The sequence below is a fragment of the Peromyscus eremicus genome, chromosome 14 (genome assembly GCF_949786415.1).
Source record: "Peromyscus eremicus chromosome 14, PerEre_H2_v1, whole genome shotgun sequence".
Lineage (NCBI taxonomy): Eukaryota > Metazoa > Chordata > Mammalia > Rodentia > Cricetidae > Peromyscus > Peromyscus eremicus.
In genome coordinates this window covers 14,505,309-14,566,256 of record NC_081430.1, presented here as the reverse complement: position 1 = coordinate 14,566,256, position 60,948 = coordinate 14,505,309, and the positions used below count along the sequence as shown (strand labels likewise).

The 60,948-nt window shown below is 39.7% G+C and overlaps 2 protein-coding genes across 3 annotated transcripts; one reads left to right on the top strand and one right to left on the bottom strand.

Annotated features, from left to right (window-relative positions):
• Positions 1-3,085: 3,085 nt before the first annotated feature.
• Positions 3,086-9,382, bottom strand: Thap5 (THAP domain containing 5). The gene is given in 3 exon segments (XM_059279863.1): positions 3,086-3,696; positions 3,698-4,022; positions 8,794-9,382. Coding segments are annotated over 3 exon segments (1,356 nt in total). The 3' UTR covers positions 3,086-3,254.
• On the top strand, positions 9,020-12,758 carry Dnajb9 (DnaJ heat shock protein family (Hsp40) member B9). 2 transcript variants are annotated; one of them, XM_059279325.1, is made up of 3 exons: positions 9,020-9,090; positions 10,809-11,035; positions 12,228-12,758. In XM_059279325.1, the coding sequence occupies exons 2-3, from the start codon at positions 10,819-10,821 to the stop codon at positions 12,677-12,679; spliced, it is 669 nt and encodes a 222-aa protein (XP_059135308.1). In that variant the 5' UTR covers positions 9,020-9,090; positions 10,809-10,818; the 3' UTR covers positions 12,680-12,758. The 2 variants fall into 2 exon arrangements, with proteins under 2 accessions (XP_059135308.1, XP_059135307.1); XM_059279324.1 differs by lacking the exon at positions 9,020-9,090 and adding an exon at positions 9,311-9,389.
• Positions 12,759-60,948: the final 48,190 nt, after the last annotated feature.

Genomic DNA, 60,948 nt, shown 5'->3' with positions numbered 1-60,948 from the left:
TATAAATACAACTTTTGACCTTTGCTATTATACCATTAAAGAGAAATCAAATAACAATGTTAGTATCTGACATTGCTGTAGCTTTTTACAGTTTACAAATAACTTTCACATTTTACTCAATGCTTGGAACCTCTGAATAAAACATTAATTGTATTTCAATAAGAAACCTGGCTTAGTGAATTAAGCAACACAGGCTGAGATATGCTTTTAAGGGATGGGGGTGGAGACTTAAACCGAATCTCAAATAGATTAAGCACTTGTATTACTTTCTTATTGTTGTTGGTAATAATTGCCCCAAATACAGTGAATTAAAACAACATAAACATTTTTATAGTTCTTTAGAAGTGAGGTATAGGGTGACAGTAGAATGTGTTTCATTCTAGAGGAAGAATGTATGTTTAGACTTTTAGAATTGGATTCCTTGCGGTTTTAGGATTGAGGTCATCACTTTCTAGCAGGTTGTAAACTGTTTCTAGCTTATGGATGCTTCCATGTTCCTTGGTTTCTCCTTCCTGTCTTCGAAGCTAGCAAAGTGGATTGAGTCTTCACATTGCATCTCTCTGGGATGCATCTCTCAAATCACATTAGTTATGACAAAAATAACTGACAAAAGCAACTTAAGGGTGATCTGATATTACAGCAAAAAAAGTGAAAAAAACAAAACAAAACCGACATTTGAGTCCAACCAGGAGTGGAACTTAGTTAAGTAAGAGTTATCTTTTATAGGAGAAATGGTGAAGAGTCACAGTGTTGAAGATGATAGAGATAAGGAATCTCTTTTGTTGTTCCATTATCCATCCCCAAACTACCACCTTAAAATAAACACTGCCCACAATTTTATACAGCTATGTGAGAGGTACTCAGCTAGGTTCCTCTCGGTTGCATCTGGTGTCATTTAGAGCAGCTGGCACCTCAGGATCAGTCGTCTCAGCCTTTTTTGGGGGGTTTTCGAGACAGGGTTTCTCAGTGTAGCTTTGTGCCTTTCCTGGAACTCACTCTGTAGCCCAGGCTGGCCTTGAACTCAGAGATCCACCTGCCTCTGCCTCCCGAGTGCTGGGATTAAAAGTGTGTGCCACCACCACCCGGCTTCATCTCGGTCTTAGAGACTATGAGAATGGGCTTTTCCAGCATGGTGTTATGGGGGTGGGGTTATCTTACATGGCATCTGGCCATCTAAGAGTTAAGTGCTCCTAAAGGACATGGAAGATGCTAGGACAATGACAGGGAAAATTTGGAACTGCTATGTCACATTTACAACATTCTAGTGATGCGATCAGTCACAGAGCCTACCCTAATTCAAGGAGGTAAAATAACTCTATCTCCAGATAGGAGAACTGTAAAGTCACATTACAGAAGAAGATAGAAGAAAACAATAAAAACCAACTGGAAAAAGCCCATAATCCAGTGAAAGAGGGAGCTTTAGATAATATCATGATATAAAAAGAACACAAGCACTGTTAGGGCAATACAAACAAAGCTCAGCCCAGGCATGTGGTGCATGCCTGTCTCTCTACTTGAAGCAATCAACAGGCTGAGGGTAGGCAGATGGATGACCAAGTTTGAGGTTATCCTGAGCTACATACATAGGAAGATCCTGTCTCAAAACAAACAGACATCCCTAAAGAATGAGACCAATAGCACCTTGCTCAATACCACAGGCAGTAACACATTCAGTTGTTCTGAAGCTGATTCTCAGGGACAAGTCACCCATTCTTCGCACCTGTGCTATAAGTGGTCTTCAGTTTTACATTTATTTCTTAAGTACAAATGAAAGGTTGTGGCAGCAGTGTCCCGGGGGCTCTGGCACTGCCCCTGGCCTGGTAGCTGTATCTCAAGGACCATTGCATCTCACCTTCAAGAACTGGCCCTTCCTGGAGGGCTGCTTCTGCATTCCAGAGTGGATGGCAGAAAGGCTTTTTTTCTGATTCAAAAAAACTGAAATGTTGGGAACCAGATAGATGACAACCCCATAGAGGAGCATAAAAAGCTTCACCAGGGTGTGCCTTCCTTATTATCAAGAAGTTTGAAAAACTCACCCTCAGTGAATTTTTGAAACTAGAGAAAGAAAAGCCAAGAACAAAATTGCAAAGGAGACCACCAGCAAGCAAAAAGATTTGAAGAAAGGCCCTCCACACCATTGAGCAGATAACTGCCTTACAATGAGCCCTTGCTGGGGCTACCCGGACCTGAGTGATATACCACATTCAAGCCACATGTCTCAGAATCTGGGAGATGGTGGCAGCAGGGGTGAGGATCAGCAAGGGTAATGGAATAAAATCACTTAAGAAGTCAAAACAAAACAAAACAAATGGATACAAACAATATTTTTACCTATATCACCATCAATTTTAGATAAATGTCTTAACTAAATAATCATAATATTTCTAAAATATTTAAGATTAACACCATTGAACTTTTTTGGTTTACAAATTATAGGTTTATAAACACAGGGTGTTAAGACACTTAAATGTATTCTAATGGTGAGCTACATATATACATATAAGTGTATGTATATGTATACACATATATAAAAAGTAATATATATTCTTTCAACTTTAAAAGTATCTCTCTTGACAGCTGAGTTTAACTAAAATAAGATTCTAATAGTAGTATTTTCCTTTATATTATAGGTATGTAACTATAGCCAAATGGTTACACAATACAGAAAAGATACTGAGAATAATCTAATCATTAATATTAAATTCTAGCCATCTTTTACTATTACATAAGTATGTATCATCATATAGAAAATCTGTTCTAAGCAAAGTATCTTTAAAGAAATAGTATTTATATATTAAGTGCCCTTATTTTATAGATTAGGGACTAAGGCTCCTTTATTGACTCCAGCCCTGGGGACTGATTCCCAAGGCCTTGTACAAACCAGGCAAGTGCTTTATCACTGAGCTACATCCCCAGCTCTCTGAGGGTCAATATACTAGCTTGTGCCAGCCGCACAACCAGAACTGATATAGTCTGGCCAATTTTGACTGCATCTTTTTCCTATTATTTTATAAATAAATTTTATCATTTTAACTATAATTGGAAAAATTATCAAGTAATAAAACTATTTCTTCAGCCAAACAACTCTTTTCATTTCCCCTTTTTTACTGAGCATTGTAAGAACAGGATGTTGTTTGTAACATTGGAGCACTTTCATAGCTTCCAAGAACTTTATCTACAGGACAAAGTTCACTTCACAAATGATTTGATTTAGCTGGAAAAAGCTTATGTAAAAATCATAGCTTTAAAAACTTTTATCTCACAGTGACTTTATACATTGGGAAATAGTTCTCTGTTATCTTGATGTTTTCTTCAGATAGCCAGTTCTTCTGCTGTAGTTGGCTTAAAAGAGTTTCCAAAGACATCAATCTTCCTGGAATTTGTTGTTTTTGTAGCTCAAGAAGAGTGATCCTTGAGTATAGGTTAGATACATTTTGCCAAAGATGTTCCTTATTTGTATCTTGTCTGTAGTATGAATGTTCAATATGTAAGACTTCAGCACTGTGGTCTACACCCTTATTAAAGGAGTCTTCAATGGCTGTGTCTTCCATTTCCATGGTTTCCTTGGAAGCTGGTATGAAAGAATTAACTGCAGGTTTACAATTTTCTGTGGGTACTAAAATGGCAGTAAAAGATTTGTTGTTTATGTTTAATTCTTCAACTGTGCTGAAGAGGAATGAATTTTCCTGACCTGACAGTTTCCATGAAATTATTTATAAAGTTTGGATTAACAAGATGGTTAGTAATTATGTCTTCTGAATTTGAAGTTCTCAAAGCAATAGCTGTAGAATTTCGATTCTCAGAAGATGCACAAAATCCAACTACACCTAAATCTTGATTTATTGATGTTTTTAAGGTATCTTGTTTAAGAGGTAATATGTTATTTTTTATGCTTTCTGCTCTTGAGTTGGTGGCTTCACCAGAGCAGATGAACCAAGTAATTCTGCATGTTCTTGGTAGTACATCTTTGTTACCAGTATTTTCCTTTGCTTCATTTGATGCACTTGATTCTTCAGACTTAACTTTTCAGCACACTTCTTTCTCATCTCCCAATTTTCTCTTCTGAGATTGTTTTTTTTTTAGAAGTATCTTTTCCCTAGAAAATATTTTTAAATTCTGAAAAACATATACTTATAGAATCTCATCAGTTATAACTATGTAACTTTAACTTTGAGCAGTACACTGGCCAAACAAACTTATTCAAGCACGAAAGTTCTACTTAAGTATATCTTTTAATTAATTTTTAAAAAGCATTACACTCTTCAATATATGACAAACAGTTTAGGTCTTTCAAATGACCAGTGATTAAAGCATAACCCAATAGTTAATTTTAATACAATGTAAGTATGCATATGCTATTTTTGTTGTTTCTTAAACTGCTTCATAAGTTTAAAGAAACTGTCATCCTTTTAGTAGCAGTACAAATTAGTGTTGCTTTTTACTCATGCATCTGTTCTCTCAATGGTAATCTTTCTTACTTTCTCTACTCAAGTCACCTTGAAAACTGTCCCTGCAATGTGTCACCCTACTCAGCATTACTCCCTCTCCACTACTTCAAGACCTGACAGTCTTCAGGCAAAGACGATATTGTTGGGATTGCAGTGTGCTTTAAATAACAGATACACCATCTGATGTCAAAAGAGTCAGAAGCAAAACGGTCACTGCACAGGAACCAAGAATCTCACTTCATATTCTTTAACCACTTTTCAAGTCTTTGTCATGTACAGGAAACCTGAAATTTAAAAAAAAAAAAAATGGAAAATAAAAACTTTGATGTATTCTTTAAAACTTTGAATAATTCTGGCCTGCACATTTAAATAATCTCTCATTGAGTGTTAAAAAAGCAAGGTAACCATCCCTATCAATTAACAGAATCTCTACAACTATCACCACCCTGTCTGTGCAGTAAGAAAACCAAGATATGGTAAGTGGCCAAAGCTTTCATCTGAGAATAGCTCATAAAGCACTTCAGTGTTCCTTCAACTAAAATGCGTTGCTACAAAGGATAAAATTTATATATACTCCTATGGGTTATACATTACTATTATATGGCTTGCTAGAAGTAGCGAATAAATGCATAAATTACAAGTTCTCATTTAAACCTACTTTATATAGGATATGTCAAATGGTTTGCTGCCTACAACTTTAGGCAGTATTAACATTTTAGCTTATTTTTAATGTTTTTGAGACAAGATCACTGTGTAGGCCAAACTAGCCTCAATTTCATGATCCTCCTGCCTCATTCTGAATGCTAGGATTACAGGTGTGTACTATCATGCTCATCTTGTTAATATTTAAGGGAGAAGTCAACTGAAACAAATGATTTACCTGAAAAAAAAATTACTAATATTCCATTCTCTTTACTACTGGGATTTGCATGAGCTCTACTTATGTGCAATTTAGTCGAATGTTTCTAGATGTTGATATCAATTGATTAGAAACTGTAACATTCAAGTTCTGAAAGAAGAACTCTGATGCAAAAACGAACTGTGTATGTTTACATGTTCAGCCTCAGTCAACTGTGATGATATATCCTGAAATCCCAGCACTTGGTTGGCTGAAGAAGGAAACATTTTGTTCCTGTATTGACATTCTGAATTTAGGGCTGGTTCTAGTATACTGAAATATACTTTATAGACAAAAGTTTATTGATGGCAGTGCCAGAATTTGACAGAAACAAATTTCTATTAGTTTAATAAATTTAAAGTATATTAAACAATAGTTGACAATAATTTATATCTCATTAGATGACATTCCAAAAACATAACCAAGGTATATACTATATAATTTCATGTTCCTTTATATAGTTACAATACAAAGCTTCTTACTCAAAACATAGCTTTATACTCTCAATCCCAATTAATTTAGTTTATACTTTGTAAAATTAGCATTTTTTTTCTTCCCTCAAGTTTTGGTAAGTTTGCAAGATCCTAAAAGAAGAGCCTCTGTATGTAGGAAATAACTTTTAACACTGACAACTTTATGTAGAAAAACCAGATGACCTACTTTAGGGAGTTGTCACCAAATGAAATAATATGTCTTTGGAGAATCTTTCAACCTTAAACATATAAATATATTGGGGTTTTAAGTATGATAGGCATGTAACATGAATCTTAAAAGGTCTTATTAATAAAAACAAACCCGAAGCCAGGTACTGGGGTGAACGCTGAAAGGATCAGAGAAACAGAACAGGCCACATCCAACCTCACCTCGCCTCGCCAATTTCTCAGCCGATCTTGTTTCCTCAGACTGAAAGCCTCTGAATCCTCATCCGAATGGATCTCAGTTGAACTGCTGCTAAAAGCCAAAAGCTTAACAAGGCTCTAGTTCCTGGTCCTCACGCCTTATGTACCTTTCTGCTTCCTGCCATCACTTTCTGAGATTAAAGGCGTGTGTCACCATGCCTGGCTGTTTCCAGTGTGGCCTTGAACTCACAGAGATCCACATGGATCTCTGCCTCCTGAATTCTAGGATTAAAGGCGTGTGCTACCACTGCCTAAAACTATGTTTAATATAGTGGCTGTTCTGTTCTCTGACCCCCAGATAAGTTTATTGGAGTGCACAATATATCAACCACATAGGCATAACCAAAAAAAGCATTTAAAGGCAAAAAGGACACGTTCAAGCTTTTGTTACATTTAAAATAAGAATATACTTTTTATAAATTCATGGAGTATGCAGCATGTAAGTAATTTCCTGTACCTACATGCAATGTTGTATAACAAACCTTTATAAGTGTACTTTGTGGATATCTTTACTAGTAACTGGATTGCACTACATTTCTGACCTACTTAGCCATGCTCTTTAAGAAATCTTCTAGATTGTTTCCTGAATAATTTCTCACATTCGCTTAATTTTTTTTTGGTATTTTTCACTATCTTCTGTATTTCCTCTAAATTCATAAGACAGCACATTTCTTTTTTTGCTGACATGGTCTTTCCTATGTTGCCCAAAGTGGCCTTGAACTCCTAATTTTCCTGCTTCAGCATCCAGAGTGTTGAGACTACAAATTGCACCACCATGCCCTGCCCAGAAAATAAGCTGAACACTAAATGCATACAAATAAAGCACTAGATTCTTAAAAATTGATAGTAGAAAAAATTTAATTCTGAAATTATGCCCTCCATAGGGACCAAAGGATCTGAAAGATCTTTGACTTCAAATCTCAGAGCTAGAGATTATGACATTGGCCTTTCAACTAACCATGAATTAGATTTTTCTTTCTAAATATCACTGCATTTTGTGGAAGGCATTCAAGGAAACCAATCATGGAAATAATGCCATGTCATGTGAATTACTTCGGTTTATAATTTTTTTCACATTATTTGCCTGAACCATTATTGAATAACAGCATCAGGACTAAAGAAAAATGTTAGTCTCAAAATAATTTTGAAGCAAATGAGAAATCAGGGTAGCTCTATCTGGATTACTTTTACTTATTTATTTATTGTTTTTTTTTTTTTTTGAGACAGGATTTCTCTGTGTAGCTTCTATTTATTTATTTGTTTGTTTTTGGTTTTTCCAGACAGGGCTTCTCTGTGTAGCTTTGTGCCTTCCCAGGAGCTCGCTCTGTAGACCAGGCGCCCTCGAACTCACAGAGATCCGCCTGGCTCTGCCTCCAGTGTGCTGGGATTTGCCTGGCTCTGGATTACTTTTAAATACAAGGGGAAAAAATGGAAATGGAATTATTTGAACTGCACTGACTTTCATATATATAAATTAAGCACATACTCCAAATACTGCTTTATCTGTTTACCCATAGAGAGAGAAATTTGAGGCGCTGAGAGCTTAAATACTTTGCAAAAGTTACTAAAGCCAGGGAACCAGGGTTTGAACTCAGCAAATCTGGCTTTGGAACCTTGCCTTGGCCTCTGAATGAACTAAGTACTTACATATTGTTTCTGAAATATTTCATGCTGTCATTTAGGACAAATTTACCTCTCACGATCTCTGCACTAACTTAAGAGTATAAATATCCTTAAACAAGACACAAGTTTTTAATTCCAGTCTAGCAGAATTTTCAAGGTTGGTCATCATTTTGGGTATCAGTTTTCGCAGGAAAAACCCAGGGTTACATTCCACCTGTGTGACCAACCTCACAGGAACCTCACCTTCCCAATTAGCGACTCCGATGTACTTTAAACGTAGTTAAAAGCAAGGAAAGGGCCGGGGCCACTCCCCCACCTCCGCGCACCGCGCAAACTTTACTGTTTTAAACTTGAAGCCGGGCGGTGGTGGCGCACGCCTTTAATCCCAGCACTCGGGAGGCAGAGCCAGGCGGATCTCTGTGAGTTCGAGGCCAGCCTGGGCTACCGAGTGAGTTCCGGGAAAGGCGGAAAGCTACACAGAGAAACCCTGTCTCGTCAAGTACAGTGGACTCAAGCCCTTGGGGAAACTGAGGACTAATAAACTAACAGGTGACAGACCCAGGCCTGGACGCCCAGGGCCACTGACACACCCCCTAAGGGTGAGGCTGAGTCTTCAGGTCACCCGGCTACTTACGGACAAAAGCTCAGCTTCCGGTCTTTATTACGACCGCGGCGATTTTCTTGCAGCAAACGCCCAGCAATACGCCGGGTCAACCTGACCCCGAGGGGCGTGGCCCAGCACGCCACTCCAAGGCGGGGCCTCAGGCCCCACGCGCAGCGCAGCCCACCGCGCCTGCGCGGCGGTCCGCCCCAGGGAAGGGTGTGTGTGTGTGTGTGTGTGTGTGTGTGGGGAAATCGTCCACTCACTTCCGCTTCCTCAGGCTCTAGCCCCACCCCCTGGAGGTTGGTGCCGGAAGTGACGCACAGCTCAAACGGCAACAACAGATTTCCACGTGCGCGTAAGGCGCCAAAGTCAGGTGGGCCGGCGGCAGCCAATGGGGGAGCGTTTCGTGTAGGTCTCTCTCGGGGCGGTCGCGCCGGCTCCGGACTCCCGCCAGTAGGGAGCGGGCCGAGCGGCACGGAGGCAGGTCGGCCGCTGGAGGCGAGGTCGGAGCGCGAGCGGCGGGGCGAGGGAGCCGGGAGCGGCCGGGAGCGGCCGGGAGCGGCCGGGAGCCAGGAGCGGGGCCTCCGCGGTGTGGAGAAGCCTCTGCGAGGCGCACGGGTGAGGATCGGGCTGGGCGGCGCGGAGACGGTCGGGCCCGCTCTGTGCACGGGCTCGGCCTGGGCGTCCTGCGGGCAGCGCAGCGCAGGGACCCCGGGGTGGCTGCGTCACAGCTTGCGCTCTGCCGTGGGCTTGGGGTCCGCTTCCCCGAGGCCAGGCCGGCGCGGCGCGCAGTCTGCCGGCGCGGCCCGAACACGGACCCGGCGCCCCAGTGGAGCGGGCCGGGACGAGGAGGGCGCTCCCATTGTTCGGACGGAGTCGCTTGGACGGGGTAGTTAGGCCACCCAAACATCTCCAGGGTCAGCGTGAAGCCCTGGAAGGCGCCTGGCTGTCAGTTGTAGACTCTTGAGTGACCAACCGCGGTTTCTGAGCTCGCCCGGCAAGCTCCGCTTACGTTTATTTTTATTTTTATTTTTAGACAGGGTAATCCTGGCTGTCCTGGAATTCACTGTTGTAGACCTCGCTGGCCTTGAACTCTAAAGTAATCCGCCCGTCCCTGCCTCCCGAGTGCTGGGATTAAAGGCGTGTGCCACTATGCCTGGCTTCTGCTTGTGTCTTTAGATCAAGAGGTTGGACTTTATGGTTGGTACGCGTGACTGTGACTAATTCTCAGGAAAAAAGTAATCTACCTGCTAATTAGGCTCAGAATAAGCCACAGGAGAGGACGGCTGGCAGTTTCCACAAACCATAGTGCTTTTTCGTCAGCCTTGTTATGTCATCATAGGTTATTAAGGACTTCTGTGGTACAGCATTCAGAAAAGCAAACCAAAGAGGTAGACTTCATCCCGAGTATTATGTATTACCAATAATTCTAAGTAAAACTGAATGTTTTAAAGAGAAACAGTTTACTCGCTGAGAAATTTGGAAAACCTAATAACCTAATTTATCCAAAGTACAAATTATTTCCTTCCTCTGGTAGCCTAGCCTTAGTAGAAGTCTTAAATTTTTCTAATTTTCAGCTTTAAGCAGAAGTTATTTACACATATTTCTTAAGTATTTGGGACCTTACATACATGAAAACTGATTGTTGGAACCCTTTTAAGAGCAAATAGATTTAACCAACTTGAGGAACATCTTTCCTTCCCTACATTTGCCTTTCTGTTAAGATTCTAGCCAAACACAAAGGAGACAGAATTTTTCAATAATCAGGTCGTATTCTGAAGCTAGATTTTGTGGTGTTAAAGATAACACTGAGGAAGCTGGAGTAGGACTATCAGGAGAAAAATATTCTGAAGAGTTAATATCTTTAACATCACAGGCAAACAACAGTTCATTACCAACATAAATAATAGAAATCTTGCCTTCCTAAGAAAGTATCAATTTAGCTTTCTTTTCAACTGATAAGGAAAAGACTTGCTAATAGACTCTTTTTTTTTTTTTTTTTTTTTGGTTTTTACGAGACAGGGTTTCTCTGTAGCTTTGCGCCTTTCCTGGATCTCGCTCAGTAGACCAGGCTGGCCTCGAACTCACAGAGATCCGCCTGGCTCTGCCTCCCGAGTGCTGGGATTAAAGGCGTGCGCCACCACCGCCCGGCTGCTAATAGACTCTTAATATTAGAGATACTGACAGTACAATATCGTGAGTATATGATACTGTGTGCATAACATTTTGATACTGCTGTAAGTCTATTATACCAAAGGTTTGTTGAGTTCAATTGCTTTTTAGAAGTCTTAAGATGTGTTCCTTGCGTTAAAACATCTGTTTTCTTTCTTTTTTAGGATATTAGAAATGGCTACTCCCCAGTCAGTTTTCGTCTTTGCAATTTGCATTTTAATGATAACAGAATTAATCCTAGCCTCAAAAAGCTACTATGATATCTTAGGTGTGCCAAAATCGGCTTCAGAGAGACAAATCAAGAAGGCCTTTCACAAATTAGCCATGAAGTACCACCCTGACAAAAATAAGAGCCCTGATGCTGAAGCAAAATTCAGAGAGATTGCAGAAGGTAAGTAAATGATTCTTCATGCAGTCTCATGGGTATTTTATAGTAAGGGCAATGGTAACTGACAATTTTGTGTGCTCTGAAAGATGGAGCTGAGATGAGTTTGTAATTATTTTGTTAGAATAGATACTTGGCTCCTGAGCAAGTAATGAATTATAGTAGGTAATTTTCTTAGTTTACAATTCTAAAAATATTGGAAATACACCATTTCCCTTATTTATTTATTTATAAAAATGGATATTAGTAGGCCAGTTTTTCAGCATTTTTCTTTATTAAATTTTTTATTCATTTTACATAACAACCACAGATTCCCCCTCCCAACCCTCCTTCCACTCCTCTCCAACCCCCTCCCATCCCCTCCTCCACAAAAGTAAGGCCTCCCATGGGGAATCAGTAAAACCTGGTATATTCAGTAGAGGCAATTCCAAGCCCCTCCCCCTGCATCAAGGCTGTGCAAGGTTTCCCACCATAGGTAATGGACTCCAAAAAGCCAGCTCATGCATCAGGGATAGATCCTGATTTCACTGCCAGGGACCCGTTAAACAGACCAAGCTACACAAATGTCTTGGGAAGCAAAAATTTTTATTAAGTAACTTAAACTTATTTTACTGAATATTGACTTAATATAAACACAATAGTTTAAAGGTGTCTTCTTTACTTCATCTATATTTCAAACCAATGTGTCTTTAAAAAACTTAAGTATGTTTTGTCTTAACACTAGTTTAAAACAAACTATGTCTTGCACATTACTTAAGTAGTTAATAGGCCTAACTAGGAGTTGGAATTAAACATTTACTTCAACTAAGAACGTGAAAAACCTGATTTTCTATTAGTTAGATACATTTGATAATAATTCTTTAATAATACAAATCACAGTTTTGCACAAAAAATATGAAGATGAACAGATTAATTTTACCAACATGTTTATCTGTGATAGCTTTTATTTAACAAATATAGCATATTAATTGAAGGAATAATTGAAAGATTGTTCTAACTACTGATGAGTTGATAAAACAAAAGTCCCTGCCTTGTTTTACAATTTATATTTTATATTATTGTTATTTGTAATATTTTGTTTGTGATGTGAAATTCTTCCCTGAAATACATAGAATGAAATCATGTGTTTGAAGTTTACATATACATAATTTTGAATATTTTATCTTAAGTTGCTAAATGATTTTTATGTCTCTTTCAGCATATGAAACACTCTCAGATGCTCATAGGCGGAAAGAGTATGATACAGTTGGACACAGTGCTTTTACTAATGGCAAAGGACAACAAGGAGGTGGAAGTCCTTTTGAGCAATCTTTTAACTTCAATTTTGATGACTTATTTAAAGACTTTAATCTTTTTGGCCAGAACCAAAACACTCGGTCTAAGAAGCATTTTGAAAATCACTTCCAGACACGCCAGGATGGTTCCAATAGACAAAGGCATCATTTCCAAGAGTTTTCTTTTGGAGGTGGATTGTTTGATGACATGTTTGAAGATATGGAGAAAATGTTTTCTTTTAGTGGCTTTGATACCACCAATCGACACACAGTACAGACTGAAAATAGATTTCATGGATCTAGTAAGCACTGCAGGACTGTCACTCAACGAAGAGGAAATATGGTTACTACATACACTGATTGTTCAGGACAATAGTTGGTTCTCTTTGTTTCCACTAAGCCCACTTAGTTTATTCTTTCTCACTATGTCTGATGAAAAAACAGTTTTCTGTGAACTATTTTGACAAACGCATGACTTTACTTACATTAAGCAGTTGGTTATAGGTATTCCATATATTAAATATTTTTCTTTGACAGATTCAATCACATTCAGCTAGTAGACAACTCTGATCATTAATTTTCCTGATTAGGAAAGTTCTTTTAAAAGATCATTTGCAAGATTTTTTTTTCTTATCCTTTGATTCACTAATTTGGCCACACCCCAAAAAAAAAATTTGCAGGCAAAACTCAATTTGCCTGATACATACTTAAAGATTAAACTTTAAAAGTTACTATAGATATAAATTGTGTGAACTTGAGTAATTTTTGCAGTGAACCTCTGCTAACTTAAAATAGCATGCCCTGTAGCACCTGTGACTTGGGTTACTAAACGTCTATGAAACTGTAATTGAGTCAGTCAGTGAAGGAGACAACAGGCTTTTGGCTAATTGCCACTGAATGCTTTAGAAAGTGATGGTTTAATTATCACAAAAAGATGCCTCTTCTACAGTAGAATTGGTGTAACAGGAATGATTGTATTGCACGTAGTTAAGCTGAAAAAGTTTAAAACTTATGAAATATTGCCAAGAGATTGTGTTTGGTCCTGGGCTAATGATTTTGCATGATCAAAATCATAGCTACCTAAATATCTTTGTTTTTCATTTCTTTCTGTTTGTTGACTTTCTAGGTCTTAATTGTGTTTGGGTTTTTTTTTGTGTGTGTGGGTGTGTGGTTTTTTTTCCTCCAGTGTGTATGTAATTTCTCTGGCACTTATCTTTATCTAGAGATTGACTAATACCTCATTCTTTTTGTAAAAGCAGCCAGTAATTTCTGTGCAACCTTATATGTGCAATATTTTTAAATCCTAAGAAATGTGTGCTTTTTTTTTGTTGTTAGAGTTATTTCTTTAGTTCTGCACTTTTCCGTGTTATACTCCATATGAGTATTAATCCTATGGATGCATATGAAAACTAGTAATGTCTCATGCAATATTGTGTGTGAGTGAGAGATATAAATATTTACAACCTCGTCTTCACTGTCGTCATTTTTATTATGCAGTTCGGGGTTATACAGTGTATAAAATGGGGCATATACTGATTAAAGGTCTTAAAGTTTTGTCTAACCTGAAATCACCAAGATGATCTTATTTTATTGCCATTTGGTAGCTTCTGTTGTGTTACCATCTCATATTTCAGTAGCTTGAAGGTTTTGTTAACTAATTTTTATTTTCTTTTTGAGAGCAAGTGCTGTGTCACAAGGCCTTTCCTAATTAGGCCTGGTTGAGAAAAAGCAGAGACTGCATAAAACTGTAACTATCTTTGGGAATTACCCCTCCCCTCAACACACACTCTCTCTACCCCTCCACTCAAACACACACAAACACAATCTCTCTCTTCTTATCTCTCTTGCAGTACTTGAAATGATCCAAGGTATGTCAGGTACTCCTGTCATTAAGTATATTCCTAGTCCTCTGAGAATTCCTAGCCCTTTGAGAATTGTGGGTGTGTATGTGTGCACATAAATATGCAGGTGCATTTGCCTGTGCAGGCCCGAGGTTGATGTTTGGGTGTCCTCTATTGCTCTTCACCTTATTTATTTGCTTATTTATTTTTGAGGCAGGCCCTCTCACTGAGTCAAGTTTTCAATATTTCCTAGACTAGCTCTAGGTTTGACCTCTAGTCAAATCTCTAGGTTCCTCGTGTCCTCTGCCCCACCCACCTCCACACACACACAAAGTACTGGGATTGCAGGTATAGGCCACTGTTCCTGGCTTTTTATGTTAGTACTGGGTATGTGAATTCAGATCCCCAAGCTTGCATTTTATCTGCTTTGCCATCTCACCCCACTTTAAGAATTTTTAAGAAAGTGGATTTATTTTTTTCATGGATCTTATTTTCTAGAAGTTACATCTATTATTTGATAATAAGAAAAGTCATATCTTAAATGTTAGGCCAACAATCATAGCCTTTAAGAAAAATTAGTCAAAAATATCTAAAATACCTCATTTTCAAGTGAGTATTAACAAAGGATGAATTATTTTCACGTTATTAACATGTATATCTGCTCCTAACACCTGATTATCTTCATTCTTCCCATTGTGGATTCTGAATATTTATTTTGATCTCTTAAGAATTTATTGCTCTTTCTTGGGCATGGTAGTATGTACCTATAATCACAACCCTCCAGAAGCTGAGGCAATAGCATCCCAAATTTAAGGCCAGCCCATGCTATGCATGTAGACCCTGCCTTAAACACCAAAATGATTTGTGCATTCCTGAGATAATTCTAGTTTTTTGAAATGTTTGTTGAGTAAAAGAACTCACTAGGAGATTGAGATTCTTATTAAGCAGAATAAAGACATTGGTAACAGTCACTATTCAGTATGTCTCAACATTTTTTAAATGTGTACAGGGTTATGTGGGATTTTTAAATTACATGTATTTATGTGGGTACATGTCATAGTATATGTGTGTAGGTCAGAGGACAAATTGTCTTTTTACTGTGAGTACTAGAATTACCAGGAATTGAACTCGGGTCGTCAGGCTTGGCAGCAGCCAAGCTAGTGTAAGCTATCCTTATATCAGATAAAATTCAAACCAAAACTAATTAAAAATAATAAAAAAGGGCACTACATATTAATAAAAATTTACTAAGATAAAAGAATTATGCACCTAATGTTGGAGTCCCCAATTTCGTAAACAAAGTCATGAGGCCACAGAGGCTTTGACATAATAGTGGGGAAACTTAAAAACCCTATTTGAGGTCTTCCAAACTAAGAGAAAGCTAAAATAAGGAACAGATCAGTGGTTCTCAACTTTCCTAATGCTGCAACTTTTTAAGACAGTTGCTCATGTTGTGGTGACCCCCAACCGTAAAATTCTTTCATTGCTACTTCATAACTGATTTTGCACTGTTATGAATTGTATCTGATAACCTCTGTAAAAGGGTCATTTGACCCTCAGGTTGAGAACCACTGGTACAGATCAATTGGACTTCACAGATAAAGAGTATTCCACTCAATAGATAAGGAATATTCATCTTTCTCAGCAGCAATGGAACTTTCTTCAAAATTATGCCATAGGACACAAGTCTCAACAAACAAAAAATGGAGATTTCCTGTGTCCTATCAGATCACAATGTAATAAAAATGGAAATTAATGTTAATTTTTGTAAGGACTGTGTTGGGAACTCTTGCTCTTTCCTACTTAAATAACAGAAGTAGCCTTTTCTTCAGGCTGTGGAAGAAGCCACTGGGAGGAGAGAAATTATCCCCAAAACTCCCAATAGCAGTAGTGCAGTATGATAGAGTAGTGAAGATGAGAAGTGGCAGCAACTGTGTGGAAGAGCTTTGACATGACGAGCATGTCTGTGGGTGCCTGCTGGCTGAGCCTGCTAAACTCACCAAAACCGTGGCTTCTATTCACCAAGGGGATTAATGCAAACATATATTACTACTAAGGAAACTGCTTTTCTCAGCTGTCTGCAGCTTGATGCCCTTTCATAGCACATTCAAGGTGTGTCGGATACCAGTAAGAATTACCAGTAACAACAACTAACTCCAAAGAAATGTATAAGATTAGAAAACTTTTTTCAGACTTTTGAATGAATTCTGCATCAGTAAACCAGATTTATTTTTTAATTTTTGAACTTTTTAAAGTTATAATTACACAATTTTCTCTTTCCTACCTCCGTTTCCATGCACCCCCTTGCTCTTTTCAAATTCACAGCCTCTATTATATATAGATATAATGTGTGTATAATATATAATATGTATAAAATATATATAATATACATGAGCACACATACACCTAAATATGTAAATACAATCTGCTTGGTCTATATAACTTGGATGTATATGATTTCTAGGATGAGCACTTGGTATTGGATAACCAGTTTGGAGGATCCTCTCTGGGGAAGACTTTCACTCTCAGCATTCCTTAATTCCCTGTAGTTTGTGTAGGGTAGAGCCCCCGTGAGATTCCCCCCTCCCATGTTAGCGTGTCTGTTGGTGGAATGCTTGTTTAGGTCTTGCTTAGGTGGCCATGTTTATACAACTTTATGGGTTTAGCTTTTCTGACATTTCTTGGAAACAAAACCTTACAGCAAACTTAAAGTTCTTCTGCCTCTTATAGTCTCTCCATTCCCTTTTTGGCTATGATTCCTTAACCTTTAGGTGCAGGAGTTATGTTGTAGATATATCTGTTGGGGCTGGGAATCACATGGTCACTGTTCTTTGCGTTTTGATCAGATGTAGTTTTAAATTATGGACTCTTATCTGTTGCAAGGAGACATTTCTTTGATGACCTATAGGTATCTGTGGGTATAAGGATAAATATTTAGAATGTAGTTAAGAATTATGTTGGTTCAGTAAAGTGATTGTAGGTTCTCCAAGATCCATGACCTCATTAGCTCTGGTAGTTGCCTAGGTTTTGAGCACCATTTCCCTCTTGTAGAGAATGTCTTAAGTCCAATTAGAGAGCTGGTCTCTGCTACTGTCAAGACCTAAACAAGCACTCCACCAATAGACATGCTAACATGGAAGTGGGGATCTCGTGGGGCCTCTACCCTGCATATTATGCCATGCTATGCTCTCGGTTGTTTCAGTTTATAGGGATCAGAGCTAGGTAAGAGTTCTGGTTACTTCGCTCCTTTGGAAGCTTGCATGGTGCCTTCTGGTACTATGAAAGCTAGTTTTCAGAGAGGATGCTTTCAGAGCAGAACCAGCCCAGATCCTCTGGGTCTAGTCTTATACCAATTTTTAGCCTGCTTAGTATGGGATTCTTTCTATATGATGATATCAGACAATAATGAGGCAGTGTGAATCCACACAAAGTTTTTTTTTTTTTTTTTTTTAAATCAACCATAACCACAGAACATAGGAGATGGCAGACAGGAAAATACATGTTTTTCATCATGCTGGTTTACTCTGTTCTACCATATCTTCCTTGTAACTTTAGTTTGAAATTTTTTTTTTGAGACAGGGTTTCTCTATGTAGCGTTGTGCCTTCCCTGGAACTTACTCTGTAGCCCAGGCTGGCCTCAAACAGAGATTCGCCTGCCTCTGCCTCCCAAGTGCTGGGATTAAAGGCATGCGCCACCACTGCCCAATTTAGTTTGAAATTGTAAAGATTATTACCCTTTAGATAGTGAAAACTTCCACTAGTGTGGCCAGTCATCTCTGCACGTCCTCCCATCATGATCTCTCCTCTCTCTCATCAATTGGATTCCCGGAGTTCAGCCTCGTGCCTGGCCGTGGATCTCTGTATCTGCCTCCATCAGTCACTGGCTCTGTGATGACAGGCTTTTTGCTAGGCTGGTCACCAGAGTAGACCAGTCCAGGCACCCTCTGGACCACTGCCAGCAGACCAAGGTGGGGTCGGGGGATCAGGATCTGTCCCTGGTCTATGGGCAGGCTTCTGGAACCCAGTGCCTGTGGTGTGACACCTTGCACAGCCTTGGTGCAGTGGGAAGGGGCTTGGACCTGGCTAGGCTCAGTGTGCTGGGCTCTGCTGACTCCCCATGGGAGACCTTGATTTGGGGGATGTGGGGATGCAGGGTGGCTTGGGAAAGAGGGCTGGGGGTGGGAGGAGGGAGGAGAGGAGATCTGTGGATAGTATGTGGAGTGAGTAGAAAATTTCTTAATAAAGAAAAATGAAAAAAAGATAGTGAAAAGTTAGTGAAGAAGACATCTAAAAGAGAGAAGTTCAGTGTGGACATACATACTAAATTTCAGAGAAGATTGTGGGTTGAGATGTTAATAGGATTTGGCGGGGAGTTGAGCTGGAGATAATGCATCCTGAATTGCACAAATACAGTAGATTAGCTTTGTAAAATACTACGGATGATCAGGTAGATACTGGCTTGAGAATGGACCCCCCCCCCATTTTTCCTCTAGTAATATGGATAGCAAATTGACATTAGTCTCTCTCTAGTTTGGGTGTGCTTGATTGGAGCAGGTTTAAAACAGAATGGCCTGAATGGAGCTATTTGAAGAAGCATCTCTAGTGAAGCCCTTCCTGAAACTCTTTTTAACCTTTTAAAAAATGTTTTGAGGTTATAGCATTTCTCTCTTCCCTTTGTCTCCCTCTGGACTCTCTTATATACCCGTTCTTTCTCTCATTCAAATTAATGGTCTCTTTTATCACTAATTGTTACTGCATGCATTGATAAATATATATTCATAGACATAACCTGCTCAGGACACACATCTTTTTTCTTTTTTTCCAGAGCTGAGGACCGAACCCAGGGCCTTGCGCTTGTTAGGCAAGCGCTCTACCACTGAGCTAAATCCCCAACCCCAGGACACCCATTTTAACATGGACATTTTGTGATATTTAGGTGGTTCCATCCATCAAGGTAGTGCAGCTTGTTCTTGTGACCATGTCACCAATGTCAATAAGCATTCTGTGGAGACTAGTAATGCTTAACAAAATATCTAAGTTTGCAATATTCAAACCTTATTATATTATATTTTTCTATAGGTGAATACTGTGGCTTGGAGGTTTCTGTCCCTCCAAAATTCCTATGTTGAGATTCTCACCCTCAAGATGATGGCATTTGGAATGTGAGCTTTGATTAGATCATAGGAGGAAAGTCCTCTTGGTGCCTTTATAAAAATGCCAGGGTGGGGTAGAAGGAGGGAAAGGGGGAGGGAAGGAGAGAAGGAGGGAGGGAGGGAGGGAGAGAGACAGAGACAGAGACATAGAGACAGAGAAACACACTCACTGGACCATATGAGATTATAGTAATATAGTTCACATATGAAGTGTCTCTGAAAAAGGCTTATGGTTTGTGAAGCCTTGGTCCTCAGCTGGTGGTGCTGTTGAGAAGTGATTAGCTTATGACAGATGTGACCTAATTAATGGATTATTTGCTTGATGGATTTAAATTCTTGATGGATGCATAATATGGCATTATTGAGAGTAAGATGTAGTGGGGGATATGCCATGGAAAGATGGCACCTTGTTTCCAGCCCCTTGATCTGCTTTGTCTACCATATAGTGAGCAACTTGGCTCCACCATGCACTCTTTGCCATGATGTTTTGCCTCACAACAATCTCAGAAACAATGGAACCAAACAACCATTGACCAAAACCTTTGGGATGGAGTCAAAATCAAGTCTGACCTAAAAAAAAGTTTCCTCCCTTATGCTATCATTGTCTTAGGTATGTGGCTATAGTGACCAGTCTGAACAGCACAAGAGGACCTGTCTCTGAACTAGAAAGAGCACCTTCATGGGGCAGGAAGTCTTCCCCGTGCTTTCTTAGACATCTCAGTTTGCCAAGACTGTGAGAATTACATCTTTTCCTAGGCCTCCCAGTCTAGAATTCTGTTATATCAATCTGAACAGACTAAGACAGTGAGCTGCTTAGTCCTTTCAGTGTGCTTATCGTGGAGAAACTCAATAGATGGCTGTTCTTCCATTATTGGTTGCCAGCTTAATTACATCTGGAATTAATTAAAAACTAACACAACTGGACACACCTGTGAGAGATTTTTAGTTAATTGTATCATTTGAAGTAGGAAGACTCACCTTATATCCAGATCACTTGAGGTGGGAAGACCTACTTTAAATCTGGGTCATTTGAGGTCAGAAGGCCCACCCTAAGGCTGGGGCACCCCTTTTCATGGCAGTCTATATAAAGGACATGTAAGAAGGAATCTTGCTTTTTGCCTGTTTGCCTGCATTGTAAGTTCATATATCCAGCTACTAAGGCATTCCTTCACTGGTAGTGGAGCTAGGGATCCAGGCTCTAATTCAGGATTCTGAAGAATAATGAAGAGCAGCTGAGACATCTAACCTCATGGATTGGGCAATTATTGTATTCTTGGACTTTCCATTCAGAGACAGCCATTGTTGGACTAGCTGGACCATAGCCTGTAAGCTGCTGTAATAAATCCCCACATATATGTATATATATATATATATATATATATATATATATATATATATATATATATATAAAACATGTGTTAATTTGAACATATCCTATCAGTTTTGTTCCTTTAGGGATCACATGACCCTTTTACAGGGGTTGCATATCAGATATCCTACATATCAGATATTTACATTGTTTCATAACTAGCAAAATTAGAGTTACAAAGTAGCAACAAAAATAATTTTGTGATTGGGGGTCAGCACAATATGAGGACTATTAAGGGGTTGCAGCATTAGGAAGGTTAAGAACCACGGCTCTAGAGGACTCCTGCTAATATGCAGTGATATTTGTCAATCTTTCTTGGCCATGGAACCAATTTTGCCAGTAACATTAACTATGTCTAAGGGTGTAAATGAATGTGTGGAACATATGTAGGAAATATATGCAAGCTAATACTTAAAGTAGATCACACCATCCTTGTGCTGCTGTGTGTTAGTAATGACTGAAAAAGATTGTCCCATCAGAATCTATTGTGGTTTCCTTTAGACTACAGATCATCAACAGGATTTTCTTGATAACTGCTCTAGCTATTTAGAATACATAACATTGTTTCTGCAGAGCTATTTTTACACATATAATGAACTCACCAATACAATTTAAGTATAATTTAGATGAAAAGGCCTTCATTATCTTCAGAGAAAATGTTATTACTGTTATTAAATGGTATTCTTAAAATAAGATGGTGTTTGGAGATAGAAGGATCAAACTGTTGCTGTTAGGTTAAAAGGCAAATCATCCTGAAAATCCTTTTGTTAATTGGACAAGTATTATCACCAAGTGATGCTAAACATGCTGTGAGAGTAGAATGTGTATTTCTATTCAGTGAGAGAATCAAAAGTCATATAGACACAAACTTTTGGTGAAATGTCTTTTGGCTAAGTCTACAAAATAATGGGTAGAAAGAAATAGCTCAAAATGCTAATATAAGAAGTCTGGGAGTGGAGCTCAGTGGTGGAGCACTTGCCCAGCATGCATAATGATCTAGGTTCAATGTTCAGCACTGAGAAGAAAATTAACGTTAAGTATCTCTTAGAGCTTACCATACTTTTTTTTTTTCTACTTCCCATACTTTTTCACTGTATGAATCAGTGAAAAATTTCTGGTCTTATTCCTGGTGTAAACTTTTTATAACAAAACTTCCGGTAAGTATAGAGGAAATAGTCTTCTGCTATAAGAGAAGGTGAAGAATTCTTTTCTCTCTCAGCCCCCAACTACATGTAAAACCAAATCAGCATAAAGGGTATAAAGGTAAAGATAGAGAAAAGGTGAAGTGAAAGTAAAGAAATATGGTTACCAACTCTTAAAATCAGTACACAAAGTTCCTCCTCCTTCTCCTCTTCACCTCTTTTCCTTCCCCCTGTGGTGGTCTGAGTGAAAATGGCCCCCATAGGCACATTGGAAGTGATACTGTTAGATGTGGTCTTGTTGGAGGAAGTATGTTACTAGGGATGGGCCTTGAGGTTTCAAATGCTCAAGCCAGGCCCAGTGGCTGGCTCTCTCTCTCTCTCTCTCTTTCTCTCTCTCTCTTTCTCTTTCTATTGTCCACAGATCCAGATGTAGAACTCTCAGCTACATTTCCAGCACCGTGTCTGCCTACTTTCTGCCATGCTTCATGCCATGCTGGTAATGGACTAAACCTCTGAACTGTAAGACATCCCCAATGAAATGTTTTCCTTTATAAGAGTTGCCATGGTCATGGTGTCCCTTCACAGCAATAGAAACTTTAATTAAGACAGAAGTTGGTAGCAGGGACTGGGGTATTGCTATAATAGGCTGGACCATGCTTTTGTTTGGAGGAATATGGAACACTTTGGGACTTTGGACTAAAAAAGCAATTGGACATTTTAAGCTGGGCTTAATGGACCATCCTAGTAGGAACATGGAAGACAGTGGTACTGAGGGTGATTTGAACTGTAGGGGTCTGGCTCAAGAGATTTTAGAGGCGAGGAATATTAGTATATGGCCTAGAGATCATACTTGTAATATTTTTGTGAAGAATGTGGCTGCTTCCTGCCCTTGTCCAAAAAAATCTGCCTGAAGCTAAGTTGAAGAGTTATGGATTAACAGCTTTGGTAGAAGAGATTTCCAGACCTAGTATTAACAGCCTAGTATTAACTGTGTTCCTTGGTTTTTAGTGCCCATGCTTATGCAGATCTATAATGAAAAGGAGCAAGCTGATCAAGGAGCAGTAAAACATACAATTTGAGGAGAAAAAGAGCACTAGGGTAAATAGACTAATGAACAGCCTGATGCTAAGTGGAATCAAGGGAGTGGCGACCTCAGAGCAAGACCCCATCCAGCTAAGCTTCTGTCTTAGGGTTTCTATTGCTGTGAAGAGACACCATGACCACAACAACTCTTATAAAGGAAAAGATTTAATTGGGTCTAGCTTACAATTTCAGAGGTTTAGTTCATTATCATCATGGTGCATGGCAGCATTTGGGCAGACATGGTTTTGGAGAAGAAGCTGAGAGTTCCACATCTTGACCTGCAGGCAACAGGAAGTGAACTATGACATTGGGCATAGCTTGAGCATAGAAGACCTCGAAGTCCACCCCCACAGTGACACACTTCCTCCAACAAGACCATGCCTACTCCAACAAGTCCATACCTCCTAATAGTGCCACTCCCTCTGAGGGCCATTTTTTTTTCAAACCAAATCTTCCAACATGTGAAAAGGAATTAAAGAAAAGCAAAAAGGATATAAAGAAAATCTTAGGGCCAAGCATAGTGGCACATGCCTTTAATCCCAGAACTGTGGAGGCAGAGGCTGGTAGATCTCTGAGTTTGAGGCCAGCCTGGTCTACTGAGCAAGTTCCAGGACATCCAAGCTTAGGCAGTGAAGGAAATCATTGAAAGCAGAAAGTTAGTGAGTATGTAATTGAAAGATCTCTGAGTTCACTGGGGGTGGTGGTAGGGTAGTGGTGGCACATGTCTTTAATCCCAGCACTTGGGAAGCAGAGGCGGATGGATCTCTGTGAGTTCAAGGCCACCTGGTCTACAGAGTGAGTTTCAGGAGAGCTAGGACTGTTTCACAGAGAACTCTATCTCAAAAAACCAAACCAAACCAAAACCAAACCAAAACAAAACCCCCCAAAACAAAAGAAAGATCTTTGAGTTCAAGGCCAGCCTGTTCTACAGAGCAAGTTCCAGGACAGCCAAGCTTAGGCAGTGAAGAAAACCATCAAAAGTGTAAAGCTAGTGAAAATATATTTGAACAAGAGGGCCATGTTCCAGCCCTAGCAAGCAGCAGAATGTGGCAGCTTTGATCATGCGGTTCTGGTTTTGGAGTCAAGGATAAAAGAAAGGCATTAGGGAATCTCCCTCCTCAATTAAGGAAAACTGCTGAGGCATGGTGTGTAGCAAGGGTGTCCCTGAATGGAGGCCTAAAGAAACCATTTTATGAAGCTTTGAAGGAGAAGCCTGGATTGCCCTGGAGATCCCAAGATGTTGGAGATGCCAGAGCCATGGGATACCTGCCAAGGAAAGCTGCTAACAGGGAGTGGAGCCAGACCAAGAGAAGTAAGTGTGTTGCAGCCAACAAAGCTGAAGGGAGTTGGAGATCTATAGAGCACTTTGACATCAGACATGGAGATGCAGAGTTTGGAGTTTGCCCATTGGGTTTTTGGTCTTGTTTTGGTCCAGTATTTTCTCAGTATGCTCCCTTTCCTCCCTTTTGGAATTGTAATGTATATTTTATGTCACTGTATGTTGGAAGAATGTGATCTGCATTTTTATTTTGATTTTACAGGGTTTGCAGTTAAGAGATTGCTATGAGTCTATGAAAAGACTTTGCATTTTGGACTTTCAAACAGGGTTGATACTGATTGTTGACTTTTGCCAGTCTATGCAGATCTGTCTTCAAGGCCTGGGATTTGAAGACCTTAAAGAATGGTGCAGACTACAGACTAATGCTGTAGACATTTTTATTTCAGTTGTAGACATTTTATTTGTCTATAACAAATAAACTTTTAGACAACTTTATTTCAGTTTCAGTGTATTTTTATACACAAATGAAACAAAGTGATGGTTAAAAAAAGGTGTTTTGTTTTGTTTTTTTTTTGAGTTCAGAAAGACGTGACCAGAAAAACATGTAAATTAAAGCTAGTAAGCACATACTAAATATTAACAGAGCAGCCCTTTCCTAGAACTTTACCAGGACAGAAAATTTAAACACAGTTGCCTGGCAGGTACTATAGATTCTATATGGGAAAGCACAAAAACAAGGCAGAGGCCGTATCCGGATTCAAGGAACAGTGAGGACAGCATTCAGCATATCCTTTCACCAAATTGGGTTCTATAGCTGTGTTCTGACATCTAACTAGAACAAACTTGTCTTATAAATTGAACATAAATGTCTGTCACAGGAGGCATGAAATCACATCCAGGAACAATCCAGGGAACAAAGAGCACCTGAGGTAAAAGGCCCTCTGCCTTTTTTTTTTTTTTTTTTCTGGAGTCTCTCTCACAGTTCCTCAAGACATTGTTCACCGTGCATCATTCTTTTGACTGTGTTCTACAAGTCATTGTCTTAGGGTTTTATCACTGTGATGAGACACCATGAACCTGACAACTCTCGTGAAGGAAACTTGTTTGGTTTTTTGAGACAGGGTTTCTTTGTGTAGCCTTGGTGTCATAGAACTAGTTGTGCAGACCAGGCTGGCATTGAACCTACAGAGATCTACCTATCTCTGCCTCCCAAAGTGCTTAGATTAAAGACGTATGCTACCACCACACCGTGAAGGAAAACATTTAAACCACTACACTGAGACTATGGGAACTTTCAAATTTGGACTGAATGTTCTTTGCATTACGTTATAGTTACAGGCCTGTGGGGTCAGGGAGTGGAATATGGTGATTTGAATGAGAATGGCCCCCATAAGCTCATAGGGAGTGGCATTATTGGAGGTGTGGCCTTGTTAGAGTAGGTGTGGCCTTGTTGGAGGAAGTGTATCACTGGAGGGGTGGGTTTTGGGGTTTTAAATGCTCAAGTCAAGCCCAGTGGCTCTTTCTTCCTGCTGACTGCTGATCCAGGTGTAGAACTCTCAGCTACCTCTCCAGCACCATGTCTGCCTGCATGCCACCATGCTCCCTGCCATGATGATAATGGACTAAACCTCTGAACTGTAAGCCACCCCAAGAAATGTTTTCTTTTATAAGAATTGCCATGATCATGGTGTCTTCACAGCAACATAACTCTGACTATGGCACCCTCCTCCTCTTCTTTCTCCTTGCCTCCTCCTGGAAAGTGTTGTACAGTAATGAGTAAAATTTGGTAGGGGCAATGACATCCAAAGACATTTCCCCACCGAGTTTTAGTTTAATAGATTTCTGAAAACTAATGCTAAGGTAGTCAAGTAAAAGCAATGACTTGAAGGGTCTGAAGGGAAATGCTTTTGACATTACTTAAGGTGAGCTTCTACTTACAAGTAAACAAATTATTAATGGATGAGATCAAAATTAAGGGCATTTTGAAAATGTAAAAATGAAGAAATTACCAACACATACCTTTTATGTAAAAACTTTTTTCTCTAAATTATAACATAAAGGTATAACCTGAAAAAAATGAGGCAAAAAGAGCTGAGTATACATCCCCATTGAAAGAACAGAGAAAGCCAGAAAGACATTGAGAAATCCATTAGAAAAGTCTGTAATGTTTTCATTTGTTTGTGAATGCATTTTCTATTATACCCTTAAAGAAATGAAACAAGACAAAGTGACTCCCCCCGCACCCCAAATCTAGCACCTAAGTTATGATTCTTGCAGCCTCCAGTAACAAGGCTACCATTAAGTCTACCCAAACAATAAAAGGCTTATTTTCCTCTCAAACAGGAAGTCCAGAAGTCAGGTATTTCCCAGAAGTAGTATGCCAAGAGTTTATCTACATAGTTCTCTTGATTCTGACCTCTCTCTGTACAGGCTTCCTTCTCCGACGATAGTAACATGATAGAAAGGTTATCTGCCATTACATGTCCATGCTCAAACCAATCACTATGTAGGAGAGAGGAGAATAACTGCCATGATTAACTAGATTAGGCCCTTTAGTAGCATGGTGGATCTGGTCAATTCTTTAGAATAAAGAGGATGCCTATAAACAGAGCTCTGTGTTGCAAAGTATCTAGGAGGTTGGATGGAACAAATTATATGCTCTAAACAGTTGAATATTGACACTTTAAAAAAGCCTTAATGGCATTGGGCATTTCTAATTTTCATGTTTCTTTATTGTTATATTATTTAAGTGTTTTTAAAAGAGCACCAGACTCTTTTCTTTGTATCCCTAATTGATTTCCATGGTTGGGTTCAGTTAGGAACAAAGCTCACCTTAAGTATTGTCATTATTTAACATTGGTGATTTTAGCTATTCTGTGCAGATCTTAATAATTTATGAATTCTGAAGTGTAGTTGCAAGGCTTGCCGTGTTGTTACCTTGGCAGTTTAACATCTATTTGGGTAGTAAGTGAACCTTGTTGCCTATTTCATATCTGTGTATTAAAATATCTTTGAGTGCTTGTAAATACAGTAATTAGGTAGGCATTTTAAGAGGAAAACCCAAGACTCCTAATTCTTACTTACTGAGTACTGTCACTTAACTGGAGATCTTTATTTTCTTTCTTTCTTTCTTTCTTTCTTTCTTTCTTTCTTTCTTTCTTTCTTTCTTTCTTTCTTTCTTTCTTTTGTCTTTTTTTTTTTTTTAATCAAAGTCAAGGTTATTAAGTTTTGCCTGGAACTGGTTGCTGTCGTGGCTATTTTATCTAATCAAATGTTTTGCTGACAATACTTCCCCACTTTGCCTCACCCTGATACAGTCAAACCTAAATTCCCTTTATTTATTTGAATATTGACTTTGAATTTCAAAGCATAGGCCTTTAGAGAGTCAAATCTACATCTGGATTGTTTCCCTTGGCCTAGCCCCTACAAACTGGCTTTCATTCTTTCACCATCTATTTGTGCTTCCCTAGGTCCCAAGAATGCCTCATTGTAGAATCTTTTTGCTCGTTGCACCTCATGTAATTACCACTCACGAAATTAGCAGTGTCAACCAATATTTCAGACACTTTACTCAATTTTTAAATTTAGCTTCATATTACTTAAATATAACTTCACATAATAATTACCCAAAGAAGCATTACATGACTCATTACGTACATTAGGAAAAAGTCATTAAAATAAAATTTTCTTTTTCACATTTCACAATTTACTTTTAGTTACAACTTAAATTTATTAGTATTGAAGTGATTTTAAAGAAATGCTCCATCATTTTCTCATTTAAGTTTAAATGAATTTCAGTTAGCAGTTTTTCTAACGGCTATTCTAGAATCATTCTTACATTATGCATTTCATAGGTAGAAATAGGAAGGACTGTTTGCTAATGAACATTATTTGGTTATTTGTAATATCTTATCGTTGGTAGCGTGGTGGTTTGAATAGGAATGCCCCACCCCACCATAGGTTCATATATTTGGATGCTTGGTCATTGGAGAGTGGTGCTATGTGACAGTGATTAGGAGATATGGGCTTGTTGGAGTAGTTGTGGCCTTGTTGGATGAAGTCTGTCACTGGGGGTGGGCTTTGGAGTTTCAAATACTCAAGCCAGCCCCAGTGTCTCTCTGTTCCCTGCCAATCCAGATATAGAACTCTCTGCTCCTTCTCCAGCACCATACCTGCTTTTACCACCATGCTTCCTGCCGTGATGATATTGAACTAAATCTCTGAACCCATAAAGCCAATCCCAATGAAATATTTTCCTTTATAAGAGTTGCTATGGTCTCTTCAGAGCATTAGAAACCCCAAGTAAGACAGGCAGTACTGATTCTTATTCCCTGACACATAGATTAGTCATGTAGGTTCATTGTACGTCTTAGAGATAAGATACGGAGAGAGACATTTCTTTTGCCATGCAGGGCAAGTTATGACACGTTCATCTCTGCCCTCTTCTCAGTGCAGTTAATGGGGCAAACACAACCCATGATCTTAGTGACTCAAGTCTCTCTTTCAAATGATGTCCAGGTATCTTTCAAATGATGAGGTATCCATGCTGACCCAAGGGAATTACTCTGGCAATTCTATGTAAGGCATCTTTGGTTATAAGAAAAAAAAGTTAAGAGTCTCTTGGGTTGCAGAGATGACTCAGCCCTTAAGAAGACACATTGCTCTCTGCTCCCATGTTGTTGGATAGCCTTTGGCCTCTACCTGCATCCACATACATGCACACATAAAAATAAATAAAACTTAAAGAAATACGTAAAAATCTCTTATTGTCAAATTCTTTGGCCCCAAATTAACATAGATACTTCATCTTACTGGTCAGCTGAGGTCTTATGATGTAATCTAAAATAAAGGATCTAGAAGTCTAATCTTCCATGTGATTATGAGGTAAATTAGAGCACTACAATAGCAAATATCAGTATTGACTTCAGGGAGGCACTTTGTAGATCATAAGAAATTCACTAGGAGGAAACAATCTTCAGTTTTGTAGCATTCAATTTACTCCTCACTGTAAGCATTACAGCTCAGATTGAAAGGTATTCTGGCAGCTGGGAGCTAAGGAATACCACAAAGTCACACTGCACAACAAACCTCACAAAAGAGATTTATTGTGAGGGAAAAGGAAAAAAAAACAGGAGAGATGCTGCCTCTGCTCCAGTGAGAAACAGCCCCAAACTGAACAGGATGCAGTGCTTATATAGAATTTCTTGGGAAGGGGGCTGAACTTTGCAGGGTGGAGCTTTCTAGGGTGGAGATTGGTCAAATTTCATGTCCAGAGATTGGCTTTTTACTCTGTCAGGTGGGGGCAGTGTCCAGCAGTTAGGACAGTTAGAGTATTCTGTGGGTGACCTGGCAGTTAGAGGTCCTTGGGGGAGGGGCCTGGCCACTCATGTGGTTCAAGGGGTTTGAACCTGTGAGAGTGCAGATTGGTTTCACCAATAGACTCTATGTGTTCTCCATACAGAAACTGAATAAAGTAAAACTTCACTAGAACATGCCAGAGTAAAGTGTATTTCACATTAATTTCTTTTAGTATGAGAATACTACTATCAAAACATTTCAAATAATTTTATTATGGAATACTGTATTTTTGCAAAGGAATAGCTGCAAACCACCTTTTCCCAGTGTTATGTTTTTGTTAAATGAAAAGTAAGAATTTCATAGTCAAGGATAGCAAATACTGGGTTTCAGAAGGTGCCTTGTTATCCAAAGACTTTTCAAAGTATTTAATATGTTAATTTACATTGGCCATCGCCAAGAAACTGATATAGTTTGAGACATTTATAAAATATATGATCAAGAAACTTTTACAAGGAGTGTCTCTATGGACCAATTAAGAAGAAATCTGTGTGAGGTTCTTTGGAAACTCTGGACTAGACATACTTTTAGACCTAATTAAAGAACAAACTATTGTGGAAAGGCAAACTTCAACTCTACTGTAAAATCATGTCATGAGCAAGTGCTTCTTAATGTTCCCCACAGAGCTGAGCACTGAAGAACATTTTCCAGAAGGCTAATTTGAAGAGACGGTGACGACCTTAAAGAGGCAAAGTGCGTGTAGTGTTATTTTGTTACTCTTTGTTATGAACATTAGGAGGCTCCAGATTAAAGAGGGATAACACAATGTCCACCAATAAAAACATGTAGTGTGTGTGTGTGTGTGTGTGTGTGTGTGTGTGTGTGTGTGCGTGCGTGCGCGCGCGCGTGTGCGTGTGCAAGAACTCTAAGAATCCTCCTTGGATTTTTATTCTCAGAGGACTCACTGACTTCTGTAGTTGCCTAACACTTGGAAAATGATAGAAATGTGAATATCGAAGCTAGTATTGGGGAAATATCTTTCCACCTCTTTGGGAAGAGAGTGATAAGATACACATTTATTTATAGTTGTGATTTTTCCTTAATTAAGAAAATGGTGTTATCTGATATAATTTCATATTTCCCCATCATCATATAAGAACAGCCCACTTGCTTTGCCTTTGGGTGAACCCACTACCATCAACAAATCCTCCTGTTTCCATCTACATCCAGCCCTTCCAGCTGTGCACTGGATCCCATCAGTCAGATCCAAAGACAAAGTTTCCCACCTTCTCTTCTGTTACTAGCCTTGACTTCCCTTGAACAACTGACAACAGAAACCAGGTCTGTTGCTGTTAACATTTCTCCCACATTAAAACAAATTCCTGGGACTGGAGAGATGGCTCAGTGGTTAAGAGCACTAACTGCTCTGCCAGAGGACCTGGGTTCAATTCCCAGAACCCACATGGCAGCTTATAACTGTCTGTAACTCCTGTTCCAGGGGGTCTGACACCCTCCCACAGACTTGCAGACAAAACACAACTGCACACAAAATAAAAAAAAAAAAAGTTCTTTGGGCTCTTTTTCCTCCCATTAACTACTGCCTCATTTATTTGTGTAGCTGTAGCTTTATAACAAAACTTCTGGAACTTTTCATCCCTAACACTCCTCTGAAACTTCTGTTGAGTTTATCAATGATCTCCACACACTGTGAAATTGTCAAATAACAAGTTGGGGAATTCTCAAACCCCGATTTCCACCCAGTTCAACACCCCTTTCCTTGATATTCTTACTTCACTTCACTCTTCAAACACAAAACTTTGTTTTATCAGTGACTCATGTTGATTCCTCCCCATCACTGCATCCCCTCAGTCCTGCTCTTCCTTCCCCATCATTACTGCATCCCCTCAGTCCTGGTCCTCCTTCCCATCACTGCATCCCCTCAGTCCTGGTCCTCCTTCCCCATCACTGCATCCTCTAAGTCCTGGTCCTTCCTCCCCATCACTGCATCCCCTCAGTCCTGGTCCTTCCTCCCCATCACTGCATCCCCTCAGTTCTGGTCCTCCCTCCCCATCACTGCATCCCCTCAGTCCTGGTCCTTCCTCCCCATCACTGCATCCCCTCAGTCCTGGTCTTTCCTGTCTCATCTTCTTTTTAGTTCATTTTTCCTCTTCTCACCACTTTTTCATCCTTTTTCTTCCCCCTCCCTTCCACATTTATAGCATCTGTTCTATTTCTGATTTTATTCATTTCCTTGATGACCTTTCTTAATTTCATGATTTGAATATCATTAATACATCTGCCAGTTAGAAATTTCTATCCTCAGCCAAGATTCATATGCTTAAAACTCCAGATTCACATATCCAATTGCCAAATACACCTTCACATATCTAATAGGTAACTAATGTTCTGACAGCAACCCTTACAGTTGTTCAAGTTATAGCCTTGGACTGCTTCTTAATTTCTCTTATCCTCTAGCACTTTACTCTCTAGACAATCCTATGGAGTATAAATTTAGAATATTTCCAAAATTGCACTGGTTTTTATCTACTACAGCCTTAATGCCACCATGGCCTTTCATATGGGTTATTAGATAAAAATAAATATCCTTTACCCTTTACATTCTATCACACAGCCAGCAACTAGAGTTACCCTTTTAAGAGGTAAATCAGAGCTTGTTTTTCTTCCTGTGCTAAAACTTTCCATTTGCTCTCTTGTCATTCACATTAGAGCTAAGAAATTAACAATGATCTACAGAATCAGCCCACACACTTACCTAATTTTGTTATCTTCTAATCCAATTCCCCTGGTTCACTCTGTTCCTGCCATAAAAATGCTTTTATTCTTCCAGTAGCATGCTGAGTAGGCTTCCTCTCTAGAGCTTTTGCCTTTTCTGTTCCCTCTGTTTGGGCTATTCTCCTATGATATGGCCAATCTCTTTGAATTCTCCCTTCTTAGATCACAGGGCACTCCCCACATTTTGACCATTTAATACATATATACAACCTATTGTGATTATATCCAGTACTTTTTGTCCTCTGCTACCTCTTTTCTTTCCCTCTAAACCCTTTCTTCTTCTCACCCTACTTCCCCATTGAAACTTTATCATTAGAGGAAATTGTACATACCCCTCACTCCAGCAACCGATAACAGCCATTAGCTCTTTAGGAAGGATAGGGCCTCATAGATACCTCCTCAATCAATTATGGAAGTTGGAAGGCCTATTATTCTTCAGCCTAGTTGGTATGTGCTCACAGTTGCAGAGGCAATGTCAGATCTGGATGGCAGGGTTTTGGGGCACTTCCCCCTATCCTCTGGCCCTTAATTTTTTACCTCGTTTTCTTCTGTGATGTTCCTGGGATCTTGGTGGGGTGGTGCTGGTGGTAGTGATACATCCTGTTTAAGGATGAACATTCATCAGTGTGGTGGTTTGAGAGAAAATGGCCTCCAAAGGGAGTGACACTACTAGGAGGTGTGGCCTTACTTGAGGAAGTGTGTCACTGTAGGGGCGGGCTTTGGGGTCTCTTTTGCTCATGCTTCTCTCAGTATGATAATCAGTCAACTTCCTGTTGTCTGCAAGATGTAGCACTCTCAGCTATTCCTCCAGCACCACATCAGCCTGCACACTACCATGCTCCCCACCATGCCATGCTGATAGTGGACTGAAACTCTGAAACTGTAAATGAGTCCTCTCTATTAAATGTTTTCCTTATAAGAACTGCCATGGTCATGGTGTCTTTTCACAGCAATAGAAAACCCTAACTAAGACATCAGTCACTAATTATCAGCACTTTGGCTAGATAAGAGTCTCTATATTAACCATTATCCTCTACAAAAAGGAATTTCTGTGCCCTGATTTGAAAGCCACACTACTAGTCCATTGGTAAACATAAATATTTAGACAGTAGTTTAACAACATGCTTATTTTAGGAAGCAGAAATAGTGTATTCTCATTTGGATCACAAGGGTTCTTGTACTCACAGATTGCAGTAGAGAAACCAGGAGTCTTAAAATATACTAGGTTGTCTTTTCAAAGGAAAAGATGTATAACCCATTTTCCACCCAGAGGGCTAGTAACCTCTATGCTATCTGTAGGGCCATGCCATATGGGGTACCCCTCAAGCTCCCACAACCAGGACTGAAGGTGGGTAATAGTTTAAATGACCTCTCTGCTATCTGTATGGCCAGGGTTTTCCCCAGCCTCCCACAAGCAGGAATGGAAATGGTTAATAGCCTAGCTTACCTCTGTGCTATCTGTATGGCCAAAGTCTCCACCAGGCTCCCATGTACAAGACCAGAGATAGTCTAGTTAATAGTCTAGATGACCTCTGTGCTACCTGTGTGACTGAGACCACACCAGATCCTCCCCTAGGCCCTTAAGATAACACATGTAGTCTATATTTAGAACTCATTTTCATGGAAGAAGTGACATGTACTTTTGAGAAGAGTTTTGATGTAATCATGCCTCCTTATGTGCATGGGATTGTGTTATCCCAGCAAACTTCTTTCCAAATTGTACTGTACTTAAATATGCCTACAATAGACTGTCTGATGTCAGACATTTGAACCAGCGCTGGCTACTGAGTAATGTTGAACCAGATTTCCTTCTTGCTACACATGGATCATTACTCTGGCAGATGTGGTGTTTGCAGAGACTCCCACATGTTCCATCCTTGGGTCTATGCCCTCCACATCCATAGGCCAGTCTTATAGAATCAGATGAGTATTCCCTCCCAAGATACAGGCCTCACATCCAATCACAAAGCAGTTGGTAATTATCCAAATAAATGTGCCAATGGGTGTATCTTGTCTGGAGGGTAACCATGTAACACACATATTATGTTACAATTGGATAAGACCATTGATGAGTTTTCCTGTACCCCCAGGAGCCTGCCTAGCACCTTCTGACACCATGGATGCTTCCCAGGAAGGATGGAGTTTCCATCTCAGTGCCATCTTGGTTTTTCTGTGACCTGTAACCAAAGTGTGTGGTATCTTTAATAAGAGTATCTTATAATCCAGTTCTGATGGGGCAAACAAGAGCAACGTCAATAGCCTATATTTTTCTGGGGGACTTGGAGAATTCTTTAGACATTGCACCATTTACATGGGCTTCCTGACCACACTTTATACACTCCCAAATTTTACATCCCTATCTCTTACTCTTAGGTTTGTACACAATACCTATTTTATTACTTATTAAGCTATTGTCATTTTTTCTTTTGGGAATGGGGACCTGTTTTTATTCAGTGTTGTAACTTAAGTGTCTCTATCAGTGGCTGGCACAGAGACTGAATTTTCAATTACCACTTAGTGAATGGATTCATTAGTAGTCTTATAAATGCATATATCTCATAATTTGATTTTCTGAAACATGACAAATACTCTATATGATAGATTTTGTTACTTTGAATTGGGATGCTGTGTTTCTACTAAATAAATAATATTTTTTCTTGTTGAAGATAATGGTGTGCTGACTTGGTTATCTATAAAATTTTCTTAAAACGTCAAGTAACATTTCTTTTGTATAAGTTTTCTGTTATTACATCCCTCTTACAGATATTAATATGAGAAATCAATTTTCTGTTTAAATGCAATTGTCCAGACTGTCTAAAACATTTTCTTAGAAGCAATTATGGTAGAAAGAAGACATTACCAGTTTATGTATTGTATTAGTCAGGCTTCTCTGGAGATATAGAATTGAAAGAATGAATATATATTGCCGCCTTGTGGTTTCTATTGCTGTGAATAGATGCAATGACCACAACAACACTTATAAGGAAATATTTAATCAGGGCTGGCTTATAGTTCAGAGGTTTGATCCATTATCCTCATGGAAGTATGGTGCCATGCAGGCAAACATGGTGCTGGAGAAGTAGCTGAGAGCCCTACATCTAGATCAGCTGGCAGCAGGAAGAGACAGCCACTAGGCCTAGCTTGAGCCTCTGAAACCTCAAATCCACCCCCCCACATACTTCCTCTAACAAGGCCACACCTACTCTAACAGGGTCACACCTCTTGTATGAATCTATGGGGGACATTTTCATTCAAACCACCACAATTGTATAAAGAATTTATTAGAACAGCTTATACAGTGTGGACTAGCTAGTCCAATAATGGCTAAGAGCACTAGCTGTTCAGTGCCCGAGGCTGGATACCTTCAACAGTCCCAGGTTGATTATGAATGTCTAGAGTATTTCTGGAGAGCTTCTGCTCCATACTAGAATGCCAAAGAAGAAGCTGGGTTCCATGGTCAGTGGAGGATGGAAGTAGGGGTAGAATATGGCAGATGAACTTACCAGCAGGGAGCAAAACAGACAGACAGGCAGAAGCAGGGCTTTGTTCCTCTCAGACATGTTTATGTCTGGGCTACTACTATCAGGTGCTGCCACACATGGGAAGAGTCTTCCCCCTTCACCTAATCCTCTCAGGAAATAACTCCCAAACCTACCCAGAGGTGTATCTCTTAGCTGATTCCAGATCCAATCAAGATTATCCATCACGTCTGTATCAACATTGGTGGACTTTTAAATACTTAAAGTAAGGCACAGTTCCCCATTTACATGAAAATCAGAGAAGAATTTAAAATTTTGTTAAGGTGTTAGCTGTATTATATAGAATAAAGATGTGTGAGTTTATCTTTAAAGATCTTTGAAACAATTCACTTCTCCCTGACCTACCTCCTTTAAGCTGTTCAAGCCATAATAAGTGGTATTGGAAATTTCTCCAATTTTTAATTTCAAACAAAATAATTTAATTTTTTTCTAGCACTTCTAGGACATTTGCAAACCGATCATATTGTAAATCTAGGGAAATACCTGTGAATTTGTATTTAGACCATTCACAATGTTTCTGCTGATCCCAATAAAAGAAGAGATACCACAAACCTGCTGTTTCCAAGGGCTACTCCCTGGGCCCTGATCTCTCCTGGGGATTTTTAGATCCATTCATCTCTGGATCCAGGCATCTCTGAAACCACTTTTTACCAGTTATGAGAGACAAAATGAAACAAGCACAAAAACCTTTCTTAAGCCAAGTTGAATTCTAGTGCTTTCCACCTAAGGGAATTCTTTATCTCACTGTCAGGAGCAGTGAGAAGTTGCACTGAACTGTGTCAGAGAAGGAAGGAAAAAAAAAACACAGGAAAGTTAATGCTTAAATATGGTTATGGAAGCAGGTGTGGTGGCACATACCTGTAATCATTTAGGAGGTCGAGGCAGGAGGATTATAAATGAACCAGCCTAGCAATAAAGCAAGACCTTGTTTTAAATAAAAAGGGGCCCCAGGGCTGGAGAGATGGCTCTGTTTTTCCAGAGACCATGGCTTCAATTCCAGGCACCCACATGACTGCTCATAACTACCTGTAACTCTGGTCTCAGGGGATGCAATGTTTGGGGATGTCTTTCTGTACACTTTGAATATATGTTGTTCTCGTTGGTTAATAAATAAGCTGCTTTGGCCTATGGCAAGGCAGCTTAGAGGCAGGCAGGAAATCCAAGGGGAGAGACAGAAAGAGAGAGGCGCAGTGAGGGAGACGCCAGGCTGCCATCCTAGAAGCAACACATAATGGGATGCAGGTAAAGCCACGGGACACGTGGCGATACACAGATTAATAGTTATGGGTTGAGTTAAACTATGAGAGCCAGCTCACAAGAGGCCTGCCATAGGCCATACAGTTGATAGTTAATATTAAGCCTCTGGATGATTGTTTTGTAAGTGGCTGAAGGACCATGGGCCGGGCTGGACCTGAGAAAACTTACGGCTACAGTGCAATGTTCTCTTCTGGCTTTCATAGGCATCAGGCATTGCACATAGCACATAGTCATACATTCAGGCAAAACTTCCATACTCATAAAATGAAATAAAAAATTTAAGAAAGATGAGTGACCAGATGATTTAGTGGGTAAAGGTTCCTGCCTGACAATTTGAGTTTGATCCCAAGGACTCATGAGGTGAAAGGAGAGAACCCAACTCCTGTGGGTTGTTGTTGGGTCTCCAGTGCTACACTGGGACACTTGTATACACACAATCAAATAAAATACAATTATATGTACTGTATATATAATTATATATGTTTACATATTTATATATGTTTACAGATTATATATATATCTGCACCACCCCCCAATCCAGAAATGAGCTGGGCTAGTGTAGAGAGTACTCCCCTGAAATTGGAAGGAAGTAAGAGTGGCCGGTCACTTCCATTTGTCCACTTTACGAGGCTTCCTGGAGATAATGCCAGCAGGTTTGTGTTTTGTTCCTAGGTGCCTCAGCCTTAAGAGCAGCGGTATGAGCTAGTATCAGCAATCCCATGGGCAGTGTTGGCCACAGGACTTCCCAAGCACTATACTGAAGCATAGCAACATAATTCATTTGCCCTCGTATATAAATTTTAGACTTTCATTTTACTGTGTTCTCTGCTGTCCAGAAAGAAGTTATGGAGCACCAAAAAAAGGAGTGACGCATAAGCTAGCAAATCATGTCCCCCCCCCCCCATGATGCTTATCTTTTATTTCCCAGAAAAATGATGCTGCTCAGTTTTGAAAGGGTTAAAGCTGCAGATGGAATTTGAGATTCTAATCAGCTGACTTTAGAACCAGGAGAAGATCCTGGACTCTCCAAGGGGGCACACTGAAAGTGGGGAAGAGAGGGACAGAAGAGTCAGACCCAGAGATAATTCCATCATAAGAAGGGTGACTCCCCTGGCTGGCTTTGCGGAAGGAGGAAATGGATCCTCTCCTCTGATCTGGCAACTCAGTTTTAGGCCAGTGAGGCCTGTTTTAGACTTTTGGTGTCTAAAGTTATAACATAATACATTTGTGTTGCTTTTAGGCCACCAAGACTGGTAATTTGTCATGGCTACAATACAAAATTTTGCAGAAAACATTTACAGCCTGAAGCAATATGTCTATTACCCTCTCTGGCTAAAACAAATGCTAAGCTAAATGTGCAATTCAACCGATATATTCCAGTGATTTTTAGAAGAAATAAAGACAGCACTGATGTCTGTAAGGAGAATGGAAATTCAGGTACATTTCTCAGAGGCATGTCATGTGTAGCAATAATGATGACACCTATCATCCCATAACTAGGCAGGTGGAATCCAAACCAGAATTACTTTCTGCCAAGGCTCTGGATTAAATCCATGATACCAGAGTTGCTGGACAAACGCTCTATCAATGAGCTAAATCCCAAACTAGTCCCAAACCATGTTTAATATGATTCAGAAAATCTCCAGAATGTCACAGAATAATTTATATCCAATAATTTTCCTTCTTAGTTATATAATATCACTTCTGAGTTTTGTTCACTTACCTTTTGAAGTCACATTTTGAAAGAATTATCATGTCTGACAACTGTGGACTATTCTTGTGGACTTCTAAAATGAAGCCCATGGTTCCTTTCTTTTTAAAAAATGCTAGTTCTAGTCAATATATTTTCAAAAACCTTTTTATTTATTTATTCATTTATTTATTTATTTATTTATTTATCTATTTATTTATACATTTATTTGTGTGTGTGTGGTGCATTTGTGTGTGGTATATTACCATGTGTGTGCGAATACACGTGCATCTATACATGAACAGAGGTCAGAAAGGGGTGTCTTGTGTCTTCCTTTATTATTTTTCTCTTATTCTTTTGAGGCAGGTCTCTTCCTGAACCTGGGTTCACATTTCTTAGCTAAGTGGGAAACCAGCAAGCCCCAAGGTACTTCATGTATTTGCCCACGTCGGAGCTAAGATTATAGGTGTGTACAGTACTCCTTTTCTGTTATATGGATGCTAGGATCTGAACTCCAGATGCCAAGATTTTTGTAGCAAGTGCATTTAACTGCTGGGCCATCTCCCCAGAGTCTCTCTTTTGATACTATCCTCATCAGTAATAAGCACTACTGGGTTTTGCTGATGACCGTCACTAAACATCTACGATCACATTTTCAGCTTGCATCTTCCTTGAGCAGTACCCAGTCAGCCATGAAGCACATGTCTCCCTTGGCCACCTTTACTATTTCAGTGAATGTCACAGGATCAGGCTCTCCTTACTTTTTCTCCTCTGAGGCAATCCTGTGCTACCTTAAGGGCAAATTTCACCATCGAGCATCACTAATTCATCCTTTAGTGTGACTCTAACTAGCTCCCCACTCTGTGAGCTCTGCTGGTGGCAGCTGGTTGACAGCGTATTTTGCAACCCATTCTCAGATATACAATTCCTTAGATGTTTTTCTAACAGACCTCTGAACTATCACACTACTAAAAACAATTGTTTATCTATCGGTTGCTCAAAGATTTTAATTAGAACTTGATTTGCAGCAGCTTATACAGTTTCTGCATGTAATAGAAATACAGAAACATTAAATTTTATTTCAGTCCAAATAGAAACATGCTATGATTGGGCTAATAAGACACCATATCAAGGGCGCTTAGTCACATTTTTTTTTTCTTGCCAGACAATCTTTTTTTCTCCTTCCCAAGCTACTCTCAGTGGTCACAAGAAACTGGAGACTGAACTCTCAAACACCGAGTTTTAATCGTGACTGGGTGATAGTGTGAAATGTTTCTTATATCTTGAAGAGTCTTCTGTAATAAACCACAATAGACAGTGTGATTTCATAGACTTGGATGCTGTCCTTATCTCTTCTAAAAATCGCTTGCTATATATTGTTTGAATTGCACATTTAGCTTAACATTTGTTTTAATCAGAGAGGGTAATACACATATCGCTCCAGGCTGTTAAATTTTTTTTTTTTTAATGACTATATTCTTCATTTCCACGACCGCAGCTAGGAGAGAAGATAACATCCCCCTTATTCTATCTAGCTGACTGCCTGGGGGACAGAAATTTTTTTCATTTAGTTTTGCTGGTGCATTAGCATTTGTGACATGGCAGAAGCTGGAATGTTACAAATGTCTGTAATTGTTTGCATTGCTGTAGGGAATATAATGTTGTTAATATCTATTACTGGACTAAATGAATGGATTAAGTAGCCAGAAACAAATATGAGTGTCAAGCATGATTTAGTTGGCGTATAGCTTTGGAACAGCTGCCAACTTTAATGTGGGGATGGGAGGAGGCAAACCCCGGTGTCTGACATCTCGGCTTCCCCACTAGGTGGAGGTGTTGCTGTACTTTAAAACTACATACAGGCAGGGTACTGCAGCATGGTGTAAGAGAATTAAGATTCTACTGACCTTCCCCTTTGCTTTTCTGTTCATTTGCTGTTTCTGTTGTTGGTTTGTGGACACCTTTTCCCTTTGGATGGGGCCATAAAACAAAGGAGGATCAAATCAGAACTTCCCCCAGCAAAGGCCAGGGGAGCCAAAGGGTGAGGTAGTCAAATCGTGCTGAGAGAGGTGGAGGCTTTTTATTTCTTCAGTGGTCCCTGCCAAGCTTTTGTATTCCTAGCTATACATGGCTGCCCAGGGCTTCTCTTCTTTGGCTATTCCTGATATGCATAAATATATATTTACAGTGTCCTTTTTCTTCATTTAGATTCAGATTTGTATTTATAACCATCCAGTACAGCCTTTTGGAACAGCTTTCGTTCATTAGTCAGAGAGCCAGGCATGATTACATCAACCATTTTATCTTCACAACGATTCTGAGGGCAGAGGGATCATCTCTCAGCTAGAGTGCAGTCAGCTAGCTGAGACGTCGATCTGCTAAAACTTCTAATATTGTGGTCTAAATAAATTTGGAGTACATAGTTTTGGACATTATTACTAAGATGTTTTATTAGAAGCCTTCTTTGAGTCTTCAACAGTGGCTTCTAGTTGTGGAAGGTTCACATGCATTAATACCAATTCTTCTGTGTATTCAAAAATCTTCATTATATGCCCATGGTATCTACAGGCTCTTGAAATGGACAGATTCTTACACAAGACCAATCATTTCCATTAACATGATACTTAAGCTGGGAATGCTGGCACATGCCTGGAATTATAGACTTGAGAAGCTGAGTTAGAAGGGCTGTGAGTTCCAGGGCAGCCTAGGCTACGTAGTCAGGCCCGGTTGCCAAACAGGCACCTCTGGCTCTAGCTTGCACCTCTATTGCAACTGGGGGGCAGGGCAGATGAGGAGCTCACAAAATCTCCAGGACAGGAGATGAACAGGCAGCCTTTCTGGCAGGAAGTGCAATGGCAGAGACTTTCATCATGAATGAGGGGTTGGTACCGTCTGGAACTTTATCTGGTTCAATGACTAGCACCACTTGGATTGTGGATTATGGCTTTCAGTCGTTCCAGATTGCTTCCAAGCTAACGGCTGGGTTAGCAAGCTGGCTCAGTGACTGAAAGGGATTACTGCTAATCCTGACCATCTAAGTTGGAACCCCAGAACCCATGATCGAAGGGAGTTATCAGATTGTGGATATTGGTGCATACTTTCTTACTTACCGTGAAAGAGTAATAAGCCAGTCAAATGGCCCACTGTACTGTGGGGTGATAGCTATGGGGAAAATGAAGCTGTGAATCTCCCAATTTTGCAAAGAAAGGTTCTGTGGAGCTCTGCTTTGAGAACCATGAGTCTCTCTCAGGCAAGACGTACCATCACTCACTTATATAATTGACTGCTGCTGGACCTAGATCACTGGATTTTTTTCCTCTCTCAGTGATTCTTTCAGTCAAGAGCCCTTTGGCCTTCCCTACCTCTGGACTTTGGTCAGTGCTAAGGCATTCCACAGATATCAGTCTTGAATGTTGAGCCAAAGGGTTGGAGCTGTTCCTTCTTTCCCAGGAGGCTTCTGTGCTACTCTGTAAGTTCATTGGATTGCTCCCGCCACCTTTCCCAGTTTATCTTACCGTGTTGGCAACAACCCCAATGTGTATATTATTTACTACATTTCTCCTTTATTGCATATCATCAAGAACCTGAAACAAAGGGAAAACCTTTTGGAACAGGAGGTCAAATGTAACTGTCACTTGTCTCAGAGGAAAACAGGCCACTGGGAGCCACATAATAAGTGCCAGGTAGTGCCATAATCCTAACGGCTAGACATTGAAGTCTGTTCTCCTTGCAACTATGTTTCAGTGTTCCACTGGCTATTCCAGGGCACAGATACCTATTCTCAGTTTCTCTGAGTTTCAATATTACTTACCTCAGTCCTGCATCCTACTACCCAACCTTTCCATGATGTGCTTCAGGAAAACATCTAGGTATTAGTAGATTGATGTGTGCCTCCCAACGTGTGAGAATCAGTAGGCCTGCTTCCCAGGGCTGTGTGGAAAGAGAAGGACGGCACAGGGAGTTGGAGAAGGGACACAACACTATTTGGTTAGAGATAGGCTCTGTGGAAGGCAGCTGGATGGGTTGTTTGAGGAAGATTCCACCAGAGTCAGACGGCCCCCTCCCATGAGTAGACAGCCCTATGGGATTAGGGTACTGAGCAGAAAGTTGAGCATCTCTGCAGGACGACAACCTCAGCATCTAAGGGTTTCAGAAGACAGCCGTTACGTCAGCATTTTGCCTGAGGTATGCCTTTCTGCAGACTACCCCGAGTCTTCCACAAAAACTCTTTCCATCTGTTCAGCCTTCTAGGAACCCAAGCAAAGTGGCCAGTGTACCAGCTCCTCTTTCCCCTCTCATCTTGTCCTAAACCTATCAGTCTGGGTGTCCTAGCAAGTAGAGCAAAGAAGAGAAAGGGAAGAACTATGTCTCATTTTTTTTTCTATTGAAGGTCTCCGCCTGAGGGAGGAAGCAGGGATAAAACTGGATAAAAACTGAAGCTTAGGGTTAAATGTGGTCAGATATTTGATTGCCTACAGCACTCAGAGAACTTTCTGTGGCATGAGGTTGGTTTGAAAGTAGATGGGACCTGCCCATAATGTTTCTAAATGGCAGGCAAGAACAAGCTGTGTGAACTGATGAGGGGTAAGGCTAGCTCCCATCTGCTTGTACCCTATACTCTATGAGCTCTGATTTGTTTAACAGAATTGTTCCACTGAGAAGACCTAGTCAGGTGGCAGTGCCTGTTGGGAAGCTGCTGAGGTTAGTCTAAGTCTCCAGTCATTGATGCCCTAAGAAAACTTCCAGGAGGTAATGGATAATTACCATGACAACCAGGTGTGCTGGGATATATTCAACTTCATCAGATTGCACACATTCAGCAGTTCTTTGAGTATCAATGATACCTTAATAAAGTGGGTTCAAGAAGGAAGCCATCAAACAAAGCAACCAGTTCTTAAGAATCTTAATGTTCCTTCCTAAAAATTAAGAGCTAGGGGTCCAGTGCTCTGTTATAGTCTGTTTATAACCCTCCACACTTAACTACAGGTTACAAAGAGTAAATTCAGAGCATGAAAGTGAGTTCTTAAATGTTGCATAGATTTGTTTTTTCCATTCTTCTAAAAATTGGGAATGTAATATTTAGAAGCACAGAGATATTATCAACTCTCCCAACAGAGTGGTTTCTAACCCCTCTGTGTCATATGCCCAATTTTCAGTTCAGTTAGAATGAAGAAAACTAAGGAATAGCTTAAAGAAATTCCCGTAATTTCTTTCCCTTTTGTTGCCTAAGTATTTCTTCCCTGGAGTTTCTTTTGGGCACACAGTGGTACATAGAAGCCATCTCCTATTTTCACAGCTTTCTCATTGGTGAAAATTAGCTTGAATTGGGCCCTTTATATGAACTTATTCATTTGTTCATAAACTCTCCAGATCCAGCCCACCCTCAAGCAACTAAAGATAGCTAAAGGGAACTTTTGCTGGCCAATACTAACTCAGTGAGATAGCTTGGGCCCAAGGTGAAAGCGAGGCTCCCCTACTCAACATTAACTGTCCATACTAACTAATTTCCTGTATTGTTGTCCTTACCACTTGCAGACATTAACCCTCTGACACTTGCATGAAGTAGATGTTGTCATCTCTGTTTTTACCAATGAGAAAATTATCTTTGAAAATTAAAAAGCAAAATGCTAAAAGGGTATTTGCCTAAGACTTTGCCTTGCCTCAGTCACATGTAGTGGGAAAAACAGACAAGTGTATTGCCTTTTCTTTTTCTACCTACTCCCTTTCCCCCACCCAAAAGCTACACAGAATTTAAATGACATTTTGGAAACAATATTAGTACCCCTTCTTTTGCTCATGTTTTTGAAGAATTTAGAGATGAAGAAAAATCTAGCTCTGTAATTAAAATGTGAAAGCAAAAGCTATTTGTAGCAGAAAAACATCCCATTAATGTGATTTCCTTGTGGTAGATTGACAAGTTCAAAGCAGTAGTGCAGGTTGCCATGGGCACCAGATTCTATTTGTTCTGCTAGTTCATTTTACTTAGCTCTAAGGGAAGAGGGTAGCATCCAGCCAGCAATCACTGAGCATTGTTAGAATAGATTTGTAATTTCTGTGGAATACTTTCTCTTTATGTATCTATCCAGACAATAGCTACAAACAGTGTATGGTTGCTTTAGGGGCAAAGCTTTTGGAATTTCTTAGAAATATGGACCATAGAAGGGTGCATGGTAGAGCGGGTTTTCTTCCTTCTCAAATATCTCATGCATCACAGGCTGTAAATGAATATTTGTCAAAAAGATGGGAGAACGGATGAATGGGTAACTCATTATCATGTGGTAGCTGCCTAGATTAGACTTGAGGTTTGTGAGGAGTGGAGTTAGGGCAGAAATTGCAGCAAAGAAGTAGCCGAGAATGTCAGGAGAGAGAAGCAAGCTGGCATACCAGAGTGCTTTATACTCACTAAGGCACAAGGTATCGAATGAAATCTGTCCTTTTGCAGAGCCTGGGATCTGGCAGAGAAAGCAAGGCAAGGAGAGTAGGAAGAGTGATACATTTTCAAAGCCCACCACAGAATACACAAGAAGCAATCAAAACACAACCCCCCCCCCCCCCCCCGACAATGTCCTGTGACCACCCTCTCCTAACTCTGTTCCTTTATTAGATGTGCGATGCCTTGAGGAGCACGTGAGAAGTGATGAGGAAAACTTGGTTTAACTGGAGGGTTAAGAGTGGTTCCCTGGCCCCGAACCAAATCAAAGGGTGGTTTGTTTCATTTGTTTTACATTCTCAGGCCAGGTGACTTTCATTTTGAATTATGCATTTTTCTTCCCTGACAAATGACGCCTCCTGCCAGTGCCTTCAGATTGGGACAGGCTCCTGCTCCTTGGTGTGCAACAACCACAGTTCACAATTTAAAATGATGATGGTTCCAGGATTGCAATAGAAATGGCCATATTTCACACTTACTGCCCCCTTCTCACTCCTACCCTTATGTTCCATGTTGTCTAAGCAAATTCTGGGAACATCTTTTGTATTTGGCCAGTGCCTAAGTAAGCAAAAGGCAGGATATAGCAAATGCCTTCCAAATTTCCATTTATTATGAACACAAACTGTAGCTTCAGCTTTTTTGCACTATGCAAATGAGCCAACAGATGTATGTTGATGGGTGATGTCATTCTGTATGCTGTGAAAATGTGTTGCTCTGATTGCTTGATAAATAAAGCTGTTTGTCCAATGGTGAGGCAGAATAAGGTTAGGCGGGACATTCTAAAGAGAGATAGAGGAAGGAAGAAGACAGAGCAGGAGAGATGCTGCTAGCCGCCACCAGAAGAAGCAAGATGTAAACATACTAATAAGCCACAAGCCACGTGGCAAAGTATAGATTTATAGAAATGGGTTAATTTAAGATATAAGAACTAGATAACAAGAAGCATGCTATGGCTATAGTTTAGAAATAATATTAGTCTATGTGTGTTTATTTGGGTCCGAGTGGCTGCGGAACTGGAGGATGAGAGAGATTTGTCCTGACCTCGGGCCAGGCGGGACACAGGAAAACTTTCAGCTACAGTACGTCATTGGCAGAAAAATCTTAGGGACATGGTCCTGTCTGCTGTTAAATATAAATCTCCAGCTCTCCTGGGAAGGAGTACAACTATGAACTTTATTTAATTGCTGTTAATGTTCTGACTTATCATTCTATGCCCCCTAGTAGTCATTGAAGACAGTCTTTTTCAGAGCTCCTAGAGGAACAATGAAGGCTTGGCTGCCCCTGGGTTCATGGTACCCCTGTTTTGGTTTATCTCTGTGAGTTTCAGAGTACTTCTTCGTGCATCACTTCAACTCACCCATACACAACCAGTGGAAAACTATCCTTTTGTGCTTACAGGTAATTGTTTGGTGATGATTCCTGATGCTTTGATAATCTAATTCATAACAAGTATTAGTAGACAATAATGACATAGGACACAACTCACTGAAAATTCCAATTAAAAATCCTCCAACGATAGAGAGAGCAGAAATGTCATCGAAGAGGTATAGATATGGGGGTTGGAAAACAGAGGAGCTGGGCCAGGCAAAAGGAATGCCTGAGGGAAACTGTTTTCAAAATCTATTTCAAGTTGCTTATCATTTAAGTTACTTAATGCCTTAGAATTTCCAAAATATCCAGCAAATTTTGCCATAGGAGGATAGGCCTCATTCATCTAGCACCCCGTGCAGTGCCCCACCCTCTGCCACTGTTCTGTGCTGCTGCAGGTGGGTACAGGCCCATATTTAATTCAAACAGACTTCTACTTATTATTTATGTTATCCTTTAAAAAGTTTTATTGGTGTAAGTATAAATTACAAAGTATTTGCCTTTGTAGACTCTTCCAATGATACAGAAGTGTGAAGAAAAATGTCCCCTTTCCAATTTCCTTCTTTTAGAGATATGCTAGTAATAACTTGCTGATTATTTTCAGACTAAAATCGCATATTGTTTGTTATACAGATTATAATTTCTTATAAAATACTTCATCATGTTTTAAATATATTTTTAAACGATTATGTTCCACCTTTAATCGGCAGCATAGTATTGATCAGTTAACCCTCACACGCCTCAGAGAAGATAAACATGGCAGAGGTGGTTTGAAAGCCACACTCTAGAACTACTGAAATTGCACCGGCTGTTTGTTTTGTTCTCATAATGTATGCTGGAAATCTTTTACCCTTAGTAAAGCCTGTGAAGCGTCTTGCAGTACTGCACAGGCTCTCTTTCCCTGGAGGACTAGGAAGCAAGCAAGCGTCTAAGTAAGTCTGGCATTATCCCTGGCACCTTGCACTGGAGGCCAAGGTTTCCTTTGTGTTCTGTGTGGTATAAAGGAAAACCTCATCATTCCTTTCCAAGTAGGGCCACCAAATCCTATGGTGACCCGTCACATATTCCTATGGAGATGTTTTTCATTCAAGGTTGGTTGCAGAGCCTAAAGGAACAGAGAATCTCCACTTCTTTGAAATAGAAGAGATCATTGCTGTGCTTGTAACTACCTGCTGGTAAGTCTTTGTCTCTGCTTCATTGGGATGCATGATGTGAAATCCACCAAGAATCAATAAAAAGTTAAAAAAAAGTTCATCTGAAATTTGTCTTCACCAAACATCTAGTGAGGCAGTTTGTGACAAAGAGACCAAATGCCAGCTTTTAACCATCAGAGGCTGTAACTATCTTACAAACAAACAAACAAACAAACAAACAAAAACCAAAAACAAATCACTGTGAAAAAGTTGATTTAGGTTTCCAACACAAACTATAAAATGGAAAAAAAGAGCTATTTTAAAATACATTAATTTATAGAAACTAAAAAGGATTATATAATCTATATCCCTTGTCCAAAATATATTGTGAGGTATATTTCTATTATGGTAGCTTTGAGTGCTTTCAAGATCCTAGTGGAAAATACTTTTCAGAATGATGAAATACTATCAAATTGCAAATTTATATTACACAAATTAACAATTGTTTTGTTGCATTATCTCTTCATAGCCTAGGTACTTGAAAACATTTTTTTTCTAATTTCAGCATTAAAACACATTCATCTTGGAATGGTTGAATTAAAAAAGGGAGACTGGAAAGATGTTTCAGCAGGTAACAGCATGTATTACTCTTGCAGAGGACCTTGGTTCAATTTCCAGCATCCATATGGTGACTCACAACCATCTGTAACTCACGTTCCAACAAATCTGATGTCCTTTTCTGGCTTTGGCAGGCAGCAGACATTCATGTGGTGCATGTACATACATACAGGCAAACACTCATACACAGAAAAATAAACAATGTTTGAAAAAGAAGAATATAGAAACTGTAATCCTCACTAACCCTCCTATTAATGTATAAACTGAAGATGTGACAGCTCCAAGGTGTGGTTGAGGGGGAAAGTTTTTGTTGTAGATATGAGAAAGAGTACAGCCAGAGGCATCTGGAAGCGTGCAGAGCAGAGAAAGTAGTAAACTGAACATGGCCAGCAGACTGGACTAGACAGAGAGAGACAGAGAAACAGAGAGATAAAGAGAGAGAAACAAAAAGAGACAGAGAGATGAAGAGAAATAGCTGAAATGGCAGGGTTATACAGGAATGAGAAGCAGGGTGAAGGGAAGGAAGCCCATGAGCGGGAGGAATTTAGGGTAGGGGGCAGGGTAAGAAGAGCTGAGAAGAGCCACAGATAGTTGTGATATCCAGAGAGCCTGGAGACCAGCATATGTTTGTATGCCAATAAGGCACCACAGGTAGCCATGTGTCCACAGTTTCTTTTGAGCTGACATTAGGAGATAAGTTATTGGCAGTTGATGTGTTTCTTTGAATTTTAGAAAGTGTACAAACAGTGGCACATATACACTATAAAAAAACCACGTTGAGATATCACTTAGTGTTATAATTCCTTCAGTTAATATTATATAGTGACTGTTCCTCCAGATTATTAAATTGGCTTAAAAGCATACTTTCATGGTTGTCTACTAATTTTACCATATTGATATTCCATAACTTTACCACTTTTCTGTCACTGAACATTTAGATATCTGTGTTTTCTTTTGTTTGACTTCTCCTGTGGTGATATAGCTTAGTTAGAAAAGTTTGCTCTTTTTTTTTTTTTTTTGTATCTCATACTAAAATCCAGGGTGTTATTTAGAAAGTATAGTTTATACATGGTCTACTTAACTTGAATATTTATCTCTCAAAGTAAACAAATAGACAACACAGTGACCTCATCTTCTGCTGTTTAGAAATATTTGAAAGATTTTCAGAGAAAAATGTAAAATGTCCTAAACAAACATACTACTGTTAGTGGTGAAGTTATGTTTTTGTTTTGGCAAAAGGAAAACAGTTGCTTTGTTCTCTCTTTGATGATTAGTTTTATTAAGTGTGCCTCGAGGGCTCCAGCCTGACTTCACCACTACAGGAACCCTGCAGGGTTCTCCCTCAGTGATCCGTTGAATCCATCCTTTATTGTATGTTTCACAGAGGCACCATTCCTTCATCCCTGAATTCGGATCACCCCATTCCTTCTTTACTGTTGTCCTGAGGGGAAATCAGCGTGTAAAGCATTTGCATGGAACCAGCAGATGTCTGTGGGATCCATGAAGTCTTCTCATCTCAAGCTGCACAAACAAGGCTGAGATGGAATTAGCCAGTGTGTTTCACAGTGAAACAGAGAGAATCCACAGCTGTTTTCTGGCAGCCTTCTCATCTCGTGAGTCTGTGAAGTGACAGCTTCCACAGCTGGGAGTAGACATTGGAAAGCTTTCTAGAGTCCTTGGACCCTAGAAAGTGCTAATTAAAGTGCCACCTAGATGCATCTAGTGACTAGGAGCTAGTTACACACTCGTTTTAAAGAGCTGACCTTTCTCTCTTATACTTCATTGTGAGTGCTCTAGGTAGTCAGGAAATAATAATAACAGATATTAAACCTCTCCTATTCTTTCAAACCTCCACAGAAATGCAAATCACTGCCTTCAGGAGGAAGCACACAGCCATATGAATTTTATATCAGCAAGGTCTGCCAATGAGTCATACCTGATGCTGTAAAAACTATTCAAGTAGGAAGGCTATTGCTGCAATAAGGAAATAGCAGGGGGAATGCCTCCCTTTCCTGAATGTTCAATTCTAGAAGAGTACAAAACATCATTACTCACAAGTCTCCCAAAATACAGACAATTATATAAAAAATTTTCGCCCCCAAAATCACCACAGGAAGGGAAATTAAACTCCTCAGAATAAAGATGGCTATTGCAATGCCAGAGAGTGTATCTGTAAGGTGGCAAGTTGTGTTACTATGTGGGCAAGAACTCATGCAGGTGTGTGTTATTTATGCCTTTAATTGTTGTATCTGGTAGCTGTTTGGCTGCAGTGGATATGACTTAAGTACTGTACACTAACAGATGTCACATTTCGCAAGAACAACAGGGAGTCAACATAAGCAGCAGGGTAAATCTGGTTACCTGAGACACTAAGCAAAAGAAGAAAAAGCACACACCACAAGAGCAGATGAGCCTGTGGGTGCAGTTTATGAAACTAGTGCGCTCATCTCAATATCTATTGCAATGAATACACCAAGAAAGGAAGCACTCTTGGAATAACAGATTTAGGGGGAGGACACGGGATTGGGGGAAGAGGGAGAGAGAGAAAAGGGGAAAGAGGAAGACAAGGGAGGAGAGGGAGGGAGAAAGAAGGAAAGGGGGAGGTGGAGAGGGAGGGAAGGAGAGAGGGTGGGAAGAACAAGTCAATGGCATGGCCTAGTGAAAGGAATGTAGGATTGAAGGAAAAGACCCAGAGAAGCTTGGCTGTAAGTGTTAAAAGCTCCCTGACAGGGAAAGATGTACCAGCATGCCAGCGAGGATCACAATGTAGCACCTACCAACTGAGATGGTTTACAAAGGCTTAAGGGAACTTGGAGATCTGACGGGGAGAAAAAATTCTAACAAAACATGATTCAGCTGAGAGGAGCAAACTCACACACGTCCAGGGCAAATAATTTTGAATAAAGATACCCAACTGGAGAAACAAAACATGTAAAGCCTCAATCTGAGTGAAAGCAGAGAGCCAATTCTATCGGGATTGCAAGGTATTACAGCAGCTACGGAAGGCAAGAATTCCCTTTTGGGGTTTCAAACTCAGAGCTGCCTCATTATGAGACACTGACAAAGGCATTCTTGCCCTTCTTTACAGATAGAATAAGGTTCTCATTATATATCTGTGTAAATGAGTCTCCTCTGCACCAGAGAACGCGTTCTGAAGTAGGTGAATGTGCACATGTGGCTGTACTTCCGACTCCTCTATCATTTCTAATTGAACAAACTGACAGGAACTTGTCATTAGCAAACTCATTTCCAGATCTTGAGGAACCATTTAATGGTAGGATGTATTATGTACCTGACAGTGTTATAAAGCACTTTACCTACTTAAGCCATTAAATATTTATAACAAACTCTCGTCTACATGAACAGATGAGGAAACTAAGCTGCAGAGAGCTTAATATCCTCCCCAAGGCAATGCACTGAAAAAATGATGGTTTTGGGATTCAAACCCACACATAGGCTTTCCTTACTTTGTGCCCCTTCAGAGCTGCCTTAACTTCCCCATGTAGGAAGAGAAGGAGGCTGACTCGATAGATCTGTACAATTTAGCAGATAAACTTCATCTATGAATGAGGTCAGAAGAACCCATGGCACATACCCAGCCACTATGGTTTTCCTAGAATGTGCTGCCGTTACCTCAGCTTCAAAGAGCTAGTTTCCTTCCAAGGGTAAACTGAGGCCTGCTGGACAAGGGATCTAGGTTATTTCTTGTGGCTCTTGCCCCTGGACATTTGTAGGCTTTGGTCTATTGCACCTCAGTGGTCTTTGAAAAATGTGATCAGATGAAACCATGTAGAGCCTGCAGAAATCTAAGGATCCCTGTGGCATTGTAGTTGAAAACTAGAGCTATAGTTAATTTTAGGAGATTGCCTAAAGTAACTACAGTCAGTAATTTTGAAAAATACTCCATGCAAATGTATGTTATTATAAAATGTTGGTTTCTCAGTGTCTTCTGGACCACTATGTTCATGAACTCAAAGCAGCTATGGTTGCTTATTGAAGGCCTGTGAAAGATCAAGCCAATCAACATTCTGGCATGGTAGAAGGGAGGAGCTTATGAGCCCCAACCCCTAACTGAGGAGTTATTGACAGTTGATGGCGTCTCTGAAAGGGAGACTCAGTTTTCTTTAAAGGTATGTATGGTCCCTGGCAGGCCAACCACACTCCAGTGGAGGGTCACATGGCCATGAAGGCAGCACAAATTGGACTCATTGGGTTGTTAAAAGGGCATATGGGCTGGAGAGATGATCCAGCAGTTAAGAGCACTTGTTGGTCTTGTAGAGGACCCAGGTTCAGTTCCCAGCATTCATTTGGTGACTCACAACCATTCACAGTTCCAATATCAGGGGATCTGATGTCTTCTTCTGAATTCTTTGGGCCTTAGGTATGCATGTGGTGCACATACATATATATACACAGTAAAATCCTGTATGAATAAATAAAAAGATAAAACAAATTTGTTTAATAAAAAAGAGGATATGAAGTTGGGAGGGGTTGGAAAGTGGCGACCTGGATCTAGGAGGAGTGAATATGATCAAAATACATTTGTATGCATGTATGAAATGCTCAAATAATTGTTAAAATTTTGTATTAAAAATACTGGTTTCTTTGCCTTTTCAGAATCTTACTGATAGGTGTCCCCATGACTGTGTCTTGGTTGAATCCCTAAGTTCATGCCGATACCAAGATTTCTGACTGTGCTGATGTGGTTTTGTGATTTATCTTTTCTGGCCTGAGATGCTCTCCATTAGAACTGCTACTTCTATCACACAACAAAAGCACACTGCATCTGGAAGTTCCTCGTCCAATTCCAAGAGTACCACGAGTCCCTCTACCAGCACTGGCAGCTTGGAGACTCAGGGATCTGACTTGGCGTTGTTATGTCACTACCCTTGAACCCCTCACTGTCTTATTCTTACTTGCCAAACCATGTTTTTCCCTTTTATGTGCTGAATTATGTTTCCCTCATGTTGAAGTTGGATTTTTTTTTTTTTTTTATTACTACAGGGTAAGAAAAATATCCTGGGACCATGGAGGTTTTCTTTATTATCCTAAAAAGGAACCCGGTACATCAACCACTTCCTGATTCTGTCCACATCCAGCCTTGCTTTGAGCATTTCCAAGTTATCACGGAGAAGGGAAAATAATGTCAAAAAAGGGGCCAAGCTTCATTTGGCTGCACAGCATGTTCTGTGCCTTTTGGGAAGGGTTTGGGACGGATCCACTGGAAAGCTGACTCAAAGGGCATTGAGCTCACAGATCGCCCAGCACTCCATTACCACAGGAGCTGTGTAAGCATGCTCTTTCCTTTTTGTAACGCTACAAAGCAGCAAATCAAGCACTATACACGGAGAGTTTAAGATGAGAAAACAAATTCACCCAGGAGCAGTTTTAGATAAACTATAAACTGATTGGAAGTGATTTTTATGTGTTCAACTTTTTATCTACTACCATTCACCTTAATTTATTCAATTTATTTGGCAAACATTTCTTGGGGGACCTATGGGATAGGTACTATGTTAGATGTTGGAGATCATAAATTATTAAGATATGGTTCCTTGCCAGGTGATGGTGGCACACACCTTTAATCCCAGCACTTGGGAGGCAGAGGCAGGCGGATCTCTGTGAGTTTGAGGCCAGTCTGGGCTACAGAGGGTGTTCCAGGAGAGGCTCCAAAGCTACACATAGATTTCTTGTTCTAGGAATCAAGCACTATGCTATCAATGAGGAAGAGGAATCCATTGCATTTGGCTTTCGAGACATGGGCATTTGAGGTCGATCTTGAAGGACAACACAGTTTCTCAGTCCCTATTAGTTTCTCATTGTCCATATAGCAAACATTGGATAAATGCTGCTGCTTAATAATCTCAGATAAAGGAAAACAGGATTTCTTGAAGGCCGAGTCAATTATTGCCCCCAGGTATCTGGATTGATCAGACATGGTTCTAACATGGTATCATTGGACCCACACGAATAACCAATATTCATTATACAGATGATAGATAGGAGGAAAACTTGACATATTGCAAATGCCAAATTGGTTGTTGAAATTGTCATCTCTCCTATATTTTTTTCTTTACGAGGGTTTTATATTTTTAGGCTTCGGGCCTTGACATCACATTTATAACCTAGTAATACAACCCAAAGTATGTTCTGATGAATGACTAAAATTTATCACCATGGTGACACTTAATTTGGGTCCAGTGAGAAGTCAATTTAGAGCTATAAGTTTTAGATTTTATAATGAAATTTTGATTAAACTGGGCCTTTTCCCTAGTGCCATTTATTTTGTGAACTAGCACAGTAGTTAGAAAATAAATGGTGGGAATGCAACCACAAATTCTTCTGTGTAACTATCACCAACCCTATATTTAATAGTAGCGGTTGCATTTTCTTGCTGTATTTAATTTCTATTGTCAGGCATCCTAAGGAAAATAATGAATAGTTGAGTGTTGAAAAAAAAAATAACCAGCCCAAAATGGCTACTCTCATTGACTATTCTTGCCTGGATCTAGAGAGTGTGACATACCTGTATAAAAAAAAAGAAATTCTATCATCCACTGGTTATTTCAAAAATCCCTGTGTTGGAATGACTTAGTAGACTTTCAAGCAAGTGTCGATTTCTGTTCAAACTCTTCATTGGATGTGAAGCTTTGGTTGTTTGAAGGCGTGAGTTCTGTTTTCACCACAAGGTGGCAGTAAAGCACCAAAGGAGTTTGAAATAGATCCCGATGAAAAGGCGTAGGTAAAACGTATTTATGAAAAGAAAAACATATTTTGAAGCAAGCAATAAGAAAATTATAGAAAGAGTCAACTAAAATCCAGTAATCCTTGTGACTCTGCATCACACTAATTTTCACTGCTTTATAGTTGGTAAATTTCTTGTAAATTTTCCTTTAAACTAAATATGTAGTTTATAAAGCAGACAAACTCAAGGAATAATAACAGTTAGTGAAGGGAAATAACGCTGTATTTTATTTTGAATGATAACATGGAATCTTAAGCATTTAGGGTTGGTTATGTTTTGTCAGATTGACTGGCTGGCTGGCAGGGAAGTAATTATTTCAGAGGTTGTAATAAGTAGAAAAGAGATCAGTTCAAAATCTTGCTGTTTTCTTCGTGTGTATGCAGCTCATGGTGGCAACACCCAGAAAATTATGATGAGTGTTCCTTATTTGTTAAGGTGGAGCTGGGACTGGGAAAACGTTGTTTGAAACTAGGTGGCTCTTGTTTGAAAAGAGGAATGACTTCTTTTCACAGCTTTGCAATTGGATTTACTAGAATTTGACCTGATTATTGTCTTACAGCTTTTTCACGTTGGCTTATGTGTGTGCACTGTAGCTTTGCAAGCTCACTGTTACAGGTACGTCTTGGGATGTGGCTCCTGTGCTGGACTCTACTTCCCCATTGAGCTGGAGCAGTGTAGAGTGTACAACTCATGAGAACTCAATGGTCAACAACCAAAGGCAGATACACCAAGATCTTTCAATACCTGTGCTACTGGGAGTAATTTTTCCAAGAAATGGTGTAAAATGAAAATCAGGGAAGGCACTGTCCTAAATTACTCAAGCCATGCATATAACTCATGGTTCTCCAGAGAGATAGAACCAACATCATTTGGGTGAGATCCAAGAAAGCCAATTGAAGTTCCATCTTCAAAACAAAAACAAAGAAACGATGTTTAATATTAAGTATAAGGGCAAGAAAAAGTGGACACCTCAGCCCAGGCTTCAAGCAGGTGTTCCCTCTTATGCATAGAAGGGAGATCAGTCTTTGATTCCATTAAAAATCAACTCATAGGGGCCTGGAGAGATGGTTCAGTGGTTAAAAGCACTGACTGCTCTTCCAGAGGACCCAAGTTCAATTCTGAGCACCCACATGGCAGCTAACAACTATCTGTAAGATCTGACACTCTCAAACAGACACACATGCAGGCAAAACACCAATGCACATAAAATAAAAATAAAATTTAAAAATTGCTAAAGTCAATTCATTGGATGAGAGCTACCTACATGTAATAGGGAGGGCTGGCTTTACTCAGTCCACTTATTTATATGGTAATTTCATCCCAAATCCATCCCTATAGTTGTCACCAGAATAACATTTACTCAAAATATCTGGGCACACTAATGCACACTAAGGCCCAACCAAGTTGATAACCATCAAACTATGTACATATCAGCATCAGTTAAATGGAAATTGGTTCATTGTTTACATTTCTTTGGCATCTACCTCAATGAGAGAACTATTGGCTAACATTGTTTTCAGTGTAAGCATCTGACTTCTATTTTGGTCCTGAGTTGAGAGGTTAAACAATAGCAGTGTGATGTGATTTCCTTTTGCCCCCTGGAGTAAGATGAAATTTCACACTCACCTAAAATCACTGAGAAAGACAACCAGTAAACATCATCAACACACACACACACACACACACACACACACACACACACACACACACACACACTATTGTAAATATGCAGTGCTTTAGGGGCAATTATTAAGGATAATCATTTCCACATTATGAGTTTAACTGGTCATATGCCCTTCTTTACAAACCACTCTTTTAGAAATACAGCAAGTATAAGCTTAAAGGCATAGATTCATTGAGGACAATATAAAATAATGACAACTGTTTAAAGATACTGAATATTAAAGTTGGCTCTTTACCAATGGCATAATGAATATAAGACTTTATATGACACATGGTCTAGTTACTTAACAAATCAACGCAGGCACAGCAATATGGTGGACCCTAGTTCCCTACTTCACAAGCAACTCACTCATGCAACAGAAGTGCTGGAGGGTATGAAATCTCTAAAATCTAGTCTGTACAATTCCAGTTTCTAAATGGTCATTGTTTTCTCTCTACCTATGTGGACTTTCACAAAACCTCACTGGATTAGAGGAAGATTCTAGATTTTTCTGTAGTACTCTAACACCCAGCTCCAGGACACTAAAAACAAGACTCCCTTCAGAAAGGCCATGATGAGAATGTTTATGAAATGTTTGGAGCCCCTCAGATAAATAACCCAATATTGCATGTGTTGATAAACTCTTCGAAAGAGACTTAAAAAAACAGATTCCAAAATGATTTTTAAGTGAGAAAGTGAAAAAAAAAAATCCTACTTACCCTGCAGAATTTGCTTGTGATCATCCACACTGTTTGAGACAGCTGTTTCTACGTCTCTAGTTACCTGCCTGGTACTGTGTATAACTCCAGATGCAGAAAGACAAACAGGTGGTAGCTGCTGAACACAGGCTGTTAAAGATGTCCTCACTCACCCACCTGCTTACCTTGGCTGTAGTACTCTACCTCTTTGAGTACTTCTCCATTTGTTCTCTCTTGCAGCTTGCCTTTTTGCTTTCTCTTTTGGTGGTCCCCTTACTTCTAGACAGTGTTCTCTATGGGTTCTGGAGAAAGCACAGATCCAGAGGTCAGATTGCCAGATATCAATTGCTGTCCTACCACTTTCTCTCTGAGTCTGTTTCCTCCTCCCTGGCTCTTGGAATGGGGATTACTTGGAAACAAGAAGAGAGACCACCTCAAAGACTGTTGTCAAGATTCATTGAGTGCAATTCTTGACAAATGTTTATGTTTAGCACATGTCAGCTATTGCTAGTAATTAGCTTTTAGCTCAGTGTTATATGGCCTGAGATGGCTTTCTCCTGTCTGATTCTGAGATGCTCTCTTGTTCCAGGGTTCCTGAGCTGGTGCAAGCTCTTCCTCGCTTATAGCCTCTGGCATCCTCTGTTGGTGGAGGGCTAGAGAGTTTCTACTTCTGTACTAACATTGTTACCCCAAGTGACAAACAATGGCAAACTCCTTAGCTCGATGGGCAAGGAAAGTGACCTGTTGTTTGTGTCCTCTGAGCATACACTGTAGATGACTTCGGGAATGATCTGGCTTCAGAAATCAATATTTCTCATTGGAACAGTTGAGAGTGATGCATCACATAGCTTGTTCTACTCTTTATTCATTGACTAATTGAAGATGTTTCTTCAATTCTCACTCCACGGGCAGTTAAATTCCAGAAATATGGTCATCCAGCTTCTGTTTTTATTTTATTTTATTTTTTTATATTTTATAGCCAAGTTTCCAGTCGAATCACCACTTGTTCAAGTTTTGATTCCCTTTTGCAGGTAATCCTCACTCAGTTAAGTAGGTTGGGATACTTAGTCACCCCAAAGGAAAAGGCTTCCCATATATGAGGTAAGGACCCTAGCTACACCCTCAGCTCTCCAAGCTAAATAGTTTTCTCATCCTGTGGGTAGAAGGCTGGCTTCTGGGAGACTAGGGCCAGAGGCAACAGAAGTCAGAGAATTGATTTTTCACTCATAAGGAACAGGTAAATAGAGGATTTCTTCCCTTGCAAGATTTGAAGCACACGTTGGGGCAATATGAAGAACTGGGGCTACTAGAGAGATAGAGTTAAATAATCATGCAAATTGTACACTGTGAACAGACAACACTTAAAAATGATTCTCCCCTATGGAAATCAAGTCTATTTTTAGGTGAACCAATCTTAGCCTGTCCTTTAAAGATGTAAAAGAAGAACATAAGTCTCCATGAATTTGGAATACCTGTGCTGTATTACTGTAACTAGGGTTTGCTCTTTTGTCCCATGAATGAGCTATAGACAGGGCATTACTTTCATATGAAATACATGAATATTGTGGATTGTGTCGCATCCTCAGGCTGCTAAAAAGTCTTTTCATGTCCAAATTCCACTGTGTTTCCAATGTCAGTTTTTTCTCTTTCAAAAGGAAAAGGGTCCCCTGTGGAAGTTTATGAAAGCTGACACATTTTCTTGTAAAATATCCTTCTGAGATGATATGCTTTATTGTTAGGCATATATTTTTGGACCTTTTAAAATGAGTATTATGAAATTAGCATGAGATGTTTTCAGAGAAACGAATGCTGTTGACTCAGTAGGGCAGAATGCCTTTCTCCTTTGTGGTTGTTACTCTTTCTAATGCCCTGAAAAAGACATTTTCAGATAATTAAAAAAGGTATTTTGGTCTGTGGAGCAAAAATACTTATCAAAAGAGGTTATATAACACATGCATGGCAGCCACTTGTCAAAGTTAAATATACCCATTCCTTTCCCTCCAAAGCCATTAGATCTATTACCACCTAATTGCTTGGAAAATTCATTTTCTTTTTCTCAAATCACAGCCTTAATTGAGGTCTGAAAGCTCACCAAGTGCCTCTTAAATCAGCAAACCTAACTTCTTCTTTTTAAAAAAAATTCTTTTATAATTTAACTTTCTGGCTAAGACCCCCCCTCCCTTTTTTCCCTTCAAGATAGTTGAGTGGTTGGTACTCATGGGAAACCGCTCTGAGATAAAAGAGGGCTGAGAATCACGTCTACTGTTTCTGATAATGCACTTGGTGCCAAGAGTTCACAGCAAAGTGAATAGATATAATGTGAACACATTTAATAAAGCTAAAATCAAAGGGTTTTTAAAAAGTATTCTTTTCATAATTTATTTTATGTCTATTGGTGTTTCACCATGAGGGTAGAGTCCCCTGGAACTGGAGTTATAGACAGTTGTGAGCTGTCATGTGGCTGCTGAGAATTGAACCTGGGTCCTCTGGAAGAGCAGTCAGTGCTCTTAACCCTGAGCAATCTTTCCAGCCCACTGAAGGATTTTTTAAAAGCCAACTTATGTGGGTGTTTTATTCTAATGTCAGAATGAGAAATGTGTATCTTAATCTTCATGTGGCTGTGGAAATCTATGTGGTCATCTGTGAGGGAGCTGTACGTTTAACACATGCAAACTTACTCTTAATTATAAAAACCTGGAAGAATTTACATAACAAGAAATAATTTCCAACTTCATTTTGTGGATGTATTAGGTACTTTTAAGTATATATGGTGAGTAGAATATTAAAGTTGATGCCTGAAATTAGACAATGATATATATGAGAAAAATGAAAATAAATGTGTTTTTATTTATTTTTATTTTTAATGATCATGGATACAACTACTCAAATTAGGCTATTGTTTCAAAAGATTCACTTTGGGAAGTGTTGAACTAATTTGAAATATGTATTAGTCCTCAAAAGGATTTTAGATCCCTCCATTAAAATAGCCTCAGAGTTAGTTTTTGGTCTGTCTCTTTATTGATTGAGAATTACATTTTGGTATACATGTTGTCAACCTTCAAGGGTATATTATTCACAAAATTTGACTCTGAGTGAATTATTTTTAGAATATCTTCAATCCATTCTTTAACAATTTCAAACGCGTGCAATGTGTCTTGATCATATGTGCCCCTAATACCCTTGAAATCCCCAATAAGATCTCTTCTCATTTTAATACCGTATTTCTTCTTTTTCTATTTTTCTTCTTTTTTTTTTTTTTTTTTTTTTTTTTTTTTTTTTTTTGAGACAGGGTTTCTTTGTGTAGCACTGGCCATCTCATCCTGGAACTCACTCTGTAGATCAGGCTGGCCTCAAACTCACAGAGATCTGTCTGCCTCTGCCTTCTGAGTGCTGGGATCAAAGGTGTGCACCAACATGCTGGGCCCTACTTCTTTATATAATCAAATGACCCCAATTGGTGATGCCTGCACGCATGTAGGTATGGGGCCATCCAAAGAAACATGGACAACATACTACCAGCCATATCTAGAAGAATGACTCCCCCTTCCC

Excerpts from the sequence above, each read along its gene's own strand:
- Dnajb9 (XM_059279325.1), top strand. The coding sequence starts at position 10,819 with ATGGCTACTCCCCAGTCAGTTTTCGTCTTTGCAATTTGCATTTTAATG. Across the intron at positions 11,036-12,227 it reads ATTCAGAGAGATTGCAGAAG|CATATGAAACACTCTCAGAT; the intron begins GTAAGTAAATGA and ends TGTCTCTTTCAG.